The sequence below is a fragment of the Medicago truncatula genome, chromosome 7, assembly GCF_003473485.1.
Source record: "Medicago truncatula cultivar Jemalong A17 chromosome 7, MtrunA17r5.0-ANR, whole genome shotgun sequence".
NCBI lineage: Eukaryota > Viridiplantae > Streptophyta > Magnoliopsida > Fabales > Fabaceae > Medicago > Medicago truncatula.
Genome location: NC_053048.1, coordinates 5,488,396 through 5,559,553, shown reverse-complemented (window position 1 = coordinate 5,559,553; position 71,158 = coordinate 5,488,396). Strand labels below are relative to the sequence as shown.

At 32.3% G+C, this 71,158-nt stretch overlaps 8 protein-coding genes across 10 annotated transcripts in view; 3 read left to right on the top strand and 5 right to left on the bottom strand.

Annotated features, from left to right (window-relative positions):
- Window positions 1-1,007, bottom strand: part of LOC11420610 (chalcone synthase 2) — a 1,820-nt gene extending 813 nt beyond the window's left edge. Inside the window, exons 1-2 of the mRNA XM_003621488.3 lie at window positions 730-1,007; window positions 1-304 (exon numbers count right to left, since the gene is read on the bottom strand). The exon at window positions 1-304 is cut by the window's left edge and continues 813 nt beyond it. Coding sequence (XP_003621536.1) covers window positions 1-304; window positions 730-907 — 482 coding nt within the window. The 5' untranslated portion in view covers window positions 908-1,007. The remainder of the gene's footprint in view (window positions 305-729) is intronic.
- Window positions 1,008-7,128: 6,121 nt separating this feature from the next.
- On the bottom strand, window positions 7,129-8,665 carry LOC11421144 (chalcone synthase 2). Its single transcript, XM_003621486.3, has 2 exons — window positions 8,367-8,665; window positions 7,129-8,205 (listed from the first exon to the last, which is right to left on the bottom strand). The coding sequence occupies exons 1-2, from the start codon at window positions 8,542-8,544 to the stop codon at window positions 7,214-7,216; spliced, it is 1,170 nt and encodes a 389-aa protein (XP_003621534.1). The 5' UTR covers window positions 8,545-8,665; the 3' UTR covers window positions 7,129-7,213.
- An 11,539-nt stretch (window positions 8,666-20,204) lies between these two features.
- LOC11418796 (chalcone synthase 2) lies at window positions 20,205-21,839 on the top strand. The gene is made up of 2 exons (XM_003621484.4): window positions 20,205-20,502; window positions 20,664-21,839. The coding sequence occupies exons 1-2, from the start codon at window positions 20,325-20,327 to the stop codon at window positions 21,653-21,655; spliced, it is 1,170 nt and encodes a 389-aa protein (XP_003621532.1). The 5' UTR covers window positions 20,205-20,324; the 3' UTR covers window positions 21,656-21,839.
- A 3,426-nt stretch (window positions 21,840-25,265) lies between these two features.
- LOC11424172 (chalcone synthase 2) lies at window positions 25,266-26,836 on the bottom strand. The gene is made up of 2 exons (XM_003621482.4): window positions 26,555-26,836; window positions 25,266-26,393 (listed from the first exon to the last, which is right to left on the bottom strand). Exons 1-2 carry the CDS (start codon window positions 26,730-26,732, stop codon window positions 25,402-25,404), a joined length of 1,170 nt encoding a protein of 389 aa, XP_003621530.1. The 5' UTR covers window positions 26,733-26,836; the 3' UTR covers window positions 25,266-25,401.
- Window positions 26,837-33,415: 6,579 nt separating this feature from the next.
- Window positions 33,416-38,139, top strand: LOC11428500 (formyltetrahydrofolate deformylase 1, mitochondrial). Its single transcript, XM_003621479.4, has 8 exons — window positions 33,416-33,609; window positions 33,769-33,881; window positions 34,994-35,144; window positions 35,428-35,501; window positions 35,601-35,760; window positions 36,282-36,380; window positions 36,506-36,592; window positions 37,778-38,139. The coding sequence occupies exons 1-8, from the start codon at window positions 33,466-33,468 to the stop codon at window positions 37,922-37,924; spliced, it is 975 nt and encodes a 324-aa protein (XP_003621527.1). The 5' UTR covers window positions 33,416-33,465; the 3' UTR covers window positions 37,925-38,139.
- An 833-nt stretch (window positions 38,140-38,972) lies between these two features.
- On the bottom strand, window positions 38,973-43,379 carry LOC11428499 (uncharacterized protein YwbO). 2 transcript variants are annotated; one of them, XM_003621475.3, is made up of 8 exons: window positions 43,175-43,379; window positions 41,688-41,844; window positions 41,334-41,453; window positions 41,211-41,254; window positions 40,735-40,860; window positions 39,930-40,014; window positions 39,449-39,505; window positions 38,973-39,377 (listed from the first exon to the last, which is right to left on the bottom strand). In XM_003621475.3, exons 2-8 carry the CDS (start codon window positions 41,829-41,831, stop codon window positions 39,300-39,302), a joined length of 654 nt encoding a protein of 217 aa, XP_003621523.1. In that variant the 5' UTR covers window positions 41,832-41,844; window positions 43,175-43,379; the 3' UTR covers window positions 38,973-39,299. The 2 variants fall into 2 exon arrangements, with proteins under 2 accessions (XP_003621523.1, XP_003621525.2); XM_003621477.4 differs by having other exon boundaries at window positions 41,688-41,855; window positions 43,175-43,355.
- A 3,026-nt stretch (window positions 43,380-46,405) lies between these two features.
- Window positions 46,406-51,770, top strand: LOC11430315 (probable E3 ubiquitin-protein ligase HERC4). 2 transcript variants are annotated; one of them, XM_003621474.4, is made up of 9 exons: window positions 46,406-46,589; window positions 47,550-47,818; window positions 48,644-48,837; window positions 48,927-48,974; window positions 49,429-49,501; window positions 49,700-49,871; window positions 50,606-51,037; window positions 51,111-51,302; window positions 51,478-51,770. In XM_003621474.4, exons 2-9 carry the CDS (start codon window positions 47,560-47,562, stop codon window positions 51,536-51,538), a joined length of 1,431 nt encoding a protein of 476 aa, XP_003621522.1. In that variant the 5' UTR covers window positions 46,406-46,589; window positions 47,550-47,559; the 3' UTR covers window positions 51,539-51,770. The 2 variants fall into 2 exon arrangements, with proteins under 2 accessions (XP_003621522.1, XP_039683624.1); XM_039827690.1 differs by having other exon boundaries at window positions 46,406-46,592; window positions 47,552-47,818.
- Window positions 51,771-52,292: 522 nt separating this feature from the next.
- On the bottom strand, window positions 52,293-59,322 carry LOC11425104 (truncated transcription factor CAULIFLOWER A). Its single transcript, XM_003621473.4, has 8 exons — window positions 58,947-59,322; window positions 55,217-55,289; window positions 55,004-55,068; window positions 54,086-54,185; window positions 53,941-53,982; window positions 53,559-53,597; window positions 53,131-53,279; window positions 52,293-52,603 (listed from the first exon to the last, which is right to left on the bottom strand). The coding sequence occupies exons 1-8, from the start codon at window positions 59,129-59,131 to the stop codon at window positions 52,486-52,488; spliced, it is 771 nt and encodes a 256-aa protein (XP_003621521.1). The 5' UTR covers window positions 59,132-59,322; the 3' UTR covers window positions 52,293-52,485.
- Between the last annotated feature and the right edge of the window lie 11,836 nt (window positions 59,323-71,158).

The following is a 71,158-nucleotide window of genomic DNA, read 5'->3' as shown; positions in this document are numbered from 1 at the left end:
TGGTACATCATATACCTTTTCACATATGGACGAAGGCCCAAGAGTTTTGTGAGTTGATAATCAGCTCCAGGCATGTCTACACCACTTGTGGTGCAAACGATTAAGTGAGTAATCTTTGACTTTGGTTGACCCCATTCTTTTATAGCCTTCACTGCAGCCTCCTTTCCTAGTCTAGGTACCTCTACCACCACCATGTCTTGCCTTGCATCCAATGAAGGTGCCATGTATTCACAAACACTAGGATTTTCTTTCAAAATCTCCTCTGTTAGATACATGTATCTCCTCTTGATCATAGATTTATCACCTGAAGTGGTTATAATGAAATGACATTAGCACATTAATTTTTGGGTAATTAATACAAAACCAATCACATAATGACTATTCTCTTTATTTATTTTTTTGACGAAAAAATAATTGATCTTTTAATGTAAATAATGTTTATCAATTTGCTAGGCAATATGAATATCACGACTTCTACAGATAATGACATATGTACCGTATTTTAAGTAATTAACTATGGTGATCATATATTAAGAATACATTCCTTCAAAAAAAAAAAAATATATTAAGAATATATATATTTGAAAAGGAACGAACCAAAAAAAGTGTCATTTAGTCCAATTCGCTTTAAAAAATAATAGAGAAATAAATGTAAAAGTAAAGTATCTAAAAATATTTTTATACTCAAGTATATCAAAATAATAATAAATAGAGGAGAAGAATACTTACACATGCGCTGAAATTTCTCCTTAAGTTCAGTTTTGTGTTCACTATTTGTGATTTTAAAGTAAAAATCAGGATATGTGCTTTGTTCAACACAATTTGCTGGATTTGCAGTACCAATGGCCAAAATAGTTGCAGGACCTTCTGCTCTTTGAGCATTACGAATTTCAGACACACTCACCATTTTGATATCTTTAGTTGCAAATATAAGTACTAAAATTTGAACAAAATGAGTTTTAGTACTTGTTGTAGTAAAGGAAAGGGTTGAAGAGTGTTGTGGTGCAAATATGTTTGTGGTGATAAGGTTTTATATGTTGAGAGTAGAGTGCATTAGAGGGTAGCTGAACATCACGTGTTTGACTCAAACTTTTAACATTATGCTTATATTCAATTCAATAATACACACAATTGCTGGCTGCGTTGTCCATGACTTGACCCTGTTGGAGTTTGGTGGGAAATGCCCAGCATGTCTTTGATGACCCTAGTCAAACCCTAACTATTCCTCCCGCCCAAAATAAGTTACTTGTTATAGTACCACAAATAGTATTCATACAACATACTTCAATCATATTTTTTTTTATTAATATATAACAAAAAATTTCAGCATGTAAGATGTTGGATTCGTCTCGATAAATATTTTTAAAATATCAAAATTTTATAATTTTTACTAATACATAATTAGAGATATTAAAAGTCAAAGATGTACATTCGCATGTGTACAACGGTTAAAAAAATCACTTATTTTAAGACAGAGGAAGTATAAACTAAATAACAAAATACTGGTACAATGTTCATTATCTAACAATTGTCGAAGAATCCTGCGAATGCACGAATATTTCATTAGTTATATATTAAGATAAAAAATATAAAATAATTAAAGTTTTTAAAACTTTGTTATAAAATATTATTAAGATATATGTTGTAAAACACATAGTTTAGCATTGGCTAATTATAGAGTTTTTTTATTTGTTTTAGTCTTTTTTTATTGTTTGACTACATATTGGTAGTAGATTTTACTGAAATCTCGTATGTGTTGCGAAATATATAAGAAAGTTGTTTTGATATTTTCTTTGTGTTGCGAAATGATTTTATGAAATGTCTTGACACTGTCAAAATTTTAAAATTAGTTTTATTGATTTTTGAGAAAAACAAACAAGATGTACATTCAGTTTAAAATTTCAAGGCTAAAATATGTTTTAGTCCCTGCAAATATACCTCGTTTTGGTTTTAGTCCCTGTAAAAAAAAAATTTGTTTTTGGTCCCTGCAAAATTTTTTGTTTTTGAAAATAGTCTCTGACCCCACTTTTGTGATGATTTGCATACGTGACACATTATAACTGAACCAATTTTGTAGTTTTTGGTCCCTGCAAAATATTTTGGTTTTATAAAAGGTCCCTGCAAAAATTTTTGTTTTTGAAAATAGTCCCTCCAGGGACTATTTTCAAAAACAAAATTTTTTGCAGGGATCAAAAACAAATTTTTTTTTTTTACAGGGACTAAAACTAAAACGAGACATATTTGCAAGGACTAAAACCATATTTTAGCCAAATTTCAACAACCGCGAGCACCTAAAAATGTAAACAAGCTTTTGTATGCATTTACGGTGATGAAGATATAATATCATTATATTTTTCCAAACCCTGAAAAATGAAAATGTTTATGCTATGTTTTGTGAATTGTCTGTTTGTTGTTAAAAGATCTGTCTGTCGTTTAATTTGTTTGTTGACTACAAAATTCATCAGATTACCACTACAAGAAAATGTAGTATTTGCTACAAATATTTTACTATCAACTGTGTTGGTAGCAAATCTCAATTAAAAATACCCTTGTTTTTACATTGTCTGTTTGTTGTTAAAAGATCTGTCTCTCGTTTAATTTGTTTGTTGACTACAAAATTCTTTAGATTACCACTACAAGAAAATGTAGTATTTGCTACCAATATTTTACTATCAACTGTGTTGGTAGCAAATCTCAATTAAAATTAACCCTTGTTTTTACCGGAATACACAATTTTTTAGTGTAGTTACCTTTTTTAGCTTAAAATTACAAATATCTCATTCTCATTCAAAGCGGTTGAACCCTTAATCGTTCTTCATTGAAAACTTTAATTTAGAAAATCAATCTCATCCACGAAATCGAAAACTAATTCTCCATCAAAGTCATGCATCGTTTTTCCTTGAATTCATCCATTGAAAACTCTCATCCACAAAATCAATTGAATTCCTAATCAGAATCCTTCATCATAGAATCCCTAACCGATTGAATCGTTGTTCCTCATAATCAGAATCATTCTCATTTGCACAATCACTCTCACTGATTCTCGATCTCAATTTGAATTGTTCACATCATAATCGATCTCACTTGTTCATTTCGCTTCTTCGCCGCAATTTAAGGTATTGAATTTTCATGGATTTTTGTATTAATATGATATGATGTTAAGTCTATTATGATTAAGCAACTAATTTTTTTTATTTGAATTTTGTAATATAATATCTATGAAGCACGTACACTCCTTGGATTAGGCGTGTCCTAGTGTCGCACATCTATCTTGTATGACACTGACACATATAATCACAATTATGTGATTTTCTCAAATTATAAGTGGTGTCGGCGTGTCAATGTCTGTATCGTGTCTGTATTCGTATATGTGCTTCATCGTATAACATGTGTATTGTTAGGTTTGTGTTTGATTTTGTGAGAATGATAGAGACTATAGACTATTTCTTGTTTTGTGTTTGATTTTGGATTTTTGTATTTGATTTGGTGATGATATGAGATCAGGATACATATGAATCAAGTTACACCTGGTAAAGCTCTGGCTATTGAGAACAAGTTCAGTTGCACTAGTGAGGACATATATAGAGGAACTACAATGAAGATGAAGATCTCTAGAGAAATTGTATATTCTAGTGAGTGAGTACTAGTAGTTACTTTTACTGTGCTATTTCTTCTCCCTTTTCTTTAGTCGGTTTTGTGCTTAATGAATTGGTTGAAGTTTAATTTGGTCCTAAAGTATATGAAATTCTTCATTTTCTTCCTTAAAGTATATGAAATTCTTCATTTTCTCCTCAATTGGAGTTTTTATTTATTTCATTCAACAATTTGAAATGCTTTAGTTTGAAAACAATAGCAGACATCAACATCATTGAGGTGCATGGATCATCGTTACAAATATTCATATTACCTTCCCCAAGATTATCTTCTATTTTTTGGAGGATTTCATAGTGAGATCATTTGTAAGGTAAAATTACTATTATTCCTTCTGTTTCTCACTCACTCACTCACTCTCTTCTAAATGTGTTTTTTGATGCAGGAACAATTTAGAAGCTCTTCAATATTTTTGATTCTTGAAGACGGAAATAAATAAAAATCTCATGGGATGGTTGTAGCTGCTCTACAAGCAGTTGATGAGTTCAAAGAAAGTAAAAAGTCTGCAAGGAAGTCAATGTAGCAACTCCATGTCAAGGTCATCATTACTTTTCTATGCTAATTGTTATGTTGTTTAATCTTCCGTCGTAAAAGAGGTTTCACTTTCAATTTTTAAGAGATCCTTGAGCAGATAATTAATAGAGTCGTGTCATGTGTCTTCTATATGTGTGATGGAATTATTCCTTAGTTATATCTAACTCATTGAGCATATAATTAACAAGTGCATGCTATATACATGTTAGTTTGTGTTAACCGTGTAAAGATTATTTCATAAATGCAAATGGTTGATACATTTGTGCTAAAATCCTGAAAGGAATGCCTAGAATAATTAAAATGAACACGACGCCTGAGTTATTATGGATGAACTGGTGATCTTAGTCTTGTGCCTCCTGCTTTAGAATGTATCAGTATTCTTTGCTGTGGTTTTTTTTTTCATATACTATTGAGTTCTTTGTCAAGAGATTCATGTCATTCCCCTGTTAAACTTGTTGTTTTTTTTATTTTCCTTTTGCAGCCTGAAAACTGAGATGTATCATCACTGGTTTTATTGAAATGGACTTACCACACCCTTGATTACACTGAATCTTACGGTCATGATCATCACTGTAATAAAATTATCACAATTCAAGATTTATACTACTTAGTATAACTTATCCTTTCTTTTCTTAGTTGATATGAATTTTTGGATTTGTATACTTATTAGTAAGCTTTGGTCGACTTAGATTGATGTCAATATATGTTGGTAGTGATTTAAATATATTTATTTCTTTAAAAAAATTAGGTGAAAATCTCCTAATTGCTAACTCTAATTAAAATTTTGAAGTTAAATTTTATCTGTAGATTTGGTATGGAATTGTTATGATTATTGCATAGTTTTATTGTTGTAGATTTGCTAAGAAATTACTATGTAAAGTCCTTCGTATTACTGCTACAGCTTTGTTGCGTATTTGCTATGATAAATCATAGTTATATTGCTACGGATAATACATTTTGAACACTAGTTTGATGTTGATTAACAAAGGATTTGCTAGGAATAAATTTCTTTTAACTACGGTTTTACGAGGAAATAATTGCCTATAAAATTTCTAGCTAAAACGTTTATTCCAAATTAGCTACAAATATTGTCGTAGCAAATCACATATTTTCTTGTAGTCTACATGTGCACTGCTATTTGGCTTTAAAAAATTTGTTTGGACGTATATGACTATGTTAAGAGTGAATTTATGCGCTGGATGCTGGAAAGCCTTAAAATTATTTATTTTGTTAAATTTTGACAAAACAGACAAAAGATTTGTGATGTTTAGATTTTGTCAAACTCCCATTGTTGTCAAACTTTAAACCAGGATTTTAAACATTGAGTATAATGAGAATTCAATCTAGAGTGTAATGAGAATTCAATTTCATTATAATTTTTGAAAGATAAAAAAAAATGGTTGAATAAAATTTTATACACAAAAAGGATGAAGAAATTTTATCGGTAATTTATCACGGAAGTTACAACTACCGTAAAATTCATCCGCGAGCAAATTAAGCAAGGAAATGGTGCCTTGGGGTGGAAGAAATAGAGTACATGCTAAAATGTGAGATTGATATTGTGAATAGAGTGTGTTAGGAGCAAATTAATTTTGTGAGGCTAAGGTAGAGTTTTCAAAGTTTTACTTTGATAAAATGATAGATCTATACGCAGTGATCATAGATTTATAGAAAAGTTCTAAATTTTACGAAAGTTATTATTTTAAAGTTTATGATAAATTTATTTTATGGTTTGTGAAGGAAAAACCTCTTAGTGGTTTTGCTAGAAAAATAGATTTTGATGAAGTGGTGAAAATATTCTAAGTTAAAATGACTTTTCAAGTTTGATTTCTTTTTTGTTGAAAGAGTTTGATTTTCAAATTTTACTTATTTTAGATGATAGATCAAGAGATTGTGATCATACTTATGTAAAAAGTTTAATTTTTGATAAGTTGTTATTTTGATGTTCGTCAAAACTTCAAATTTTTCTTGTCAAAACATTTATTTTGACAACTTTTGAAGAAAAATGAGACTTGAACTTGATTTTATTCATTGGAGAATTTTGTTTGATCTTGATTATTTGATTCACCATGATTGTTTTCTTGTATTTAGGAATATGAACTTTGAACTCAAATTTTTTTTTTCCTTCCTTTTTATTTTGGTCGTGAAGCCTATGTCTTTGGTAGGAGGATTTTTTTTTTCTTTCAAATTTCCTTTGTTGAAACCTTTAAAATGGACCTATGATTCATGGTATTCGAACACAAATTCATTGAATTATGAATTTTACAAAAATAGTGATTTTGTTATGTATGTTTATGTGTGTGCAAATAAAATTGTAAAAGAAGAAAATTTTCAAGTGAAAGGATAAACTTGCAATTTGATGGCAAATTTATTTTTTCCATATGATTAGGTGTGTGATGTTTTAAAGAGAAAAAAAAAATTCCCAATGAGTTTCGAGAATATCTGAATTTTTGGCACCAATTTAGCAATGGAAACGACTTCAGTTAAAATTACGTCTACGTTTAATTTTGAGAAAAAAATTTGAAAACCTTTTTCTGGACACTTGTAAAAACATGAAAAACTCTGGTGAAATTTTCTTAAATAGAACTTAGAGGAAATTTCAATTATTTTTCGTTTATTTTAGAAATTTTATGGAAATATTTTTGCATGTATCATAAGTTAATTAAAGTATGTATAGTTTTAAGAAATTGAATAAAACAAGTCCTAAGGGAATTAGGGTTAGGCCATTTGGGGATTGAGTTTAAAGCTAAAATAATTAGATCCTAATTATTCTTTTCTTCCTTAATGGTGGGCTGTAAGATTTTCCGAGGAAATCAAGAGGCATTATTGTGACTTTCATAATTGGTTAGACGCTATTTTTACCAAACAGAGTTTTAGTCAAATAAATAACTATTGTAAAAATATAAAGTGAATCACAAGTGTATTATTTAATATGAGGGTACATGTTGAACACTAGATGAAATTTCATCCTTACGTAAAAATTAAACAAATTGAAAATTGATACATGAAAACAAAATAATTAAGCATCTCATATAGCGACACTGCGCAAAACAACCGTTTCAATTGTAAGTCCTGGTCCAAAACCAAATAACACACCCCATTCAAGTCCTTCTCCAGTTGTCTTCAACCCATCTTTAGTTGATTTCTTTCTCATTTCATCTAAGATAAACAAAACACATGCACTTGACATATTTCCATATTCACTGAGCACTTCTCTAGTTGCATTCATCTTTTCAGGCTTCAATGATAACTTTTGCTCTACTTGATCTAGAATTGCAGGTCCACCGGGATGTGCAATCCAAAAGATTGAGTTGTAATCAGAAATTCCCAGTGGCTCAAAAGCGTCAACCAATGCTTTAGTAATGTTCTTTGAAACAATCCCAGGAACATCTTTAAGAAGGTGAAATGTTAGTCCAGCTTCACGAAGGTGACCATCAATGGCTCCTTCACTATCAGGAGCAATTGTTTGTGCAGTCCAAACCATCTCAAATATAGGTTTCTCAATTTCTGGTACGGGGTCAGAGCCAACAATAAGAGCAGCAGCTCCATCTCCAAATAGTGCTTGTCCAACAAGACTGTCCAAGTGAGTATCACTAGGGCCACGAAATGTGACAGCGGTGACCTCTGAACATACAACCAACACACGAGCACCTTTGTTGTTCTCAGCTAGATCTTTGGCCAAACGAAGCACCGTGCCACCTGCAAAACACCCTTGTTGGTACATCATGTACCTTTTCACATATGGGCGAAGACCCAAGAGTTTGGTGAGTTGATAATCAGCTTCGGGCATGTCTACACCACTTGTGGTGCAAACGATTAAGTGAGTAATCTTTGACTTTGGTTGACCCCATTCTTTTATAGCCTTCACTGCAGCCTCCTTTCCTAGTCTAGGTACCTCTACCACCACCATGTCTTGCCTAGCATCCAATGAAGGGGCCATGTATTCACAAACACTAGGATTTTCTTTCAAAATTTCTTCTGTTAGATACATGTATCTCCTCTTGATCATGGATTTATCACCTGAAGTAGTTATAATGGAATGACATTAGCACATCAGTTTTTGGGTAATATATACCAAAACCAATCACATAATGACCAAGATAAATGTAAACGAAAAGTATCTAAAAATATTTTTATACTCAAGTTTATCAAAATAATAAATAGAGGAGAAGAATACTTACACATGCGCTGAAATTTCTCTTTGAGTTCAGTTTTGTGTTCACTATTTGTAATTTTAAAGTAAAAATCAGGATAAGTGCTTTGTTCAACACAATTTGCTGGATTTGCAGTGCCAATGGCTAAGATAGTTGCAGGACCTTCTGCCCTTTGAGCTTTACGAATTTCAGACACACTCACCATTTTGATATCTTTGGTATCAAATAAAAATAAAATGTAGTACTGAAATTTGAAGACAATGAGGTTTAGTGCTTGTTGTAGAAAAGAAAAGGGTTGAAGTGTGTTGTGGTGCAGAAATGTTTGGGATGAGATGGTTTTTATATGAAGAGAGTAGTGTGCATATTGGAGGGTAGCTGAACATCATGTGTTTGACTAAAACTCTTAACATCATGCAAATTTTATTTTATATTCAATATAAACGTCGGGTACCAATAATACATATAATGGCTGGCTGGCTGGCTGCTTTGTCCATTACTTGACCCTGTTGGAGTTTGGTGGGAAATACCCCGCGTGTCTTTGAAGATCCTCTTTTGTCCAACCCTTTTTTCATTTCTTTCATAAACTAATTGTCAAATATCTCATTAGCTTAATTGCACTTTTTAGTTTTTTTTTTTTTCCTTCTATAAGAACCCAAATTATTCCACCGACATTAACATTAGAGAGACTCTAATATGAGATATTGAGAGGAGTGTATTCCAAAGTCCTACGTCACCATTAGACCAACCCAAATGTATTGTATTTTTTAGTCTTTAAATATCGCGATTGTGCGATTTGACTCCTTATTTTTATTTTGGCCGATTATGTTTTGTCCTATTGTGGTTTAGTAGTTCTCCTTCCAATTTCAACTGTATTAGTTTAAAATTATACACTTTGTATATCTTTGAGCATTCAAAGTATCCTAATAAAATACCGTTCTGAGCTTTGACATCAAATTTCTTTAGATAGACTTTGTTGTTCAAGATGTAACATGTACATCCAAATTTATAAAAATAAGATATGTTTGATCTTCTTCCTTTGAAGAGTTCATATGATGTTTTGTTTACTATAGGTTTGATATAGATTCTATTCTGAACATAACATGATATGTTTACAACTTCTGCCCAAACGTAGTCATATCAGTTTCGTGAATCATGGTTCTAATTATATTTTGTAAAGACATATTCTTTCTCTTTATAAATCTATAATTTGTGTGGAGTTCTAGGATACAAGAATTCAGGGAGAATTCCATGTTTTTCACAAAAAAAATCAAATGACTCATTTTCAAATTTTCGACCATGATTACTTATGACTTTTAGAATTTTCAATTCTTTTCATTTTGTACCCAAGTGCAGAAGTTACTAAACACATCATATGCTTCATCTTTAGTTTCGAGGAAGTTGACTCAAATCCATCTACTGCAATCATCAACTATGAATAATCTATATTTCTTCCCATTGATGGATGTAGTACTTATTAGTCTAAAATGATCAACGTGAAGAAGTTTCCAGGGACTAGAGGTTGAAACAATATTCTTTGTTTTGAAAGAAGTTTTAGCAATCTTCCCTTTTTGCCATGCTCCACAGAGAGCATTTAAGTGATATTTTAATTTTGACAGATCTTTGACAAGTTTTAACTTGATGAGTTTAGAGATTAATCTTCAACCATAATGTCTTAAACGCTTATGCCAAAGCCATTTTTCATCACTCACTGATAGAAGGTGTAACATCCTGATTTTTAGTTTATTATTATTTTAATTATTTAAAATTTAATTGTTTAATTGATGTGTTAGTTGATTTTTATTAGAGATTCAAGGGTAAAGGGGTATTTTGGTAATTTAGGAATGGAGGGTATTTTTGTGAATTTAGTAGTAACTTTTAGGAATTAAATGAATAGAGGTGTAGGAGTAAAAGAGCGGTTTAAGTGAAATAAATGTGTAATATTATTTTTATGAGGAATGAATAGAGACTAAGCCCAATAAAAGTTAAGAGAACTAAACCCAAAACAAGTGAATATAAATAAATGGTAGTTTTCATGATTTTGGATTAGAAAATCATTTGTTAAGTTTTGAGAAAGAGGCAAGGAGAGAGAATAGAGGCAAGGGATTGAGAAGAAAAAGGGATCTAGAGAGAAAGAAGATGAGAGCTTGAAAAATCAAAGGGGAGAGGGAGATTCAAGATTGTAGGAGCTAGCTTTGGAAGATAAGAGGTAAGGGGGAATATTATTTTCACCGTATGGAATTTATGAGCAATTGTGTGGTTATAAGTTGCATAATTTTCCTCTACTTTCATGAATCTTGTGGTGAAATAATTGTTAGGTTTGTAGACTATAGTTGGCCGCATTTTCTTAAAACAAGTGTTCTAGCAAGATGTTGGACAAGATGTCTTGACATGTTGGTAAGACATCCTTGCGTACCTTGTTTCGCTTTCTTATAAGTTTTATTTTATGCGTGAGATCTCTGAAGATTCAATGAAAATTTTATTCACATGGAGTGTTGACCAAGAAGCGTGTGTTTTCTAGAAGCAGTGATAGGCGATTTAAGCTTGTTGTGTTTCTTAAGTGTGATGTTGTAACATTTAAGGAAACAATATATATGCTTCAAGAATATTATGTTAAGTACCCCATTGGATCAACTGTGTGTTTAGCCCAATTTGCTCATTAAGCCCATTATGTATTCAGGTTATATAAAGGAAGACTCAAGACCTAAGAAGACCATTGAAGCCGTCATTTACAAAAGAGTCAATTAGAGTTTTAGTCTGTCCTTTGTTTTTTGTGAGCCACTCACGTATCACCTTGATGCTTGAGTTGGACATGTAGTTGAGTTGTAAGTTGTGAATCACTTATAAGCTTTTAAGAAAGAGTAGATTCTGTTTCACGGAGCGTGTCTCCATTTCTATTGTTCTTGTTGTTATCACCGGTGAGTAATTGAGGGGAAGTGAGAGGGGTCTCGTATCTAGGCGATTCTTAGATAGAAATTTCACGGGTAGTGATTAGGTGCGAAGCTAGTAATCTTGAGGTTGTTTATGCATGCTTCAAAATAATACTATTATAGTGGATTTCCTTCCTGGCTTGGTAGCCCCTAGATCTAGGCGATGTTGTACCAAACTGGGTTAACGAATAACTTGTGCCATTTACTTTCAGCTTTTATCTTTAAGTTGTTATTTGTTATCTTATGTTGTCACAATGTCTTGACATCCTTCTCGACATTCTGCTTGTTCTGACATCATGTTCGACATCTTTCTTTACATGCAATAATTTCAATTGGCATCAGAGCAGGCACCCTGTTCTGTTTATGGGTGACCTCCATGTAAGATATTTTCTGATACTATGGAAAAGGAAGGATGACAAGTTAACAAACCACCTGTTTTGGAATGGTCCAACTATGTCTACTAGAAAGTGCACATGGTTGCATTCCTTAAATCTATTGACAGCAAAACCTGGAACACAGTTCTCAAAGGTTGGGAACATCCATTGGTAAAGGACAAAGATGGAAATGACACTACTAAGTTAAAACCCGAAGAAGAGTGGTTAAGGATGAATATGAACTTGCTCTTAGAAACTCCAAAGCCTTGAACGCATTGTTCAGTGGGGTGGATAAGAATATGTTCAGGTTAATAAATAATTGTACTGTGGTCAATAATGCTTTGGATATCTTGAGAACTACTCATGAAGGCACATCTAAAGTGAGGATGTCAAAGCTGCAATTTCTAACCACCAAGTTTGAAAATCTTAGGATGAAAGATGATGAATCTATCCAGCACCTTCACGTGAACATTCTTGACATTGTCAATGCTTCTAGTGCTCTAGGAGAAAAGATGACAAAAGAAAAGTTGGTCAGATAAATTCTCAGATCTTTACCTAAAAAATTCGATATGAAGGTGACTGCCATTGAAGAAACCCAAGACATTAAAAACATGAAGGTTAAAGAGTTTATTGGGTCACTTCAAACTTTTGAAATGACTATTAGTGACATGCCAGAAAAGAAGAACAAGATCATTGTTTTTATCTCCAACACAAATGATGAACAAGTTCAATATGACCTGGAAACTGATGAAGGTATTTCTAATGCTATTGTGCTTCTTAGGAGACAATTCAATATGGTTTTATAGAAAATGTATAGAAGACCTAGACCTAATGTCAAGAACATCCCATTCGACATCAGCAAAAACAGTGACTCTCAGCAGAAGGCTAAAACTGAAGAACAACCCAACCAAGGAAAAGGAGTTCAGTGTAATTGTTGTGAAGGATTTGGTCACATTTGTTATAAATGCACTACGTATCTCAAGAGACAAAAGAAAGGTTATTTTGTCTCCTGGTCTGATGATGATGAGTCTGAAGGAGAACCAGATGGTGAAACTGAAAAGCATGTCACAACCCTCACTACAAGATGTGAATCAGATGTAGACTCTTGTGATGAGGATGTTTCCTATGAGGAATTGGCTGATTCCTACAAAGAGTTTGTGCTAGAAGTGAAGAGGTATAAACCAGAAGAGAACCATAGCTAACTGCATGCTGAAAAGGTAAAATTACTTTCTACTATCCTTGATATTCAAAATGAGGTAAATCTGGTGTCTTCCAAACTTGAGAACATGACCAAATCTATTAGAATATTGAACAATGGGTTTAATATGCTAGATGAAATTCTTCTACTAGGAAAAAGGGCTGGCAATGTAAAAGGAATATGATTTAATTATCAATCTTTAAATAAACAAGGAAAAATTCCTGTTACAAAATTTATTCCTTCTGAAAAAGAGTATGAAACCACAATGTCAGGAAAAATGTCCCAACATCCTTACAAACATCCATACAAAGCGAAATTCTTACCTTGGAAGTGTCATTATTATGGTAGATATGGTCATAAAAAATCATGCTGTTTTAGATTGTATGGCTACCATAAACATCCTACACAACCCATAGATAACTGTAACACCCAGTTTTCCCAACATAAAAATTTCATAAAATAATCAGAGTAAAACATCACATAAACGGGATATCACACTTCTTAAAAATCATAAATGAGGTAATTAACTAATTATCTTTTCAAAAATCATCAACATATTAATTCAAACTTTGCAGCGGATTAAATTCATTAACATAAATAAGTCTTTGGCACGCAGGCCTTATTAAAATATAAACAATACGTAAATGAATAGAAAATAGCCACAAAATATCCCAATTTCCATCGACTCAAACCCCAAGACTGATTGGAAACTTAGTCTGTGATTAATCTACAATCTAAACATCCTTTATCACCCTAATCCATCAGATTATCTACTTCTTTCCACAATTCAATTCTACATTCTAACCCTAATTCCCAACTTCTCTAATTCAATCCTACACTTTCATTCAAAATCATCACAATCATCACTCTTAACCCTAATTCTCAAATTCTCAAAAACTAAACCTACAACATGTTAATTACAATTTTCAGAATCATAGACTCAAGATTATTGAATGTTAGTCCCACCCTTACCTTAGAATGAATGATCGGCGGCTTCTCTCTCTTGGTTCTCCTCTTCTCTTGTTTTCTCCCTTTTTCTCCAAAAAGCAATTTCACGTAAAAACGTTTCTAAACCTAATTTTCTTCATATATCTCTCCTCATTCTATTTTTCTTATTTCCTCTATTTCCACTAAACTCCTCTAAATTCCAAAATAGCCTCACATCTCAATATTTATTTTATTTTCAAATCTTATTCTATTAAATACTAAAATAAGCCACTTAATAAATCACATAATCATTTAAATATATTCTAAACTCATTAAAAATAATCAAATAAAACAAATAATTCAAAGAGGGCGTTACAACTCTACCCCCCTTAAAAGAATTTCGTCCTCGAAATTCAAAGCACACAAGAAAAGAATTCAATCATTGCCTAAATATCTTAAACAATATATAGCCAAATAGAAACCTCAAACAAAACATATAAACCACATTAAAGTTAGTCAATCAAACATGATCACATAATAAACATAACCATTAATCAGAAACACAACAACAAGTAATCAAACAGCATAAAGATAATAATACAACTGTTACTCGACACAACTCGACTCAACTACTTGGCCAGACGGACCGACCTGCTCTGATACCAATTGTAACACCCCGTTTTCCCAACATAAAAATTTCATAAAATAATCAGAGTAAAACATCACATAAACGGGATATCACACTTCTTAAAAATCATAAATGAGGTAATTAACTAATTATCTTTTCAAAAATCATCAACATATTAATTCAAACTTTGCAGCGGATTAAATTCATTAACATAAATAAGTCTTTGGCACGCAGGCCTTATTAAAATATAAACAATACGTAAATGAATAGAAAATAGCCACAAAATATCCCAATTTCCATCGACTCAAACCCCAAGACTGATTGGAAACTTAGTCTGTGATTAATCTACAATCTAAACATCCTTTATCACCCTAATCCATCAGATTATCTACTTCTTTCCACAATTCAATTCTACATTCTAACCCTAATTCCCAACTTCTCTAATTCAATCCTACACTTTCATTCAAAATCATCACAATCATCACTCTTAACCCTAATTCTCAAATTCTCAAAAACTAAACCTACAACATGTTAATTACAATTTTCAGAATCATAGACTCAAGATTATTGAATGTTAGTCCCACCCTTACCTTAGAATGAATGATCGGCGGCTTCTCTCTCTTGGTTCTCCTCTTCTCTTGTTTTCTCCCTTTTTCTCCAAAAAGCAATTTCACGTAAAAACGTTTCTAAACCTAATTTTCTTCATATATCTCTCCTCATTCTATTTTTCTTATTTCCTCTATTTCCACTAAACTCCTCTAAATTCCAAAATAGCCTCACATCTCAATATTTATTTTATTTTCAAATCTTATTCTATTAAATACTAAAATAAGCCACTTAATAAATCACATAATCATTTAAATATATTCTAAACTCATTAAAAATAATCAAATAAAACAAATAATTCAAAGAGGGCGTTACAACTCTACCCCCCTTAAAAGAATTTCGTCCTCGAAATTCAAAGCACACAAGAAAAGAATTCAATCATTGCCTAAATATCTTAAACAATATATAGCCAAATAGAAACCTCAAACAAAACATATAAACCACATTAAAGTTAGTCAATCAAACATGATCACATAATAAACATAACCATTAATCAGAAACACAACAACAAGTAATCAAACAGCATAAAGATAATAATACAACTGTTACTCGACACAACTCGACTCAACTACTTGGCCAGACGGACCGACCTGCTCTGATACCAATTGTAACACCCCGTTTTCCCAACATAAAAATTTCATAAAATAATCAGAGTAAAACATCACATAAACAGGATATCACACTTCTTAAAAATCATAAATGAGGTAATTAACTAATTATCTTTCCAAAAATCATCAACATATTAATTCAAACTTTGCAGCGGATTAAATTCATTAACATAAATAAGTCTTTGGCACGCATGCCTTATTAAAATATAAACAATACGTAAAGGAATAGAAAATAGCCACAAAATATCGCAATTTCCATCGACTCAAACCCCAATACTGATTGGAAACTTAGTCTGTGATTAATCTACAATCTAAACATCCTTTATCACCCTAATCCATCAGATTATCTACTTCTTTCCACAATTCAATTCTACATTCTAACCCTAATTCCCAACTTCTCTAATTCAATCCTACACTTTCATTCAAAATCATCACAATCATCACTCTTAACCCTAATTCTCAAATTCTCAAAAACTAAACCTACAACATGTTAAATACAATTTTCAGAATCATAGACTCAAGATTATTGAATGTTAGTCCCACCCTTACCTTAGAATGAATGATCGGCGGCTTCTCTCTCTTGGTTCTCCTCTTCTCTTGTTTTCTCCCTTTTTCTCCAAAAAGCAATTTCACGTAAAAACGTTTCTAAACCTAGTTTTCTTCTTATATCTCTCCTCATTCTATTTTTCTTATTTCCTCTATTTCCACTAAACTCCTCTAAATTCCAAAACAGCCTCACATCTCAATATTTATTTTATTTTCAAATCTTATTCTATTAAATACTAAAATAAGCTACTTAATAAATCACATAATCATTTAAATATATTCTAAACTCATTAAAAATAATCAAATAAAACAAATAATTCAAAGAGGGCGTTACAATAACCATGTGATGAGTAAAACTAGAAAAGAGTGGAAACCGAAGGTTGTCAATACTAGTCTCATTGCCCAGACATCTCTTAGAGTATCGTCTAGAGAAAACTGATATTTTGAAAGTGGATGTTCTACACACATGACTAGGGTCAAGAAGTATCTAGTGGACATTAACTCGTATTCCACCAGTTTTATCACTTTTGGTGATGGAGCTAAAGGTGAAATCAAGGGAGTTGAAAAGCTGTTTTGTACTGGACTTCCCAGACTTGATGATGTTCTTTTGGTAAAAGGTTTGATACCTAATTTGATCAGCATCAGTCAATTGTGTGATCAAGGACTAAAAGTAAACTTACCAAGTCAGAGTGCTTAATTACTGATGAAAAGAATGATGTTCTAATGAGAGGAGTAAGGTCTAAGGACAATTGTTAGTTGTGGGTACCTCAAGAAACTTCTAACTCTTCCACATGTCTAATGTCTAAAGAGGATGAAGTTGAGCTTTGACACCAGAAGCTTGGTCATCTGAAGCTTAAGGGTATGAAGAAGACTATTTCTGAAGAGGCTATTAGAGGTTTACCAAAGTGTAAAATTGAAGAAGGAAAAGTATGTGGTGAATGTCAAATTGGGAAACAAACCATGATGTCACATCCAAAGTTACAACATTAGACCACTTCCAAAGTACTTGAACTTCTTCATATGGATCTGATGGAGCCTATGCAAGTTGAAAGTCTTGGTGGAAAAAGATATGAATATGTCATTGTTGATAATTTCTCAAGATTTACTTGGGTGAACTTTATCAAAGAAAAATCTGATACTTTTGAGGTTTTTAAAGATCTTTGTCAAAGACTTTAAAGAGAGAAGGAAACTGTTATTGTCAAGATCAGAAGTGACCATGGGAAATCTCTTGTGTTATTCTTTCTTCCCTTTCTCTTATTATTTAGGTCACACTTTACACACATTATCACGATTATAATAGTTGTTATTAATCTATTAAAGAATATTTTGGTCCTAATTAAACACAATCAAATTAATCCAGAGTTCTCTGATCCGAAATATAATCATTAATATTGTTTTATTATTTCATTCAATATTAACTATACAACTGCATCCATAACATTTTGGTCCAAGATAAAATAAGTGCTTAATATCTAAAGACAAACTCACGCTGAAAGTCAACAATATATTATTTCTTGATCATTCTACTTTTATATTAATCACTATCCGAAATATTCTGGTCCTAGTTAAAATAGTCTTTACATTTCAGGTTAATATCATTTTTCTCATTCTACTTATATATTAATTATATAATCATTCTTCAGAACATTTTTGTCCTTATTAAACAGCTTAAACAATTAAACTATATTTCATCCGAAAATGACTATTAGTGACATGCCGGAAAAGAAAAACAAGATCATTGTTTTTATCTCCAACACAAATGATGAACAAGTTCAATATGATCTGGAAACTGATGAAGGTATTTCTAATGCTATTGTGCTTCTTGGGAGACAATTCAATATGGTTTTATAGAGAATGTATAGAAGACCTAGACCTAATGTCAAGAACATCCCATTCGACATCAGCAAAAACAGTGACTCTCAGTAGAAGGTTAAAACTGAAGAACAACCCAACCAAGGAAAAGGAGTTCAGTGTAATTGTTGTGAAGGATTTGGTCACATTTGTTATAAATGCACTACGTATCTCAAGAGACAAAAGAAAGGTTATTTTGTCTCCTGGTCTGATGATGATGGGTCTGAAGGAGAATCAGATGGTGAAACTGAAAAGCATGTCACAACCCTCACTACAAGATGTGAATCAGATGTAGACTCTTGTGATGAGGATGTTTCCTACGAGGAATTGGCTGATTCCTACAAAGAGTTTATGCTAGAAGTGAAGAGGTATAAACCAGAAGAGAACCATAGCTAACTGCAGGCTGAAAAGGTAAAATTACTTTCTACTATCCTTGATATTCAAAATGAGGTAAATCTGGTGTCTTCCAAACTTGAGAACATGACCAAATCTATAAGAATATTGAACAATGGGTTTAATATGCTAGATGAAATTCTTCTACTAGGAAAAAGGGCTGGCAATGTAAAAGGAATATGATTTAATTATCAATCTTTAAATAAACAAGGAAAAATTCCTGTTACAAAATTTATTCCTTCTGAAAAAGAGTATGAAACCACAATGTCAGGCAAAATGTCCCAACATCCTTACAAACATCCATACAAAGCGAAATTCTTACCTTGGAAGTGTCATTATTATGGTAGATATGGTCATAAAAAATCATGCTGTTTTAGATTGTATGGCTACCATAAATATCCTACACAACCCATAGATAACCATGTGATGAGTAAGACTAGAAAAGAGTGGAAACCGAAGGTTGTCAATACTAGTCTCATTGCCGAGACATCTCTTAGAGTATCGTCTAGAGAAAACTGATATTTTGAAAGTGGATGTTCTAAACACATGACTAGGGTCAAGAAGTATCTAGTGGACATTAACTCGTATTCCACCAGTTTTATCACTTTTGGTGATGGAGCTAAAGGTGAAATCAAGGGAGTTGAAAAGCTGTTTTGTACTAGACTTCCCAGACTTGATGATGTTCTTTTGGTAAAAGGTTTGACAACTAATTTGATCAGCATCAGCCAATTGTGTGATCAAGGATTAAAAGTAAACTTACCAAGTCAGAGTGCTTCATTACTGATGAAAAGAATGATGTTCTGATGAGAGGAGTAAGGTCTAAGGACAATTGTTACTTGTGGGTACCTCAAGAAACTTCTAACTCTTCCACATGTCTAATGTCTAAAGAGGATGAAGTTGAGCTTTGACACCATTAATTCTCCGTGATGTCCCACAACTCATCATCAAGACCGATGATGTGATTATACATTTTACTTTTCCACCATGAAAATTGTGCAGCATCTCCATTGAAGATCGAAGGTCTGGCAGAATATGAATTTTTATCAGAGGCGGACGCATTATTGTTGTAATCATGACGAACAACATGATTATCAACATTACCAAAAACATTTGAACTAGATTTTGCAGACATGTTTTTCTCATGATCTTTTCTATGACACAGTTAAGTGCAAAGCAACAAGCCATACGCTTTGATGCCAACTGAAGGTGAGAAAATTATAGGAAAAGTGAGTTGAATTGTGTTGGTTTTTTCAAAATCTCCTAAGTGTTTGTAAAAACTAGTTCAGAGTCTGAAGCAAAACAGAGTTTTGTTCAATGAAACAGTTGAATGCAGCGAAATGAAATCAAACACATAGAGAGAAGACAGAAAACAATTATACTAGTTCCTCCCACAAATCGAGAGTAGTCCAGTCCCCTTGCACTTCTAAGGGATGTTCACTATAAATCTCATATATTACAATTTGCTCAAGAGACTTATATTGCTCTCATACAAGAAATAGACTTTTATCACTCAATCACACAGAAAAGAGACTTCTCCAATCTAACTTAATCAAATCAAATCAAATAAAAGATTGTTGGTAGTCTCTCTCTTCAAAGAAATGCGGGGTATTTCCCACCAAACACCAACAGGGTCAAGTATGGACAAAGCAGCCAGCCAGCCATTATATATATTATTGGTACCCGACGTTTATATTGAATATAAAATAAAATTTGCATGATGTTAAGAGTTTTAGTCAAACACGTGATGTTATGTTCAGCTACCCTCCAATATGCACACTACTCTCTTCATATAAAAACCATCTCATCCCAAACATTTCTGCACCACAACACACTTCAACCCTTTTCTTTTCTACAACAAGCACTAAACCTCATTGTCTTCAAATTTCAGTACTACATTTTATTTTTATTTGATACCAAAGATATCAAAATGGTGAGTGTGTCTGAAATTCGTAAAGCTCAAAGGGCAGAAGGTCCTGCAACTATCTTAGCCATTGGCACTGCAAATCCAGCAAATTGTGTTGAACAAAGCACTTATCCTGATTTTTACTTTAAAATTACAAATAGTGAACACAAAACTGAACTCAAAGAGAAATTTCAGCGCATGTGTAAGTATTCTTCTCCTCTATTTATTATTTTGATAAACTTGAGTATAAAAATATTTTTAGATACTTTTCGTTTACATTTATCTTGGTCATTATGTGATTGGTTTTGGTATATATTACCCAAAAACTGATGTGCTAATGTCATTCCATTATAACTACTTCAGGTGATAAATCCATGATCAAGAGGAGATACATGTATCTAACAGAAGAAATTTTGAAAGAAAATCCAAGTGTTTGTGAATACATGGCCCCTTCATTGGATGCTAGGCAAGACATGGTGGTGGTAGAGGTACCTAGACTAGGAAAGGAGGCTGCAGTGAAGGCTATAAAAGAATGGGGTCAACCAAAGTCAAAGATTACTCACTTAATCGTTTGCACCACAAGTGGTGTAGACATGCCTGGAGCCGATTATCAACTCACAAAACTCTTGGGTCTTCGTCCATATGTGAAAAGGTATATGATGTACCAACAAGGGTGTTTTGCAGGTGGCACGGTGCTTCGTTTGGCCAAAGATTTGGCTGAGAACAACAAAGGTGCTCGTGTGTTGGTTGTTTGTTCTGAAGTCACCGCTGTCACATTCCGTGGCCCCAGTGATACTCACTTGGACAGCCTTGTTGGGCAAGCACTGTTTGGAGATGGAGCTGCTGCTCTTATTGTTGGTTCTGACCCAGTACCAGAAATTGAGAAACCTATATTTGAGATGGTTTGGACTGCACAAACAATTGCTCCGGATAGTGAAGGAGCCATTGATGGCCACCTTCGTGAAGCTGGACTAACATTTCACCTTCTTAAAGATGTTCCTGGGATTGTTTCAAAGAACATCACTAAAGCATTGGTTGAGGCTTTCGAGCCATTGGGAATTTCTGATTACAACTCAATCTTTTGGATTGCACATCCCGGTGGACCTGCAATTCTAGATCAAGTGGAGCAAAAGTTAGCCTTAAAGCCTGAAAAGATGAATGCAACTAGAGAAGTGCTCAGTGAATATGGAAATATGTCAAGTGCATGTGTTTTGTTTATCTTAGATGAAATGAGAAAGAAATCAACCATAGACGGATTGAAGACAACTGGAGAAGGACTTGAATGGGGTGTCTTATTTGGTTTTGGACCAGGACTTACCATTGAAACTGTTGTTTTACGTAGTGTGGCCATATGAGATGTTTAATTATTTTATTTTCATTGATTTCAAATTTGTTTAACTTTTATGTAAGGATGAAGTAGAAATCTGCATAACAGATTCTGAATATAGCAGCAAACATGTTGATGTGCAAATACCATGTACAATCCTATATTTGTTTGTGCCAATATGTCTTTGAAACAAATTAAAGTCAATTTTGATATCTTGTGTTCTTTTTAAGTGTTCCATGTCATTCATTATATTTTGTCAGGGAAAATGTTTCCATTCATTTAGTATTTGTTCTTTTTATTAGAAGTTTGGTGTGATCATCTATCTATTTGTTGTTCTTCCCAATAACAATTCATGTTGGACCAAACCTTCAATTAACCGTCTCGTTATCATCGTTCTCGATACTCTCATGTACTCAACACTCGTCGATCGCAACCACCATTACCAATTTACGATTAATTAACTGTGTTATGCTATATTTTTAGGTTTGATTTTGTTGCTCCCAGTACCTTCTTTCAAGGTTAGTTACTGATCTCTGTTTTACTACTTGTAATGTTGTTGATTTCGATTTTTGTTTTAGTTAAGTTGATTATATACTTACTTTTTATGTCATAGAAATAAAACCGTTGATGAATAAACTGAAAGTTTTGAATAACATGTCATCTTTACGATCGTCTTCCACTAGGACTTCCAAAGCTATTGCTGATCCACCTACCACTATTTGAGCTAATCTACTAGCATAAGCACTTATGAGACTGTTTGGGAGAACTTAAAAAAAACAACTTATGACATGTTTATAACTTATGACATATTTTAGGCGTTGTTTGGTGAGGTCAGTTTTTGAGTTTTTAGCGGATAGCATAGATTATAAGTTCATATGAGCAAAATAGACTTGTTTGGTAACACTTCTTTCTCACGAGCTTGTAAGATTATTTTACTAGCTTATTGACAGGATTTGACAACCGGTGGACTTCCAACTTTTGTTGATGATGGTAATAGCTTTGGTACACCCGCTATTTTTGAAGATGACTTCATTAATGAATAATGTTGGTTAACAATGAGTTGAGTGATTTGAGTTCATTTCTACTTTTATATATATTGTTCATTATGTGTTGATTACATATATTGATGAAGTGAAGTGGAGGTTATGCAGAATCATTGACAGGTTTAGCTTCTCCAAGTGTGATTTGCTGAAGATCCACAAATTAGAAGTTAAAATCTGATTTATTATGTCTTGTTGTAGAAGTGGATGTAAGTTTTTTTTTTAGGTATGAAGTGATTGTAGAAGTGGCTGTGTGGACTCGAAAGAGTCGTTAATGCTTGATGTTGTTGGCAGGGAGTTGATGATACGTGATCTGATTTCGTGTTGACGATCGATTCATTCGCCAAAATATAGACCCGCTTGGTACTCACAAATGTATATCGTCAATGGTGTTTGTTTGTTAGAATTGATTAGGGTTGGATCTACATCATTGATCTTTTTTTGATGGTTTACCGGTTAGGGATGGATTGACTGGGTTAGATTTTATGTCTCCCAGATTTGCAAACAATTAGAGTAGTGTACCAACTTAGTTGGACAATAAAAAAGAAGAAGAATAAGTGATTGTAAGTTGTAACTTGATAGTATGTCATTTTGTCCGATAAGCTATTATGAACACTGATTCAAATTTTGTCACCATAAATTAAATGAGCAATGGAGAATATGTAGATTTTGATTTATGTGGTTTGGGTGAATGATATAATAGTTAATAATTAGCGAGAATTATTCTAGTTAAACCACTTCAAGAAATTATTCTAAAAATTGATTATAGTAATCAATTTCAAATTTCAATGATATTGATTATAATATTTTATTATATTGATTAAACTTATTTTAGTGGTAATTTTATGAAATTTTTATTTTCAGAATTTATAGTAGAATAGAAAATATAAAAAAAATTAATAAAACAATAATAAGTTTTAGTGACAGCCGCAAATGTAAGTATAGGTCCTTAAAAACGGGTATCTTTAGTATTACCTACGGTTTTTCCATAGGTAAAGGTGGAAACATATAGTGACAGTCATTTGACAATGATAGACGGGACATTTTCGTTGCCAGTCGTTGAAAATAATACACGGTAAATGCGGTCGTCAGTCAATGTCCTTAGAACATTTAGCTACGAAAATTTACCTTATAGTGATCAGGAGACAAAATTTCTTCTGAGTGTAATCCTTGAACAAAATGAGAGTGAACTATTAGTCAAATCTTTTACTAACTTTTAAGTTCAACTAGAGACGTCCATTATCATTCATTGGTCAAACTTTTCAAGGAGGTTGTCTAATGAAGATGATCTAAGGTGGCATCCTTAAGACAAAGAAGTTTGCAAAATTTAATCAAAAATAAAAGATAACTTTTCATTGAAATTCCTTTGTCCCTAGGATATATAATTTGAATGTGCAAACAATATGCATGCAACTAAGGAGGGATGTTGAGTAACTCCACAAGAGGGTCAGATAGCCATCTATCTGTCCAAAAATGTACCTTTTGTCTAGTTACAATTTGCAAATAGGAACAGCCAAATATATGAATGGAAGATTACCTATGCCAAATATATTCTGAAGATTTTCAAATGCACAACATGTTAGCTTTGGTCCCTTTATAGAAAATGAACACATCATTTGTAGCATAAAAATAATTACTTGGGAGTGTCATTCTTTTTGTAACATGCATAGGAGTAGGTGCACCAGTTGTCACAAATATAAAAAAAACCTGCCACTATATACCAAGTCTTTCAGCCAGAATTTTTGTCGCAGTTTTGAATTGAAAGTTTGCCAAAGTAAGGGGCTTTGAAAGTCTGCATATATGAGTTGAAGAGACAGATTTGCAAAAGTAGTTCTGCATATATATAATTTTTTACATGTCTCTTTGCGCAGAATTTTACCACTTCAAACTCACATAAATAAAAACGTATTGGAACATCACAAATATCAGACATAATAATTTGGTTATTTGTTAGTTGAGTTGTAACTTATGATTGTTATATTTTATTTTAAAGTCTAACGAGGAAACACCCACACAAATAATTTTAAATGTCAAGTTCTTCAAAAAAATATTACATCTAAAATTAATTAAAACACTCAATCAGGTGTAAAAATTTTACACCGTCGATAAATAAAAATAAAAATTTAGAAAGAAAAAAAATTTCAAAACATGGTCTACATTCAACTTTTTCATTATAAAAATATAAAAAGCTTAAAATCTTACAAATTTAATGAAGAAAAAAAATGAAAAAATAATTCAAACAATCCGCAGGAAACTCAAGGAAGATCCGAAGAAAAACCCGCAGAAATAGCAGCGGAATTTTCCCAGTTAGAAGCGTAAGGGAAAGTGCTAGTTACCTTCGGATTTTCCTGCCACCACAGGAATAATCCCCAGGATTTCCTGCGGATAAATTCGAAGATAAACCGCAGTCAAAATGCTGAATTCTAGCTATTAGTTTCGAACACTAAAAGTAAGAAGAGTACACACATTACATTAATACATTACAAAACTTAATTCATAAGTTTCAAACATATAATCATCTTTATCGTCGTTAATATGCTGACACGATTTGCTTCTTTATTATAAATGATATTTAGTCAAATAAATAACTATTGTTAATATATAAAGCTAATCACAATTGTATTATTTTAATATGATGGTATATATTGAACACTAGATGAAATTTCATCCTTACATAAAAATTAAACAAATTGAAAATTGATAAATGAAAGAAAAGAAAAAAAAATTAAGCATCTCATATGGCAACACTGCGCAAAACAACGGTTTCAATGGTAAGTCCTGGTCCAAAACCAAATAATACACCCCATTCAAGTCCTTCTCCCGTTGTCTTCAATCCGTTTTGAGTTGATTTCTTTCTCATTTCATCCAAGATAAACAAAACACATGCACTTGACATATTTCCATATTCACTGAGCACTTCTCTGGTTGCATTCATCTTTTCAGGCTTCAAGGCTAACTTTTGCTCTACTTGATCTAGAATTGCAGGTCCACCGGGATGTGCAATCCAAAAGATTGAGTTGTAATCAGAAATTCCCAATGGCTCAAAAGCCTCAACCAATGCTTTAGTAATGTTCTTTGAAACAATCCCAGGAACATCTTTAAGAAGGTGAAATGTTAGTCCAGCTTCACGAAGGTGACCATCAATGGCTCCTTCACTATCAGGAGCAATTGTTTGTGCAGTCCAAACCATCTCAAATATAGGTCTCTCAATTTCTGGTATTGGGTCAGAGCCAACAATAAGAGCAGCAGCTCCATCTCCAAATAGTGCTTGTCCAACAAGACTGTCTAAGTGAGTATCGCTAGGGCCACGAAATGTGACAGCGGTGACTTCAGAACAAACAACCAACACACGAGCACCTTTGTTGTTCTCAGCTAAATCTTTGGCCAAACGAAGTACCGTACCACCTGCAAAACACCCTTGTTGGTACATCATGTACCTTTTCACATATGGGCGAAGACCCAAGAGTTTGGTGAGTTGATAATCGGCTCCAGGCATGTCTACACCACTTGTGGTGCAAACGATTAAGTGAGTAATCTTTGACTTTGGTTGGCCCCATTCTTTTATAGCCTTCACTGCAGCCTCCTTTCCTAGTCTAGGTACCTCTACCACCACCATGTCTTGCCTTGCATCCAATGAAGGGGCCATGTATTCACAAACACTAGGATTTTTTTTCAAAATTTCTTCTGTTAGATACATGTATCTCCTCTTGATCATAGATTTATCACCTGAAGTAGTTATAATAAAATGACATTAGCACATCAGTTTTTGGGTGATATATACCAAAACCAATCACATAATGATCAAGATAAATATAAACGAAAAGTATCTAATAATATTTATATACTCAAGTATATCAAAATAATAAATAGAGGAGAAGAATACTTACACATGCGCTGAAATTTCTCTTTAAGTTCAGTTTTGTGTTCACTGTTTGTGATTTTAAAGTAAAAATCAGGATACGTGCTTTGTTCAACACAATTTGCTGGATTTGCAGTCCCAATGGCCAAGATGGTTGCAGGGCCTTCTGCCCTTTGAGCTTTACGAATTTCAGACACACTCACCATATTCTTGATATATCTTTGGTAGAAAATGAAGTACTGAAATTTGAACACAATGAGTTTTCAGTACTTGTGTTGTAGTAAAGGAAAGGGTTGAAGAGTGTTGTGGTGCAAAGATATTTGGGGTGAGATGGTTTTTATATGAAGAGAGTAGAGTGCATATTGGAGGGTAGCTGAACATAATATCACGTGTTTGACCAACGAATAATACATACAATGGCTGGCTGGATGACTGCTTTGTCCATGACTTGACCATGTTGGAGTTTGGTGGGAAACACCCCGCATGTCTTTGAAGACCCTCTTTTTTTTTTTTTTGAGGGGTGAAGACCCTCTTTTGTCCAACCCTTTTGTCAATTCTTTCATAAACCAATTGTCTACTATCGCATTAGTTTAATAGGACCGCCAAAGGTGAAAAACCTTCTTTGGAAAGTATGTCGTGAGAAAATTGCTTTTCTGAAATCAATAACTTCTTAATAATACATGGAAAATACTCATTTGTCTTCGGCGGTAGTTAACTACCGTTGGCACATCCGACAGCAGTTAACTGCCGCCGCGTGTTTTACATATCCAAGTCAGAAGCAAGCTTCCAGCCACTCTCTCATTACATTATCTCTGTAAAAATCTAAATTATCACACTCTCTAAAAAAAACTCTACCAACACATCCAAAACAAAATCACAAGTAAGTAATGACTTAGGCTATTAACCAGGGGCCTAGCCCTTCATATATAAGGGGTAGCTTTGGCAACCCCAAAAAATAAATTATTCTTGAATTAGTTGGTATGTATTTATATATAGCTTAGTTCGAGTCATCTCGTGAACCAAACGAGTCGAACTACATATAGCTTAAGTTCAACTCAATTAGTTGTCGAACAAAATCAATTGGTTCATGAACCTAAAAATTGAATAAATTTTGTTTAAGGGTTAAACCTAAAAAATTATAGGATTGAAAAAATAATTTATCCTTAATATGTTGGTTAATTTAATTTAATTTTATAGTTGACCCCTGCGTAAATTTTTTTCTAGCTTCGCCGCTGCTATTAACATACATTTTATTTGGTATATATGTTTATAATTTTAGTTGTAGTTTTTTTTTTTAAATTTTGATTTATTTTTTTTAATAGAGTTATGTTGTAGATCTGAAATGTTATTAACAAGTATTATGAATACTTGTTATAATGGAGTTATGTTGTTATATTTTTAATTTTTTAGGTTTATTAGGGTTTTTTTTAGGGTTTATATAATTTGCAGTGCAAGTGTTTGATAAAATGTTTGAATGAGTTTTTCATTGATTGTTTAATGTTTTATTGTGTAGATCTGAAACAATGGACAGTCAAGTACGTTTGATTATGTTGGAATTTAAGTCTAATTCTTGTTAGTTTGCTGAAGATGTTGGTATTGAAGTGTCACGGAAGGGAATGCACCTTTCAACTACAACAATTGTCCTCCCTCTAAAATTTGATAAGGTTAAACCTGTTAAACAACAACTCTCATGCATTCACCCGAAAGTTCTATTGTTCCTTTCAAAAATTAGACACCTTGATGAGATCGCCTGAAGATATTCTCAACGGTTTGATTCTGCCAGAAAATTATGTTTAGGTAGTGCCTTTGTTGTTGGAATTTAAATTAAATACTTGTTAGTTTGCTGAAGATGTTGGTATTGAAGTGTCTTATACTGACTATAGTGTCTACAAAATCAGCTATATAGGTTATCACATCGAATTCCTTCGTATAAGATGAGTGTCACATAAAGGAATGCACCTCTAATGGGTTATTTTGAATTAGATCGTGCTCCTCTGTCAATTGAAACTAGTCAGTTGGCAGGGCAGTAAGATTCAATTCAAAACAACCTCTTGGAATGTATTCCTTTATGTGATGATGGGAATGCACCTCTAAGGGGTTTCTTTGAACTGGATCGTGCTCCTCTGTCAATTGAAATTAAATTTGTCAATTGGCAGGGTCGTAAGATTGAGTTCAAAGCAACCTCTTGGAATGCATTCCTTTTTGTGATGACTCATTTTATATGAAGGAATTCGATGTGATAACATATATAGTTGATTTTGTAGAATACATGTGTTGTGTTCTCTTAATTCTTTTGAGTTTTCACAGGGCACTGCAAATCACTACGGTAAGTATAAGACACTTCAATGCAAACATTTTTTGCAAAACTTTTAAGAATTAAATTTAAATCCAACATTATGATGATACCACATATATTTAGGGAGAATGTAATGTAATGTGTCACTTTATTCGAATTTATTTATTTAGGCCCCGTTTGGATAAACAGCTTATATAGATGCTTATAGCATTAGGGCTTATAGCATTAGAACTTACATCATAAGCTCTTATACTTGATAAGCTATTTATGTTTGGATATGTACACTAAAAAGTACTTACATAAATTGAAGTGTTTGGATGTGACATTACATAAGCAATTATCGAAATTTTAAATATCTTTAATACCAAAAATATCAGAGAATCGAACCACAATTATCAAGACTTTTTTTGATAAAATTAATCAAGATGTAAAAAACAATACTATAATATATTAATTATAATTATATATATATAGTATAATCAATATTCGTCCTTAAAAAAAGTATCAAGTTAAGTTTGTTTTTTTATTCAGTTTCATTTATTTACGTAACAGAAAAATAATAAAAATCTTCCTTAAAAAAAAAAAATCTTAGTTACGTGTGTTACTTTACTTTAGTAAGATAAGTATATAGCAATTTTGTTACTCATGCACCGCCAAAGATAACTAACATTATAATTAAAATATATGTTTTGAAAAGTGGATCCAGAGAGAATCGAAGGAGGTTACATAAATTCATAAGCTCCTTGTTAAGCCGGAGGGTAAGCTGAAAATTTAGGCTTATTGAAATATGGCATAAGCAGCTTATGAAACTATGATAAACTATTTTTATTTATTTACCCAAACACCTTTAAAAAGACTTATGTGAATAGATAAGCTCACATAAGCTCAAAATAAGCCAATCCAAACGGGACCTTAATACGCTAATTTATTCGAATTCACGCTGGGTTTAATTAGTCTTTATTCAAATTTATTTATTTAACAAGCAACTTTTATTTGAATTCACTTTATTCAAATTTATTTATTCAATACGCAATCAAAAAATAAATGCAAATATAAAAATAAAATAAAAAGGAACAAAAATAATAGACATAAAATCTCATTTTATTAAAATTATGGCTTAAATAGGTCTTTTGTCCTTGCAAATATAGGTCATTTGAATTTTCGTCCCTGAAGTTACTAATCCTTTGAATCTGTCATTGCAAATATTAATCATTTGAAAAATGGTCCTAATCACATCTGATTAGTAAGTTCAAGGACGAAAATTCAAATGGTCTATATTCGTTGGAACGAAAGACCTATTTAAGGCAACCATCTCGCCCAATCATCACTTGCCACATGGGTACCACATCACTAATGACAACCCACCTCAACAAAAAAACCTATTAGGACCGAAATTCAAATTATTAATATTTACAGTGGCAGATTGGAAGGATTAGTAACTTCAGTAACGAAAATTCAAATGGCCTATATTTGCAGGGACGAAAGACTTATTTAAGCCTAAAATTATTCATACATTTACAATGGGTTAAAACTAAATATGGGTTAAAAGAAACCACCATAAAACCTACCTCCCTAGGATAAAACTAAATCTGCAAATTTAGTTTTACCCCAAGAAGGCTGGTCACCAATCATCTCAATTCAAAGCAACCTCTTGAAATCTTTAAAGATGCCTCTTTCTATGGAAGGTCAAGGATGAAAAAACAACATTGTTGTTGTAGAAGGAAGAGGATGGAGGAGAGAATGTGAGAAATGGTGAAGGTTGGAAGGGTATTTATAGGGGGTTTAAAGATCCATAGATTTTAACTACACTTAATAACCTTGACCACCGCCCAAAAAAAATGTTGAATGATAAAAAAAAATGTTGAAAAAAATGTTGAATGATTAAAAATATGTTGAAAAAAATGTTGATAAAATGTTAAATGATAAAAACAAGGTTGAATGTAAGTTGTTGTATTCCCATAACGCATCGGTAGTTAACTACCGTTGGCCGTAGCGGTAGTTAACTGCAGTCGGATATGCCAACGGTAGTTAACTACCGATGGGGGCAATTTTCTATTTTCCATATGTTATTAGGAACTAATATAAGTCAGAAAAGAAATTTTCATGTCGTGATTGTCTTCCTACCCGGGCTCGATTTCTTGGTAGAGGTGTTACATGCCCCTCTGAGTGTGTTATATGCAACGACAATATTGAATATACTTTGCAAGCTCTTTTTACATGACGGCAATCAATTTAGGTATGGCACGTAGCGAACCTCTGGGCCGATATCGAGCAAGTTGTGATGGATTTTGATATCTCGGCAACAATTGTTTTTACATTATTACAATGGTTGTAACCACCACATATTGCTTTATTTGCGACCATTCTTTGAAGCCTTTGGCCGTGTCGAAATATGAAATTATGAAAACAAGTCGCCGAAACGAATACCCAAGTTTTTAAATGTGTTGTGCATATGTTAGATAACTGGAAGCTTGTATAAGAGTTGCGCAGAACCGCAAAAACAACAACTACCACTTCTCCACCAGGCCCGATAAATACTAACAGTGCACGATGACAGAAACCCACTCCAGTTAGATTTAAATGTAATGTGGATGTATCATTCTCCTTTCCTGGTAATAAGATAAGATTGGTATCATCATGTGTATTCATGATGTTGAAGGGTGCTTTGTGTTAGGAAAAACCACAAGGTTCTTCCCATTGTGTTCGGCAAATGACGGTGAACCATTAGGACTCTTTCAAGCTGCAATGGGTGGCTAATTTGAGTTTCGATAGCACAAATTTCTCTCTTAATTCTAAGATTGTCGTCGACATTTTTAATGGTGACAATATAATTCACAATTGTAGGCAGTTATTATTTTAACAAATCTAATGTTGGGTTTAGCCGATACAAGAAAATGGATTGCTCATGGGATAACACAAACATACCCCATTAGAAGCTAGCTCTCAATTGTTTATGACTATTACTTTTTCCACCCTACCCATTTTTGCGCGCTTGTAAATTTTACAAAAATGTTCATGAAGTTTTTGGATTTTAAAATCCGAAATGATTTTTCACTAATTCGGATTATATAATCCAAAATATGCTTTATGTATAATCAGCAATCAAAATCTCTCATATTTAAGCAGTTTTGAATTTTGCTTTTAAAAACAAACAAAAAACAAAGGAAAAAAAAAGATAAAAAAAAACCAATCAAATAAAATCATAAAAATATTAAAATACCACCAAAAAATTATAAAAATCAAATAAAACTAATGCAAAATGTTTCGAATTTGTGACTAAGAACGGCTAACAATGACCCAAAACAGAAGGATAAGAGTTAGGAAGATTAATATTATCCTTAAAATGACTATCCATGTTACAAACATGTTCAAAATTTATGCTAATACAGTTCAGATTATATAATCCGAACTATTTTTCCCTTGAAAGAGGGTATTTAAGGGGTGTTTGGATTCTATAATCCGAAGAAAAATAAATCAAGGAACACGCCTTATTTTTTTAGGTTTTCGGATTATAAAATCTGAATTGGTGAAAAACTCATTTTTTTTCACCCCTTAACAAAGGAAAAACTCCGTTCGGATTTTAAAATCTGAAAATCACATGGACATTTTGAATGAAAAATACAAAGGGCGCGCGTGAATGACATAGGGTGGAAAAAGTAAATCATTGTTTATTGATTAACGCTTTATATATTGGGCCCTTTTGTTTAAGATTTTAAAAAAAAAAGGATTTTTTTTGAAAATTTACTCAAAAATAGTAGAAGTTATTTCAAACTCATTTATTATTATAAGTTAAAATAGAGACTCTGACATTCACTAATTTAAATAATCATTGTTTGAGATTTTACATTGTAAAAATCACATATTTAGAGATTGTTTGAGATTTTGATATCTTTCAAAAAAGTTTTATTTTTATTTTTTTTATAAAAAGCTATCGGATTTTTTTTCCAGAGATTGTTTCAAAATTTTTGTATTAAAAAAATCATAACGAAATGATGAAATAGTTAGAATGACATTTTAAGATAAGCTATTCAAATGAATTTTTTACTTAAAGCTTTCCTTGAAAATTTGTTTGTTATAAATATATCAACTTTTCGTTTTAGTCCTTGTAAAATATTTCTTCAACTATTGGTCCCACAAAAGTTTTTCATCTTCACTTTTAGTCTTTCCTTTAAAGTAAACTCATATGAATAATTCATATTTTTTAATAAAATTTTGCAGAAAATTTTATAATATTATAAGGATCTCTCGAAAAAAAATTACAATTTTTTAACATAACATAAATTAGTTATGAATTTTTATATTTTTTTGCGGTTAATAATTCATATTTAATTTGTATTTTGATAAAAAAATATTTTTTTTTTTAGAGATTTTTCCAATATTTTACATATTTCTGCACAATTTTTTTAAAAAAATACAAAAATTTATCTTAAAATAAGAATCAAAAATAGTGATCAAAAATTTATAAAATTAAGAATAGAAAGTAAATTTTATAAGGACTAAAACGAAAAGTTAATATATTTATAGCAGGTAAAAACATTTTTTTGACACCAAAAAAATAAGAAAAAACTTGTAATATTTTACCTCATCTATCAGTGATGGGAGTTAAATAACTTCATGTGGTTTAGACGGCGATAGAGAAGAAAATGGGCATGGTGGTAAGAAGAGTATCCCAAGTATTGGGATTAACCAACAGCAACAAGATCAGAAACTTCTCCTTCAAATCACTAGATCTACCACCATTACCATCACCATCACTCAGCCATGGAATCCATGTCTTTCATTGCCCTGTAAGTCACTCACTTGTTCACATTCATTCCATGCTTTTTTCTATTGGAAATTGGTAAAGAAATGGTTTTTTGATGACCCTTTATTGAGTTTGAAAATGGGTTTCTTTGGTTTTTGGAAATAGAAACTGAATTTGTGTTTTTTGGGAGTGATGTGAATAGGATGCTGTTGGAATTGTTGCTAAGTTGTCTGAATGTATTGCTTCTAGAGGTGGAAACATTCTAGCTGCTGATGTTTTTGTTCCTCAGAATAAACATGTTTTTTACTCTAGAAGGTACCTTCTTTTGTTCATTCTTTTATTGTTTCTATCATGCCATTGCAAACACAATCAATGTTGTCTTCTTGTTTGGATTGACTTAGATGAGCTTATCTACTAACATAAACACTTGTGCTACTGATTTGATAGAATTGTCTATAAGTTGTTTCAGCTTATTTCCGTAAGCTATTGAAGACAGTTGATGAAAACTTGCAATTTATATAAAAACAGCTTATAACTTATATGGAACTAACTTTTCAGGATATTTTTATCTTTTGTTATAAAAATAGCTTATACAATATACATATGTATAATACATGAGCAATTACATGATAAGCAATCTGTTTGGATTGTCTTATTTGGACTTATCTACTTGCATTAGCTTGCTTTTGTAAAACTGTTTGAGAGAGCTTATGCAAACATCTTATGACATCTTCATTAGTTGTTTTCACCTTATTTTCATTAGTTTTCCAGGATAGCTTATGAAAAGTGAAAACAATCTATAGCTTTTGTGAAAACGGTTTGACTTTATGTTATCTTTTGTTATAAAAATAGCTTATACATAAGCACTTAAACGATAAACGCTTAATTAAGTTTTTTATCCAAAGATGACCTTAATGTTACCACCTCTGCCTCATTAGTACTTTTGATCTGATTTCAAATTAGCCCTTAGAGATCGTTCTTAGCAGGTACTGACGATCTATTTGGATTAGCTTTTAGCATATATGAGCTTCTTGATTAAAATAAATTATGATTCTTCAGATACAAACATTTTTTTTTTTAAGCATATAAATGTTAACAAAGAAGTTAAAAATAAAGAAACTAATTTCAACTCATATCATACAAGAATTTGTTTGAAAATCTGATAACTATTGCCATTTTTCCCCATAAGTGTTTCTTGGAAGTTAATCTAAACTGATATTGTTAATATTTCTGTATGCTTTAACAAGCTCCGATGTCCAATTGATCTCAATGTGAGTGCTTGAGTTGAGCTTCATAATCCAATGCATAGTTAAAAGAAAGACAGATCTAAACACACATGCATGCCAGGGAAAAGTAGTTAGCGATTTAAACGTGTATAGAAACAGAACAATGACTACAGCTGCATTTACTTGTGTTGATCATTGCAGTGATTTTGTTTTTGATCCTGTTAAATGGCCACGAAAGCAGATGGAGGAGGATTTCCTAAAGCTTTCCCAGGCATTCAATGCAACAAGATCTGTCGTGAGGGTGCCGGCTCTGGATCCTAAATATAAAATAGCTGTTCTGGCATCAAAGCAGGTGTGCATTATTATCACTCTTTTCATGTTACAAAGTCGTTTACATCTATGGAATCATGGAAATATATGACCTGCAGTAACTGCATCTGCGTCACACAATTACCGATCTCTGTCGTCCGATCTAAATCAGTTGACCCGGTTGTTTAATATTGTTTTAATGAATATATAATCTAAGCCGTTTGATCTAGAATCAATGGCCGAAGTCAACTGCATGATATTATTATTGCATTGCAGCGAATCCATGTAGATAGATATTTGTTGAATTATTCTTTCTTTTGCTGCAGGACCACTGCCTAGTTGATTTATTACATGGATGGCAGGACGGAAAACTTCCGGTGGATATCACCTGTGTAATTAGGTGAAATTTCAGAAATAACACCAATAAATGAATTTATGGCTCTTTTATATTTATTTTTTTCACATTTTAATTGTCTTATATGATGTGTGTATTGATCAGTAACCATCATAGAGATTCAAACACCCACGTGATTCGTTTTCTGGAAAGGCATGGTATTCCATATCATTGTTTAAGCACGACAAACGAAAATAAAAGAGAAGGGGAGATATTGGAGCTTGTTCAGAACACTGATTTTTTAGTACTTGCAAGATATATGCAGGTACTAGCTAGTTTGAATTTGTGTTCTCTGCATGGTGTTATGATTCTAATATTTGAAAGAATGTGATTATTGAAAATTGTAATTGAACTTGTTCTTAATATTTGGATGATTTTTGGAAGAAATGGTTCATCTAATCTTCTCTGCCTCTAAGACTTGTGAAAATCTGAGAAACTGATGAATAAACCATAAATTAGTCCCTCAATTACCACTCTATCTCTAATTTAGTCTATGGAGTACATAAAAATAATAAGTGGTCGCTAAAGTATATTAAATCCATTATGTTAGTCCTAAAGTATATGAGAACTCGTCATGTTAGTTCATAATATCTTTATAGCAGAGACTAAAGCAACAAATTTCATATATAGTTCGAGAACTAATTATTTGTATATACACTAAATTGTAGAGAGTGATACTTGAGGGACTAAATGATGGTTTATTCATCAGTTTAGAGAAACTTTTTTATCTATTGTATATCAATGTTAATATCATTCATACTAAACAGCATTGGTTTATATGTAAAGATACTTTCCGGAAACTTTATACGGAGCTACGGGAATGACATAATTAACATTCACCATGGTTTGTTGCCATCATTCAAGGGTGGTCATCCATCTAAACAGGTTGGTGTTCTCGCACTTTGACCGCTAAAGTTGTTGCCGTTGCCACTTTTATGCCTTTGTTATTGCTCCTTCTGATTCCTTTTAACATTTGTCTACATGTTTAATATGTTGTATTGCTTTGGCAGGCTTTTGAGGCTGGTGTGAAATTAATTGGCGCAACAAGTCACTTTGTGTCCGAAGAACTTGACAGCGGACCAATAATTGAACAAATGGTGAACATAAATTTTTCTGTACATGTTTCATGGTTGCTCACATTTCCTTGCTTCCTTAGCAATAAGATGTGAATAATGTTGATTTTTCTTAAGCAAAAATTGGGAAAAGGAGAAATTATATTATTTAAAGTGGCACTAATGAGCATCTTACAATTGTCTCAAAGGGGATTTGTACTCCTCCCCTTCAGGACAGTGATAATGTTGATCTGAATTGATCATAGGTGATATATACCTTAGCATATTAGGAATATATACTACTGCAGAAAAATCTATTTAGCACGTTAATAAGTTATACCAGTGCAAGCATCCAAAATTAGATTTTGAGTCCTATAGAACCCACTTGGGTTGGCCTGGTGGTGTTGGCTTGGGACCTTAGAGTGTGCTCCTCCTCAAGGTCTTAGGTTTGATTGTCTCCGGTGCCAATTTGGGTGGGCTAGTTTAGCTTCTTAAAAAATAAAAATAAAAACATTTTGAGTCCTATACAGATTAAGATAGTATGCATAGCCTCTTAATTGCACCATCCCTAGTATGCATAGGTTCTTCTCATTTACATCATCCCTTACCTCATGCAAGTCACCATAGTTGACATACAACCGCCTAGCGACTTATGTTGACATTTTAAGTGGCTAGGTGGTAGTATGTCAACTATGGTGGGTTACATGATGTAAGGGATGATGCAAATGAGAGGAACCTGTGCATACTAGGGGTGGTGCAATTAAGAGGCTATGCATACTATCTTAATCCGTATCACTTTTCATTGTAACTTTTGTTTGATGTGCTGCTGGCTAGACTGTAAATTAAGCACGCCTGTATTGTGCAGATGCTTGATATATCCTATACGTAGGGTCTGTTTGGATTAGTTTATCTGAAAATATTTAATAGCATGAGTACTTGTGAGACTGTTTTTGAGTGCTTATGAAAACAATATATGACATTTTCAGATGCTGTTTTCAGCTTATTTCCACAAGTTCTCCATGATATCTTATAAGCTATAGTTATAAAGAACTTAATTAAACGCTTGTAGCATAAGTGCTTGTTACACAACTGTTTATGTATAAACTATTTATATAACAAAAGATAAAATTAAGTCACATTGTTTTCATATAAGCTAGAAGCTGTTAAATAGTCTAAATTGTGGCTTGATGCTATTTATGTGAGTGTAACATGGATGAATCTCATTTGCAGGTTGAGAGAGTTTCACACAGAGATGACTTGCAGAGCTTTGTGCAGAAATCAGAAAACCTTGAGAAACAATGTCTTTCCAAGGCTATTAGATCCTATTGTGAACTTCGGGTATTACCTTATGAGATTAAGAAGACTGTTGTATTTTAAGTGGAACAACAAATAGCCAAACATAATGTACACAAAAATTTGGGGTGCTCTGTATTTACATTCAATTATTTGTAAAATTTCAAATAATATATTCCATTTTACGTTAGCTGCAACAATGAGAATACAAAGAACTTAACTTGATTTGTTTGGTTCTTATTGTAAGGGCATTGTATGTGGGGTCCATAGTTCGAACCTGGGTCACTACATTTTCCTTTCCTGTGTGTGTTTATTTGAATCTGGCATATCTTAACTAAACCCTTTGCATGGGCTCGTCATGCACTAGTATGGTCTGGAGAAGCTTACTTGTCTTGTTTAGCAGCTTTATCTGTTTTTGGTTTTATAGCTTGTTGCTTTGTCGGGTTTAATAATACTGCTTATCCTAGTGAGTTTTATGGTCCCACTAGACCGGAAGTTTTTCAAGCTCAAGCATTTACTTTTCTAGTTAGAGACCAACGTCTTGGAGCTAATGTAGGATCTGCTGAAGGACCTACCGGTTTAGGTAAATATTTAATGCGTTCTCCGATCGGAGTAGTTATTTTTGGGGAGAAACCATGCATTATTGGGATTTGCGTGCTCCCTGATTAGAACCTGAGGTCCTAATGGTTTGGACTTGAGTAGACTGAAAAAAGACATACAGCCTTGGCAAGAACGTCTCCTTTAGGTTCTTTAAATTCCGTGGGTGGCGTAGATATATTGGCCACTAGGCCAATAGCAAAAAATAAAAATTAAGAATCAACAACTCCATGCACTGTATTTTTTTGGCAGAAACTCCATGCACAGTATGCTTCTACAAACCTAATATCTAATCCTCATGTTAAATGTAATTTTAGTAAAATATATATGTTTGGCTACTATTGCAAAATTACTTTCAATCCTCGGTTTGATTCTTAAAGTACTAAACTTTCGGAGTTCTGCTGAAAAATTTACATGAAACTTCGAATTAAATTTTAGCAAAATGAATTTTTAAATAAATTCCATTCAATTACTTTCATAAAACACTCACCCAAACACACAAGTAGGCAAGTAGTATTGACTTATATAAATTAAATAGTGAAGTCATTCAATTTATTATTGAGGATAACCAAATGTATAATACTTCGAAATTGTCTTACATCTTAATATTTTATTTTTGATGATTGAGAATCGAATTTGATACCCTGAAGTTTACAACACTCATACACTGCAAATCGACCACTTGTGCTAGACCACCAATACAATACAACATCAACATGACACCAGCTTCTTATTTCCAAAGTATGATAGTAGCAGAAGACAATAGATTTCCTAATACAATACAATATGATACTAGCTTCTTATTTCCAAAGTATGCTAGTAGTTGAAGACAATGTGATTAGAAACTTTGAGGAGCTGCAAGTCAACTTGTAGCAGCTTGGAAAGCTCTCAAGAAGACCTCAGGGGGTTGTCCACCGCTTAATTTTTGACTTCCATTGATCTGTAAAATGAATAAATGAGTCATTCTGCTGATCATCCTATAATAAAACTATTAATATTTTGTATACCTACCACATAATATGGAACCCCTGTAATGTTTCTTGAGTATGTTTTAAGCTCTTCCTCCACCTAGGTAGAGAGTCATGGAAAACAAGATCAGCAGTGATGAAAGATTCAATTTCTAAAGCTGAACATGATAAATGCATATGATATCTGTTGTGGTAGGTGATATGAATTTTCTATAGTAACACATTCGTAGATTTAGACCGTTAGATAAGATCATACGATTTATGTTTCAAAATGTATTTTAAACCTAGTTTTGGCAAAGCAAATTATGAACTGTCTGATCTTCATTCAACGATCGACATCCCTTGACAACAGAGAATCCAGATTTGATTGCACAACTGATAAAATGGCCATGTTACCAATTTGTTATAAACTTCAAAAGGAAGAAGATACATTAAGCATTGGGAAGTTAGAACACCTAAAAATTCAAAATCTCATGCATTAAATAAAGCATAAAGGAGATTTTCTTGTATTGAAATTTTTTTACCTCTTTGAGCCCATTGTTAGGATTCTTAAGAAACTCCTCTGCCCCTTCTATACCAACCTTGGCAGCAGCTTCCAAAAGAAACTCCCTGCATTCAAATTTAAAAGGACAATGCTTGTTTATTACTTTAGAAACTAGATTTTAAGACACTTGGTTCAAATGTCATGCAATAATCATTGTGTCATTATACTCTCAGAATATATCAAAATTATAGAAACATACTTAAATGCATCTTTCATTGCTCAATTTAGTAATCAAATGTGTCTTTCATTAATTAATTTAATGTACTAACAAAAAGACACAGTTGAGAATGCTTTTGTAATTTCCATACATTCTGAGACTATAGTAACAACATCCATCATCCTATTTTTGTAGTTTTCATATTTCCCAAGCTGAGTTAAAAAAGCTAAATTTAACTATAGATAAATGAGAAGAAGAAAAATCAACTCTTGAAAAGTGACTATTCAGGATCTTTGATCTGTCAAAAAGTAGAATAATTGAACTACCGAAATCCATACTGATATATAGCTATCTGCAATGCATTAGCACACACGACGAACATGACACTGACACATAAGACACAAATAATACTTCAACTGAATGTATCTAATCACAAGTGTCAGAGTTATGTTAGTGTCGGATATGCGGAAACACATTCATATAAAGTGTCGGCGCTACATAGATAGTTATTGCTTTTCAAATGAGTTTGAAGAATATCACAGATTATCTTTACAGTTTAAACACAGAACACCGCACAACAAAACATAACAAAACAAAAAAAGGAAAAAATTAAAACAAATGTACTTACTGGTCACCAATATATTTTTCCTGAGTGAAATAACCAAGGCCAAGTTCTTCAACTAGATCATGTTGCTTATCAAGACCCTGCTGTCCAGAAAAGTATATAAGCCTGTGGCTGTCCATAGTGTTTCCCCTGTGTGAGATAATTCAAACAATGTAATTTTAACCTCAGTTAGACAACATTCCACTTTTAAAGTCGTTCATTGATCATTATCAAACTTTGAGCCTGTTTGGACTGACTTAGTTGAGTTTATTCACTGACATAAGCCCTTATGAAACTCAATGTGAGAGCTTATGGAAATAGCTTACGACATGTCCATAAACTATTTGAAGTTAGCTTATCTGAAATAATTTGACTTTATTTTATCTTTTATTAAAGAAATAATTTATATATAAGCACTTATGCCATAATCACTTAACTAAGTACTTTATCCAAACAGGATCATGTTCATTGATGAATTATAAAACCACTCTTAACCTTACGTGAGTCCGGACAAACTATAAACAAGACCGACTGTCCTGAAGACCTGCCAAATACAAAATATAAACATCAATACAATCAATAATAACAAATGTGATTGAGAGAGTGATTAATAAAATGAAAACCTCGGACATCCGAGCTTCCATCTGATCCGATCGGGATCCAAACTTGCTTCTGTAAAACTCCCTCTTTTCAATGCCTTCTTTAGGGGCATCAGGGCTGAGTTGATAGGGATGCCATAATATCTGTGAGTTCAGTTAAACAACAAATTAGCACATGAAATTACCTGTGTTGTCAACTGCAGAAAATAGCTGTTTGTTTGTTCAAATTTTGTTACGCTATAATGCTACAACACCACATTTGTAATAAAAAGTGTATCGTGGGACAAAGGTGGTTTCTTCAAATTCTACTACGCTATAATACTAAAAGTGCCATACAAATTTAGACCACAAAACACAGATAGAAAGAGAGTTTTAGACCTCAAAGTTGTATTTATCCTTAGACGAAGCTATGGCTTTGTCTAGATTCTTTTTGCCAACAAAGCACCATGGACATACAGTATCAGAACTAATATCAATTCGGACGAGTTTCTTTTCGGAGTGAGCACTGTTAGTGTCAGTCATGATCCTGCTGTATCTGCAATGTTTCTAAAACACAAACATATAATAAGATTGCTATTGCAAGTAGGAAGAACAATCTATAACCTAAGATAAAACATTACTCATCAGTCATGTGTTATCTCCTACTTATGTTATCAAGACATTTTCTTTCCCCTTTTGAACTATTTGCCTCAAATTTCATACATGTACACTTTTGTTCAAAACTTAAGGCTAAGCTTAGCTAATAAATGTGAGATTTTCCAAGGTCCCTTCTTTGTAATTTGAAGGGTGAAAGTAAACGATCACTTCGGCTAATGATTCTAACAAAAATCCATTTTTGGGCTATAATAAGAATTTTTATTCTCAAATAATATCAGAGGGTTTTGCCATCGTCATGGAAATTCCATTTTTCCTAGAATTAAGCTCTTCCTTAGAGGAGGCAGAAATCATAAAATCTTATAAAAATTTGAGATCAATTCATTCCATTTTTCCCTTTTTGGAGGATAAATTTACATATTTAAATTATGTGTCAGATATATGAATACCATATCCTATCCATCTGGAAATCTTAGTTCAAATCCTTCGATATTGGGTGAAAGATGCTTTTCATTTATTACGTTTGTTTCTTTATAATTATAGTAATTGGAATAGTTTTATTACTACAAAAAATCGATTTCTACTTTTTCAAAAACTAATCTGAGATTATTCTTGTTCCGCTATAACTTTTATAAGTAATTTTCAAAATCAATTCTGGCTCCACATAAACTCGAGGCTAAAAATCAATTCAAGAGTCAAAAGCTGCAGATTCTAACTTCGAGTTAAAATCAATTCTGGACGGAAAATCTAAATATGTCAAAATCAATTGTACTTACACCTCTAGAATTAATTTTTCCTCCACCAAACTTGAAACCAACTTACATTGATTCCACTTTTGGAGGTGCCGAACTTGATTCTAGAGGTGTATAATTGATTTTTGACATGTTTGGTTGTTTTTTTAGTAGAATTGATTTTACCCATAAAGAATTCATAGCTTTTGACTTGAATCATGTTTTTTACTCATATACTCAAATTTAATGTACAAATCACTTTTACAAATTTGTATCCAAACATAAATCTTTTACGTTCAATTAACTTATAACTAAAATCAATTTTACAAAATCAATTCCAGAATGAACAAAGCAGAGTGAACACAAGTTCCAGAATGATCTAAAATTAAAAAATAATCAGATGATGATTAATAAAAAAACTCAACAACAATTCATACAAAATTCAATGAAAAAAGAGATCAATTATGAATGAAAGGAACAAAAAAAAAAATCAAATTTTGAATAAACGAAGTTGTAATGAGAAAAGTGTAGGAAGAATACCTGGAAGGATAATGAGAGAAAAGAGGCACCAGAATTCAGAAGTTTTGGCAGAGAATTTGATTTGTTGTTTGTTTGAATGTTGAATTTGATATTAGAGCTCAACAAAAAAGACATAACACAAACAAATCTAAATATTATTGTTGACTTTATTGTCTTATTAGCTTGTTTTCCGAACGTGTTGGAAAGTCATCGTTTCAGATTGTTTATACCCATCTTCTAATATTAATATTATTATTATTTCTTATTTCTTATTTCTTTAAGAAATAAGAAATAAATGAGCATAAAAGTTTTTCTTTTCTACTAAAAAAAATAGCATAAAACTTCTGATAAACAATCCAGATATATATGTATAATAACTTTGTCCTTAGAAGAAAGAAAAAAAAAAGTTAACAAAAGACTCAAATTATGGTGGAACAAACTCGAACACTTATGATATATGTTATGATGATAGATGTCATATGATGATGAGCTTCATACAAAATAAAGACTATCATCACTTAGCTCACTCTTTTTAGCTAGGAAATCAGTTATAGCGTTACCGTAATGCAAAGTATGTCGTAAATCAACCATCCAATCTCTACTAAAGTGTTTAATAGTCATGATCATACATGTGATGTACGTTCAATTTTTTTTGGATGAGGTCAACAACAATAGTTGAATAAGAGGGACACAATACCTGCTTAAATCCAATATCCCAACACAACTTCAAACTATGGTATAAACCAAAAATCTCAACATGGAGAATCCAAGGTCTACTAATTTTCCCAATGAAACCATGCAAAAAAGAACATGTATGAACTATGATCACGAATAAGACCACTGAAACCTCCCAAGTTGGAATCATGGAACACATTGCCATCAACTTTAAGAGCTAGTGAATCCATACTAGGTCGTTGCCAACTGACAATACGCGTAGGCTATTAAACAATATGAGAGGTATGATTAATGAAATTGGAGGTCTAACTCATCCTTACAAAACCGGTTCATAAGTTGAGGATTGGATCCTCTATATAATCTCTTATCAAGAGTCTTATCTATCTGATGTGGGACATGGGTTTTTCCCAATACACCCCCATCACGCCCAACACTCTTTGGGCTTTGGTGCGTGAATCGGCCGTCATGCTCAACAACACTCTTTGGGCTTAGTGCGTGAATCGGTAGGTGACCCTTGAATTCGACAGGCTCTGATACCAGAATGAAATTGGAGGCCTAACTCATCCTTAAAAACCGGTTCATTCGACAATGATGAGCAAAAACTTTTAAGACATGACGCAAAGATGATAACACTTGATTGCCAATTTCTTGGACACAATGTTTGATGTGCTCAAAGATGCATTTGTTGCGAGAACACCAATCTTTCATACGATAATGAGATTAATGGGGCCAATATTTGAAATAAATTCTTTCATCTAAGTACATAAATTATCTCGATTTGTAGGAGCGACAAACTGGTGGAGACAAAATGACATACATCCTTGGCATGCGAGTAAGAAAACAAAGCATGTAACATATCTTCACTACCTTGATTACAAATAGGGCATAAGTTAAAAGATATAAGATTACGCGACAATAAAACAGATATGAAGGGAACAAAGTCATGACACAATGCCACAAGAAGAACTAAATATTTGAAGGAACACAAAGACGTCAAATCCAATTCCAACCTTCTTCCATGAGCAACAAAGTATGGGCTCCCATTAACCGTTGGGACAAAATTGAATTTCTACAATTCCTTTGAAGTTTTGATGATATGTTAATATATGTTAAAGTATGCAGGTTCATAGAATAAAATTTAACAAGGTCTAAACATGTATAAGAGCATCAAAAGCACAAGAAAAACTATAAAACTTGGTAGAGTATCTGAAGAAAGGTCAATCAGAAGTCAATACATTGGATTAGAAGAAAGTTAGTCGTTAAGAAGCTGAAGATCTATATTAGACTCTGTAGAACACAAGACTCCGATGACCATCAAACTCCGAAGTACATAAGACTCTGAGGGACCCAGAAGCCACGTCAGATTTGTCTTCTTCTGTAGTTGTCTCTATCAAACTCTGATAGTACAGTTTTTCATCTTCTAACTACGTGTGGAAACAGACAAAGAACCTAGACAAAGAGAATGACCAAATAATTTCAATTGCATCAAAGGAATTTCAAATGTTTAATTAACGACATATTATCCATATTAGACAATATCCCAACGTCCTTGATTTAAAGCTTCTCAACGAATTTTAATGCATGACACCTCTTCAACGTCTCTCAAATCCTTGCCTATATAAGGAGCTAAAGACTTGACGAATTATAACAAGACTCTGCTATTTTAATTGTTCCCTTACATTGTCAAATTCAAAAGTGCAAAGAACACTTAAGAATTTCTTACTAATTCATATCTTAGAAATTTCAAGTTCTTAGAGTTTGTTCTGTTTTGTAATTGTTTACACCTTTGATTAAATATCAAGTGTAAAAGATCAAATTTTTTTTTTGTAAACACTTAAAAGTCTCTTTCAGTTTTGATTGAATATTTGAAAGTCTCTTGCTTATGTGCTTGAGCATTATAATTGCTATATATATTTATATTTGTTTTTATCCGCTGCACTCAAACTCTAAACTTAACTCAGATTCTGAACTCATCTTCCTGTATTTTTCTCACATTCATTAACCACGGGTAAATATTTTTTATATATAGTATTAGTATGCCAATGACACTATAATAAATTGAATGTTATAAGTGTTAAATAAGTTTTTAGTTTTATAAACATTTAATTTTTTCTTTTAGTCGTTTTAAATTTTTTGTTCCTAAACAATTTCTCATCATCACCTTTCGTCTTTACTATTAATTCAATTCGTTCATATTTTTGAAGGAAATTTTTGCAAAAAATTATAACAATCGGTCACACAAAAATGAGTAAAATTTGGTAGAATAATTACTTTTTGAAATATTCCTAATCTTATCTTATCAATTCTATTATCAATTACAAAGTCAAAGTCAAAGTCGAATAACATGGTCCACTTACTATTATTAACTAATATCTTAAAAATAATGTTTTTTTTATTGAATTAAATATAATGTTTTATCAAAAAAATAAAGCAAAATTCTTTTTAACTTTTTAAATGTATTTGGTCTATATTTTAAATCAAATACATAAACTTCAATTAATTTATTTGTTTTTTATAAAAAAAAAAAAAAAAAAAAAAGGGGAGGGAGGAGTAAATAATAATATTTGATATCTACCAATGGGTGGGTAACCTTTGAGAAACCGGAAAAACATTTGACACCTCTCGTCCTGAGTCCTGACTGACTTCACCGCGACCGACCATCCGTGCATTCCTTTCCTGCTGTCTGCCTTCCTCCGTGCGTATAAAGGAAAACTAACCAAAACTCTTTCTTTCTTTTCATTTCTTCTCCATTTTCTTCCAGGTATCTATGTATTCTACTCTCTCTCCTCTCTCTCTCTCTCTCTCTCTCTCTCTCTCTCTCTAGAGTACTTATATTCCCATTATTATCATTCATATCATATTCATATATACCATGTGTTGCTGTTTCCTTTGTTATAGTTTGTGTTTAAATTATTATTAATTGAAATTCAGAAATTCAAGTTATTGGACAACAATCTATGGATATTTATGCAATTTTTAGTTATCATTGATTGCAGCTAATAAATTGAGATTATTGAACATTGCATCCCAATGTCAACAATCTATACAAAATTTAATATTGGTGCAATTGCTGATTGCTGTGCTTTTTTTATTATCATAGATTGAAATTAAGAAATTGAGCTTATTGGATTTTGCATTCCAATGTCAACAAGTTCAATTTCTTAATTTCAATCAATTTCTTAATTTTCTTGATTGAAATTAAGAAATTGAAGCTTAAATATATGTCATGCCATAAATATTGATGCAAAATCTATGTATATTGATGTAATTGGTGTTTTTACCTTTGATCAGATTCCCACATGTATTTGTGATTTAATTATTAGTGAAATGCTATAAGCAAACCTTTCCTAAAAAAAAAAAAAATGTAATTGGTGTTTTTAATTGGCAAAATTGCTCATGTGGATAGATAAATTAATTTTACATCAAAATTTAGTCATTTTGGTCCTTCATCCATTTTTTAAGCTGGAAAACTCATACACTAACATGGGTGAAGGATTAAAATGACGTGAAAAAAAGATAATGGATGAAATTGCTACCTGAAATTAAGTTACTGGATCATGAGAGAAAATTTTCCTTTTTATTATCATTGATCGAAGTTTAGAATTTGAACTTAATGGATTTTGCATCTTAACGTCAATAATCTATGGATGTTGATGCAATTGGTGTTTTTATAATTATTGACTGCTTAAGACATTGAAATTGTTGGATTTTGCATCTCAAGGTTATAATCTATGGATATTGATGCAATTTTGGGGACCACAAAACCCGTGGCAGCGAGTATACCAAGGAAGAGTGCTATTTATGTGTGGGGGTATAATCAATCCGGGCAGACAGGGAGAAAGGAGAAAGACGATCAGTTAAGGATTCCAAAACAGCTACCTCCTCAGCTGTTTGGATGTCCGGCTGGTCTCAATACACGCTGGTTGGATATTGCATGTGGTCGGGAGCATACAGCTGCAATAGCCTCTGATGGCTTGCTTTTCACTTGGGGTTTGGACTTCTCTTACTCTTTGCTTGTTTTACTCATTGTTCATGACTTCATTTATTCATTCAAAAACTGTTTTATAGTGTTGGAGCTATTTTTCTATGATACTTAATCACTCAAACTAAACAAAATTGAAATGAATTGCTCATACCTTCACACCCCAATTTTGGGTACTAGACCCTGCTAGGGTCTAAGGAGCATTTCTTTAGAAGGAACTTGGTATATTTCTAGGACGAACACGACTCATTGGAGTTTCCGTTGCATTTCAAATATGGAATGTGGTTTGTGTCAGGAGAGACCATCTTCTGTATGTAGTTCATTCCTTCTTGTAGTTAGAGTTGATTTCATTTGATAGTTTATTACTAGTAGGGAACAATATCAATCAATGTCATCAAAAGCGCGCTATAGCAGTGCTGTTACTATGGTAGACAAGTAGAGGGAGCGGTTTAAAGTAGTGGCTGTCGCTGCAGTAGTTGAGATTGCAGTCTGTCAGGTGCAAATTGGCTTCGGCAGAGGAGTCCCCCTGACCCCAGCCTACTCTACGGTGACTTTCCGGAAAGTCCTTCATTTTCGAGTTATCATGTGGTGGATTCTCACGAAAACCACTCTCTTCTGCTCAATCGCATATGCGTATGGCTAAATATGCTCTGCTATCTGGGATCAATAACGTTTATATGGTCAAGAGTTAATTAGTTTTGCTATAGATTTTTCCTTTTTAATTTACAATTTTAATTTTAAGTTTGTTTGCTATTATTAATGGTTTTATATCGTGGCTAGTAAACATAAAAGTGGCAAGTGTCAAAGGCTAATGCATGTATCCCATTTCTCAGGGGCTAATGAGTTTGGTCAACTTGGTGATGGAACTGAGGAGCGAAGGAAACATCCAAAGAAAGTCAAACAATTAGAGTCGGAGTTTGTAAAATCTGTAGCCTGTGGTGCACATTGTTCTGCTTGCATTGCAGAACCTCGTGAAAATGATGGTACCGTGTCGACTGGAAGGCTCTGGGTGTGGGGACAAAATCAGGTATTAGCTTCTTAAGGGTTAATGCAATGTTCTTGATATTATACTATGTCATATATGATTTTTATTCAACTTATTTTTGTATAATCCAGGGATCGAATCTTCCTAGATTGTTTTGGGGTGCCTTCGAACCTAACACAGTAAGTTTTTATGTTTGAGCATAAACCACTAACTACTATATACATGTAACATATCCATGTATACATTCATTATGAATCAAAAGAAATAATGCATCCATATATTTGTTTTGCATTTATTATTTTATTATTTGCCTTGTTTATATGCATATAGATCCAAGTATCCACTGGCCATTTCTTTTTGTGAATGTAATTATTCTATTAAATTTCTTATTGCCTTATTTCTTGTTTGTACCCATATTGGCAATTATCATATACAAGTGAATTCATTTTCCTAGGGCTATGATTTAGTTTAAATTTATTAAATGTGAAATAGAATGCGCAACTGTTTCTGTTCCTTTTCTTAGCCGGACACAACATTAAACAATGCAATAATGATAGTGATCTTTTACTTTTTTCTGTCTGTTTATTGATCTCTCATTTTCCATTTCTCAATCATTCATATCATTACGTACAGACCATTAAGCAAGTGTCTTGTGGAGCTGTTCATGTGGTTGCTTTGTCTGAGGATGGCCTACTACAAGCTTGGGGTAATTCAGTCATTGCCTTTCCTTATTCACTATTGTCCGTCTAAACTCTAAATATGTTGTTATTTTTGCATGATTTATAAATTTTATGTCTATGATTTCCCTTATGGGTTGAATGTAGGAAAGTAAACTTGATCATTACAAAATGAGGGTTTTTTGCAACTTACTTATCAGAGCTGTCTTACTGTTTTCATAAACCAGGCTACAACGAGCAAGGTCAACTTGGCCGAGGTGTTACTTGTGAGGGACTACAGGGAGCTCGCATTATAAGTTCTTATGCTAAATTCCTTGATGAAGCCCCCGAGCTCGTCAAGATTACCAGAGTGTCATGTGGGGAGTACCACACTGCAGCCATTTCTGATAAGGGCGAGGTGTAAGTGATATAAAGGATTTTCTAGATGGAGATGTTTATAAATTTAACCTTGAGAAATGTGGTTTTCCGCATGACACATTAGGGAATCTCACGGAAGAGACACAATACAATGGAAATGCTGCATCTATTATGCAAGTTTCTGTTCCCTTGACCCTTGGCTTGGTTATAACATATAAAACTATAGTTATATATATATTCCTAGAGCCAGTGGAAAATAGCAGTTTGTTTAAACTCTGCTATGCATAAAGCTTTAGCGTGGCTATAGCTGCTATTTGACAATATTTTGTACTAAATAGCGATTGCGGAATAATAGTGATTTTTTCCTTCAAAGTCTTATAGCGCTATAGTGTCACTATAGTATCATTATGCTTTTTAAGTAGTAGTTGAAATCTTTAAGCTTAATTTTTTTTTACGGTATCTTTAAGCTTAAAATATGTATAGCAGTGCATGTGCATGCATCATAATTACTAGGTATAATTTGTTTACAATGATAATCTTGTATTCTCAATTTTGAGGCATAAATCCTCAAGCTCCTTCGCTTCAATTCAGTTTCTTTTGCTCATCTGATACATGGAGACATACTTGTATTTAACCAGGCTGTGCAAGGAGTGGTTTGTTCCAGTTATATGTTATTTGGGAACCATATAAGCCATACTAAAAATGATTAGTTATGGAATTTAGCTTGTGAAAATGTTTCATCACTATTTATATTTGTTCCTTCCTGGATCTTGCAGTTACACATGGGGGCTAGGAAATATGGGCCAGCTGGGACATACTTCACTTCAGTATGGGGATAAAGAGTTAATTCCAAGGAGGGTGGTTTCCCTCGATAGTATTTTCATAAAAGACGCAGCATGCGGTGGTGTACATACATGTGCTTTAACTCAGGAAGGAGCACTTTATGCTTGGGGTGGAGGTCAATCTGGTCAGTTAGGCCTCGGCCCTGACACTGGATTGTTCTCGTGTATCCCTAATGACTCTCGGACATTTTTCCGAAACATTCCAGTTTTAGTTGTTCCAAAAGGCGTGCAACTTGTTGCATGTGGACATTCTCACACTCTTATTTGTATGAGAGATGGCCGAATACATGGATGGGGTTATAATAGTTATGGTCAGGCAGCAAATGAGAAATCTACATATGCTTGGTATCCATCACCGGTTGACTGGTATGTGTTGTTTCTAGTTGAAGAATCTTCTACATGATTGTGTAAGGTTTATGTTAAAGTTTCGACATCACAGGTGTGTTGGGGAGGTTCGAAAACTAGCGGCTGGTGGTGGCCATTCAGCTGTGTTGACTGACGCTTTTTCGTTAAAGGAGTTGTGTGAGTTTGTACTGGCAGATAGTATGACCTTATCTAATGCTGCTAAAGTTGAGGATATTGCATATAGAACTGGATCCGATGCTTTAGCTCGTCTCTGTGGAAGACTCAGGTATTTTACATACAATTTTAATTGATATGCAGCGTCAATGTAAAAGAGTTATGCACGGTTAGAATATTAGAAAATATCTTATAATATCATTGATATATTCGAGTATCTCTTAGGATTCAACTTTATATTACTCAACGAATCATATAATGATGTTATATCAACAACTTGATTGCAGAGAGTACATGCTTGCTGGTGGTGCTCATGGACAAGAGGAGGAAGAGAACAGTAAAATCTAACAAAGCATTTGAAGTTAGAATTAATCATGATTGTTTCTGTATTCATGAAATATATGTAACTGTTGTATTCATTCATGGAACTGTGTTATTATTTAAACAGAAGTAATCATGCAGTGTATAGTGTTGTTATTTACATAGAAGCTTAGTACCAAATAATGTATTTTAGAGTAATGTACATAGACAAATAATTTGGCTATGTTGAATAAAGAGATCATTTACTCATGTTAGAGAAGTGTCCTACTTTTTATGTTCCCAATTCTCAATCTTCAGCACTCACTCACCACTGTTTTGGAGTACAGTGCAATTCTTGTTGAAAGCATATAGATATGTTCATAAACTTCATGTGACTAAGTTTCCAAACCAGTTGCAACTAGCAACCCCTTTATAATCCAAGGAATATTCAATAAACAGTTATTGGATTATTCTTTTTCTGGTCAAGATAGTAATTGGGTTTTTATTCAATGAGTACTTATTTCAAAGGTTATTTTTATAATGCTTTTGACAATAATAGCAAAAACTGTATAAACTTTAAAATCTTGTAAAATCTAAGTTGTACAAATAGATTGTTTTTAATACTTATATTCTAAAACTTATTGTGTTATTATTCTATTATACATAATTTTCTTAACAATTTCATCATGGTTATAAGTTTATTTTTTTATATAAAAAAAGAAAACATTTAAAACCAAAATAAGGGATTCTCAAATTGGAAAAGATATATTAATGGCACATGACATGTCTATCTGTCATCGTATAGGAAAGACTGCATTCTCATTGATTTGAAATATGAAGAGCAGGGCAGGGCCCTTATATAACAGAAGAGTTGATGCCTTAATATAAGGCTTACTTACACATTCATCATACAGATTTAATAATAATAATAATAATAATAATAATAATAATAAAATATGTCTTTCACATACATACATAAATACATAGATGTCAATCTAGTTGGTGAGATGATGGAGCATCCATGGTGGTATGAGACTATGATTGCTTCTAGGAACAGTTTGAGCTTCACCTGCTTCTTCAAATTCCAATGATCCTCTTGCTTGTAAAGTCCCACTGCACCCATCCACACATCATTTTCACACATTTTATTATCATAGTACAACAATGTACATTGCTTGCTAACATTGTCTCAACAAAATTTGCTACATGCATGTACACACACATATGTATATATAGGAATGTATGTTTGTATGTAATTTGTTTTTTTTTTTTTTTTAAGAAGTCAAACTAGTCCACCGAAATTGACATCAGGGAGATTCGAACCTGAGAACTTTAAAAGGTGCACATTCTAAGGTCTTAAACCAAGATCACCGGACCAACTCAAGTGAGTTATATTTGTATGTAATGATGACAAATGCAAATCATGGAATATAGCGGTTTGTTAAATTTTCGCTAACCCATAGGGCCACTATAGTCGTTATTTGACAACATTTTGTACTATATAGCGTATTGTGGAACATTAACGATTTGTCCAAATTCTGCTACACTATAGCACTGTAGTGTGGCTATTTAACAACATCAATATGTAGTTCCTAAATCATATTAGGATCTACATTATGCTTAGAAGGGAAAAGAAATACCTGAGATTTAGAGAAGGAACCAGTCTTTGTGGTGGTGGTAGCACCTCTGGCTGACAAATTAAGTTGAGGGTGGATGAACATTGCCCTATGCCTATGGTTTCTAGGCATCTTTGTGGATGTTCACTCACTGTCTTCTCTTTCTCCTTTGTCTAAACATAAATGTAATAAAACATTAGTCTTTTTATTTTACTTCCCTTTATTGGCTAGAAGGTTTTAAATAACAGTCGTGGTAGCAGTTGCAGCTATGTTGCGATTCTTGATATTACGGAGAATCACAATAAAATACGGCCAATGGGGCCTCAATTGCAGTCGCATTGCGGGTTTGACAACATAAAAAAGTGTTGTGTTGCAGCTCACGTTGCGATCGCAGACCTTTATTTGAAACCCTATTTGTATGCTGAAATGTTAGAGAGAAATGTGAATTCTACCTTTGCTAGCTTGTTGTTTTGCTCCTGCAATGTCCTTGCCTGTCATATACATAGCAAAGTTTTATATTTATATTTATATATCTAAAAAATTTATGTGAAAAATCTTGCTTCCATTTATATGAAAACTAGTTACACTTCACAAATGATATCTAAGATAATACTCAAATGGCATATGATTTAATTGCTTGTGAAGTATCAAACAATTTTGTTATATATATCACTTAGCTTTAACATGTCATTGCAATTTGCATATGAAATTCATTTCCAAAAAGTATATCAAAGATATTCTGATACTGGTCACTTTTTTGTGTCATTCAATGTACTTATTGTAAGTATTCAATTTTAGAAAAATTAAATCAAATCTATAACATAAATATCTTACCCTTTTATGCAGCTCTGAGATGGATTGATTCATAACTTGGTTCTGCAAAAATCATATTGATCAGTTAATTGATCCTCAGCTGAAAAATCAAATGTTAACTCATTTATTCTCTTCTTTTTTCTTGTTAAAGAATAAACATTCTTACCTTTCTTGTTCGGATTCGCTTTAGCGAAGTGTCAAGCTGTTGCTCCAAACTCTGCAGCTCTTTCACACTCAAAGGGTCCAGATCATTTCCCACAAAGTTCCTATATTGAAGATGATATAAGGTATATAGTATATTTTTTTTTTCCATAATATTATTGATTTTGAAACATCTAGCACATAATGTAATTGATGAATACTATTTAGCAAATGAATTGTTCCCAGTAAAAACAAAACACTATAGGAAAATAGCTTCATATCGATATTGTGTTCATTGTAAAAACAAAGAGCGCAAAATGATTGTTAAATTCATTGAGTTTCGATCCCCTATAATTACTGCAAAGTACAGAGGGCTGCAGGGCCGTTAGATACAACGGTCCTGCAAACCGCTGCATGGTGCAATAGAGGATCCAGATGCATGTGGAAGAGTTTGCAAATGAATTGTTCCCAGTAAAAAGAAAACCCTACCAAAATAGCTACATTTGGATTAAATGTTATTCTTATGTTAGCACTTATTATTTCTATTTATTTATATTTGATTTTGAAAATCCAAATGATATTTGGAAATAGTAAATTACTTCAATATTGTGTTCATTGTTAAAACGAAGACCGCAAAAGGATTGTCAAACTCATTTTCCGTGTTGAGTTTGGATCTCCTATAATTGCTTCACCATACAGCGGCTGCAGGGTCATTAGATACGAAAGCAAGACCAACTACATTCCTATCTAAACGGTCCTGCAATCCGCTGCATGGTGCAGTAGGGGGGGGGGGGGGGATCCAGATGCACGTGGAAGAGTTCGGATCCATCATAGCTGCTGCATCGTGCAAGTGTCGTGGCATGAAGTAATTTTACAATATTTTCTAAAGGTAAAAATAATTGTTTTTGTACATTTTACAAGTAACAAAGTTTGAAAAAAGTACCTTAAGTTCCTCTCCAAGACTTGAACTTTAGCAGTGAGCTTCATGTATTCAAAAGACCAATTTCCCTACAAAAAAATTATCCCAATTACTATGTGACGTACATGGAAATAATATAATTCACATATATTCATTTTCATGTTATATCAAGCATGTTTAAATTTATTGTTTTTCTTTGTAATATTCAATAGAAATTTATGTTTTCAAGTGAAGTACCTGTGTTTCATTGGTAGCTCCAGTAAGTTCTGTATGATTTTGTCTCTCATATCGCTCCAAAATGTCTTCCATACTGTTTCATAGGTCAAAATGGGAGACTATTAAACACATAAACTTCAACAAAAAAATAAATAAATTCAGTTCTAAAAATTTGGATACATCAAATAATCATGCAAAAGTCGAAAAAATAGTAAAGGTCTGTTTGGTTCAAAAAAGGGAACGAAAGATTTAATGAGTGTTATAGAGATGCACGTTACAAATTTATTATAGATGAAAGTGAGGAAACTCATAAGAGAAACGAGAAATTTTGGTTTGGACACAACCCCAAATCAAATTTATTTGAATGCACACACATAAATGTAAAAATTTAAAAGAGAAATAATTTAAGTCACATCATTTAATTCTTTTCTCTCTAAAAAAAAATCATTTAATTTTTTTCATTTATGAGTATGTGTCCAAATAAATTTGATTTGGTTGTGCTCATGTTAGAATTGCTCATGAACAACATATATTCAATTGATTGAAAAAAGATGCAAAAAAATGAATACGAGATGCTCTATATATAGAGTTTACACAAGATTAACAACAAACTAGACTACTACCAATTTTTTTAACTTGTTTACATTCATGATTTTAGCTGTTGGATTCATTTGATGATATAAATATATAATTTTTTCTTTTTTATAATGGTGTTTAAAACGTTTATAGGATGCAATTTTTTGGTCTCCATAGTTGACACATTTTAGAACTAATAGATATGGAGACCAAACTATATATATATATTGAGCTTTGAAATATTTGGTCTCCATAAAACTAATAAATAAAACATCATATGGAGCTTTATATTAATCTAATTTGTTATTTTTTACATCATAAACGTTATATTGAGCCTTGGTACCAAAAATCCTTGCTTGCAAGCATCAACACAACACATTAACATTTAGAAGACAAAAAATAAAATAAAGAAACAGGGTGGCTAACAACATAAATTATCATATTTCTTTTAGGCAGGTATGTCACCATAAATTTATTGCTAAAAAGAAGAAAATAAAACCATGGAAACACATGCAAAATAATATTAATTAAATAAGAACAATATATTAACATAAAGTACAAGAGATACAACAAGCCATTACATATCTCTCAATTTAAATGACATAAAACAACCAATTACTTACTAAACATTAGTCCAAAAACACAAGAACAAAATCTCTACCCTCCCTCCAAATAAACTAACTAAAAAACAATATTTAAATGTGAGATGACATAGTTATTATTTGGATACAACCCCTCCTTAAAAAATTTGTGCACCTTTTCCTCTCAATAAAGCTCCATATGATGTAAAAAATGATCAACCCTTTTTTTATGATAAGCCATCACAAACACTGAACTTACCCAAGATGTATAAGGAATCAATATCTTGTCTTGTTACTTCTATTATATTCATAAATAACTTATCATTATCTAACCCTATAAACAAGTATTAAACAATTACAAAACATATATATTAAGGGTTGTTAGTGCTGAGCCTTTTTATCTCAATGTGTTATTATTTTTTAGGCATAGTTTGAAAAGATAACCGAAGTATATATTAAAATGTCATTCTAATCATAAAGTTTGTAATCTTAGTTTCAACTTACAACTATAGAGTAGCTACATCTAAAAAATATTAGAGTAGCAGTAATGATATTTGGAATAACATGACATACGTGTCGATCATAACGTTGTGACACTTATGTAATAACCTAGGAAATATAATATCCTATAGTCAAAACATTTTTTTAGTTATTATTATATTAAACTATTTGTCTTAAATTGAGTATATATTAATATTATACTATCAAAGAATGTATATGCTTTGTTTCTTCTTTTTTTCTTTCTATAGGAACCAGGAATCCTGAAAGCCTTTTACTTCAGTTTTTTCTCCTCTCTGACTACTACTTTTGCACTATACTACAATACAATTTAGGCAAAATATTTTGTTGCAGCACCTTGTCTTTCCAACAGTTTTCATTATTTATATTTATCATATATATAAATTTGGGAATATATTTTTGTATGTATAGTCCTTAGTTAGGTCATGTAGCTTTGCTTAGGTTATTCATAGATTCTTACTCACGGTGGTGTATCTAGGTTATGAAAACCTAGCTTATTAGGTTATAGCTTCTTCTCTTGTAATATATATCAGGTATTACACAGCTTAGGTTATACATAGACTTATACAGTTATTATTTGATATATGTAGATTTAATTTAATTCTATATTGTCAGAAAAAAAAATACATTAGTTCTATATATGATTTATACAAAAATAACCAAGTGAATGATATATTTTATTTAGTAAGCAAAATAAATTATAGGGAATATCAGGGTACTTCAATCCATTACAAGATTATAATATTATTGGTGTTAGACACTAAATTTGCAGGCACATCTTTGGATTACTCCATCAATCTGAAAATAGTACAAACTTCAAACTCTTATCTAGAAAACCAAGATAAGGCAAAGTTTAATTTTATTCACAACTTGAGTTATATATGGTATTTCATCTTTAAGGATGATTTTCTTTTATCGACAAATGTTACTTTCTTTTTTTTTTAACGGTAAAATTTATTAAAAAATTTGATCCCTACTCAAGACGAACAGAGACCACTATCAACAAATGTTACTCTATTAGTTGTATTTTAGTTTTTTTTCATTGATCATCAGGGTTTAAACTTGGATCCTTTAATTGTTAGCTCAAACAAGTTGATCTATATCCAACATTTAATCATCTATATAAGCATCATTTATATGTAGTAGCACCAAGTGAATGACTTGATCTGTGTTGTATACAATAATATGCCTAAAATTTTGCTGAATTTTGGATGTCTTGACAGATTTTGGATCACTGTTTTATGATGGAAAAAAAAAATTATGCCTAAAATAGTTATACCAATGTGTTTAATATTTTATATTAAAGAGAGGGGAAAAAACCTTCCTCCCCAACAAGCTAAGTCACGTATTTATATATCTTGTCTTGAATTGAATATGACACTATATATGATAGTGAAGGTGAAGAATGTATTGTCATGTCTATGAATGATTTATATTTTACAAACACTTCAAGGAAATCTTCCAGAAGTATGGGTTGAAAGATAGATCATATATAGAAAAAGGGTTGGATAGTGAAGCACGATTATGTGACCAGACCCCAAAATAGAGAAACAAAGTACAATCAAACAGCAACTTCAAGTACTCATTCATGAGTATTGCTTGGTTTGGTATATTTAATTTTTTACCAAAACTATGTGCTATTTCAGTCTAGGTAAGAATGTCATAAATCACCATCCACAAAAGAAAATCTTGTATCCAATTTTATTTTTTTGAGAGGGTTTTATCCAAAAAAAAAAAATAAGAACCTAAGATTATACAAGAGTAATGATTTTAAACAAAAAATGTATATATCTATATTAATTAATTAACATCTTCTTGATTATAATAAAAATGTAAATATATTGACATACATCACATGACAACAACAAAGAAAATAATTAATTAGGATCTATATATTATTTATTATTATTAAAAAAATCAAAAGTTTCCTTAACTAGATTTTGATGATGATGTTGAAAAAAGATGGATCCAAAACAATCAAAAGTATATATATGATATATAGAAATTAATAACCCCAAAAATGGAAATAAAATAGTGGATATATATAAGTGAAGCAAACTAATTAATTAACTAACCTTGGTGCAGAGGAATACTCAAAAAGTTTTCCTTTGGTAGAGAACATAATCAAAGCAACTTGAGCATCACAAAGAACAGAAATTTCATTAGCTTTCTTGAGAAGTCCAGTTCTTCTTTTGAAAAAAGTTACTTGTTGGCTTGTTTTGTTCTCGATCCGTTTCAGCTGAACCCTACCCCTTCCCATGATGATGAATGATTTTTTTTTTGTTTAACCTAGCTACCACCAATTGTTCTTGTTGTTCTGATGAGAAAGAAGGAATAATCAAAATAAACAAAGAGATATATAGGCTAAAAAAAGTAACACAAGAGGTTACATATAAAGAAAGATGTATAAAGAAGGAAACCCTAGGAAGAGTAGATAGAGAGTATATAGTATTGTTCACCTGAAGGAATTGAAGAGTTTGAGAAGAAATGGGTGGTGTCTAATTAATTAATAGCCTAGGATGGGAACATTTTCTATTTTTGCTATTTTATTCAAAATTAGTATTATAGTGTAGAATAGGTATATTAAATCATTTCTTAAAAAAAAAAGAAGGTATATTAAATCATTATTCCAAAATAAATATGTATATTAAATTATTTTTCACCAAAAATAAATTATATTAAACTATTATCTCCACTGTCGGGTCTAGTTAAATAGTTGATGCTATTGTGCGTAAGTGTTTTATATCTCAAGGTGCCAAGTTATTATTATTGATGATTTTTGTTATCATTTTTTGAGATTTTTTATTTTTATTTTTTATCATTATCTCCTATTAAATTGTACTCCCGGTCTCATATGTAAGAAAACATTCATTGAATAGTTAATGTATCTGACCTATAATATAGACTATATACATTAATTACTCAATGAACCTAAAAAAATAATATTTTCTTACATATGAGACCGGAGGGAGTATATGACTACCGTAAAAAATCATTTGTTTAAATGGTAAAAATGAATAAAATTGTAAATAAATTAATTTAAATTAAGAGATCAAATTGGAATCTAGACCAAAACTTATATTTGAAATAAATAATTAAAATAATTTATTTCATTGAATGAAAATAATAAAAGGAGGATAAAATAATTTAAATAAAGAATATAATTGAAAAAAAAAACTAAAACCTATATAAGGAATAATCCATAAATTATTCTAAGTATGTCACATTACTCCTTAATTTAGTTGAATTAAAATAGTTTATGGACTATCTAATATGTCCCGGATATATAATAATTCTTTTACGCTGTTTATAATACTCTTGAGATATTTATTTGCCCATTTCTAATAGGACTTCTTCTGATTTTTAACTTTATTACATTTTTTGTTAGCAAATTACCTGTATTTCTTATTTCTTCATTAAAACGCCTTAGCTATTTTACATATTTATCTGTAAAATTAAATCATAAATACTATGATAAAATTAAATCATAAATACTATGATATAAGAATAAAGTGATTTTTTATTTTTTGCTAATAATAAAGCATTTTTCTCTTCGAAAGGGTGAATGAGAAACAATTATATTAATTTTTAATTAATAAATAAATTTAATATTATTCACAATTTTCTAATTCATGAAATTTAGTCAACTAAGTTCTATATTTTAGGGAGAGTCTAATCTAGTATACTTTATAGTTAAGTGGTCAAATATGAGAGAGTGTTAATTTAAGAACACAGCTAAAGGTTTAATTTAATTTAATTTTTTTTTTATGGTTAAAGGCTTAATTTAATTCAATATTACATTTTTTATATTTTCTTATTTCCATATTTCTATTAATTTTTATTATTATTTTGAATGTAATATAATTCAATTCTAATTTTTTTCACATCTCTCTTGTAATATAGTACTTTATATTACATTTCCAATATATATTACTATTGGTTTGAAATTTCTGTTCCTTAATTACATTGAATGAGACGTGAAAAATGAAAAATCTACATAGATAGATAGGTTTTGAGTTGATATATAGATTATAGAGTGAGAGAGAGGATAGTGGTCACTCATGGGACAAAAAAGTGAGAATAAATTTTGAAACGAATGGAAGAGAGATAACGACTGAGAAACTAGGATTAGATTGGTACAAGTGTTGTCTAGTTATGATTGGTTAAAATAGTTTGAGTACTATGCGTTGTCTAGTTATGATTGGTTGAAAGTGTGAGAGTTGGTTGATGGTCTAGTCTTTGACATGGCATGGTGTTGAGGCCTTTGAGGGGACATACCGTACTATGATATGGGTGGCATTGATATTGATATATGTTACATTCATTAACATTGGTATGTTTATGCATTTTGTAAACTTTATATTATAAATTATAAGACTTTAGTGAAACGGGAAACCTGGTTTGTTTTGTTGTTGTGTTTATGTTGTGACACACAACCTTTGCTTCTAATTGGTTGACGGCGCCTCTCACACTCACTCACTGTTCCCCTTCTATAGGCTTCAGTGTTTGGCGTTTTACCTTTCAAAACAAGACAACAAATATTCATCATTTCTTTTTATATAAAAAAAAAATACTTGTGTAGTTGTAAAAACTTGTTAAAAGTACACACACAAAAAATGCTTGTTAAGACAATGATTTGTAATTTAGACATGTAAATCATGGTTTAACTAGTGTGCTAATTTAAGAAGTTACTCTTTTTACTTCTCATTTTGCTCTTTTTTTTAATTGGAGTTGGTTCAACCGTAAATAATTATCATTTGACTCTTCAAAGACGTTTAACTGTTGTTGGTCATTTTTAAGATTGGTTTATCCAAAAATATCCACCCAGTTCTTCTTCTTATTTGACTCTCATTTGTCTGGGTAATTTGGCACGAAAGAAATGCTCGACTTTTTCAACTATAGGAGGACACTTTACAAGCGAACCACATCTATTTTTCTTTTAAGGGTCTTGTTAACGAGCCCCTTAAGGGCACTCTTTAAGGATTCCTAATAAAGAAATTATTCTTTAAAAATGTTAAAAACTCCAATTTCCAATGCATTGATTTCATAAACTTTGACAAAAACTTACTATTTAAAGTTACTAAACAATGCCCTAAGGGCACTTGTTAATATTTTCCTTCTTTTAATTATCATTTGTGATGGCTTCATCCGCTCTCTTGTTTGGAAATCATTATGTAACAGAGATTGTTCAGTCTCTTTTTTCATTTTTTCCTGCTATTTTATCTTTTGATGTAACTTGAGACTTTTTCCGGTTCTTTTTTCACAATCCTTGTGCTAGAAAGAACCAGTGGTTAAATCAGTATAATTCATTTTAGCTTCTTAAAAGAAAATCAGTTTAACCAATTTTAAAATTGATTGAACCGTTCTAAAAAATGTCAAATTAATGAGATCAAAAATTCACTGCGAAAGGAGACCTATAAAAAATGATCAGACAAAAAAAGTGAATATTTTGTTATTTTTTTAATCTATGGTTTTGGCCTTTCTGGAAGCAAAATGTTAACAAGTTCCCTTAATGATATATGTAACTTTTCTTTTCATAAAAATATGTGTAATCAATGCATCAATAATCGAAATATTTGACTTTTTTATAAAATAATTTCTTCTTTTGAAATCCTTAAAGAATGTCCCCAGACACTCTTTAACAAGACCCTATTTCTATTGATCCAGGAAATACTTTTGTTATTTAACGTGCTTGGTATGTATCATGGGGATTAACTTGGCAAGCAGGTCACACATATTGAATCTGAATTCCATCACTTTTAAATCAATTAAAACATGTTAATTTTGGTGGATGTATTCACATGTTGTAGCTATTGGTCTTGGTACAGCTCACGGTTATGGATATGAAGGAGTGGTTCATAATAGGCAATTGATGATTTCAATCTCTTCAACGGTTTTGAGTTAATTTGCTACAGCTCATGGAAGTCTGTAGTTACTCACATGCAATGGAGAAGGTTTCAGCACTTTAATTTAGAGAATAACTGTTATTGAATTTTCACTTGATTTTATTAGAAATAATTTTAGATTTGAATTAATAACATTTATTATTTCAAATCTAAAAATAATATTAGGTGTTTTTTTTTTTTTTTTTTTAATTTAGGGTCCTTTGAGTTCACTAGAGTAAATGCTCTATAAATTGTAAGTTTTCCTAAAGAAATAAAACAAGTTGAATTGTGTAGAATTTTACACGTATGAGTGTTGAGAGCTTTGTCTCTTATGGTTCTGGATTGAATCATCCTTGATCTTATCAAGAAATCATATTTTTTGTGGAGATCCTCATTCATCAGCTTATCAATCTTTCTTGGATTAGAGAGTATTAGCGCATCTATGGTTTCTTAACATGCAAGCAATCTGAAATTAGGGTTTGATGAAAGAAAAAGAAGATTGGAGGTGGTTATAGTTGGTTAGAGTTTGATGAAGAAGAAAGAGATAATAATGGAAAGTTGTTATGATTTTATTGATTGTGAAAAGCGAGTTACAAGAATATTTATATACAATGACTTAGAGAGCAAGTCTCTTGTAACAACCTAACAAACTTATCCAAAACAAACTAAACACTCTTAATCTCTACTAATCATGACTATTGATTAAAACACAAACTAATACACCCCTCTTAATCCATAATCCTAGCATTTTATGAGACCTAACTTGTCCCTAAAGTAAGAAAATTTGTCAATCTTCAATGCCTTCGTGAATCCGTCTGCTACCTGAGCTTCAGTAGGACAATGCACCACTTCAATCATGCTGTTATCGCGATTTTCGGGTGTCAAGTCATTAATTAGGCTTGAACCTTTCAATCTTTGATATTCTCTATTTTTTCTTGGGAAGGGCAAAATTGAGAAAAACCCTTAGATTCTAAGTTCGGGGGTCGTTTTTGCTACGGGAAGGTGTTAGGCACCCGGAACGATTATGGTATTCCATAAGAACCGTTCTCCTAAGTTTATTTCTACGCTTTATTTTTATTGCCTACTTATTTAAAAGAGAAATTTTATTTGAGTGAAGAATGGGGGGAGAGGAGATGATTGAGATTTTATTTTACTTGGACTTGGAGAGGTTTTGACCTCATGCCTACATACCCATTTAAGGGATCAAACTCCATGTAGTTCTCTCTCAAAAAATGTTTTTTGTGTGTTTGGTTGATTTTAGTTTTTGTTGGAAAATGGTTTTGAAGAAGAGGAAGAGACCTTAAAGGCATAAGAGAGAAAAATGGTGAATGGTTGGTTCAATTGTTATTAAAAAGTCTAAGTAGAAATTAGGATTCATTTGGATTTGTTTAAGAAAATAAAAGAAGAAATTCAATGGAGTTTTGACTCCAAGGTTTGTTTGGAAAAATTTGAGTGATGGAATTGGTTTATTATTTTTTTTAAAAATTGACATTTGTCTAAAAATCGCGTTTCCTAAGCATACATCTAAACGGTAAGCATGCAACGTGTGTGCGTGTCAGTGCTTGTGTCGGTGTACATCCCTTATAGTGTCCATAGTCCTTTACATTGAGTCCTAAATACATGCTATGGTCTTGCAAGGAATTTAAAAAAGAACTAATCTATCTAAAATTATTACAAACCCAATTGATATAGAAATGAATAAAAAATGATGCTAGAACTATGTGATGAATGAAATGTGAGATGAAATGGTTAGTATCATAAGGCATAAAAATAGTAGAAAGGTAAACAAAATTGAATAGAATAGCAAGAGAGAAAAAAAAGTAATGAAATGAAATAAAGTGGCAAAATATACCTAGAATTAGGTATAACACTTAGACATGCATATGGCTTATAATTCCCTCATCATAGCCATTTTTAAAAGAGATTTGATTTTAAGCTACAATGTGAGGATCATAAGGACACACACAAGCAAAGCATCATATCATATTCCTAGAGATATTTTTACACATTATTTAACATGTAAAAAAAAAAAAAATATCACAAGATGTCAAAAAATGCACCAAGAACAAATAAGAATTTAATGAGCAAGAATTGAAAAGAACAAATGAAGAAAATAAATGCAAAAATAAGCAAGTAAATTCTAACATTTAGAGAAAAAATTAAAATGATAGGGAAACATTTTTAGAAAAATTTTTAGGAGCATAAAATGCCAAGAAAGTGTAAAAAGGTATTTAAAACACAATAAAAAGCAATTAAAAAAAAAAACTCAGCAGGTTATAATCTGGACCGTTGGATGAATCCAGAGGTCCAGATCTAACTCCCAAGATCTCATCACAGCCACTGGATCAAAGATCCAAGGGTTTAAAAAAACACAAAAAAGATAGTGTAAAATTGCAGGAAGCACAATGACCGTTAGATCAAAGATCTAACGGTTCAAACAGAAGATATACCACATTTCACACAGAAGATCACACACATGATTCAAGATCAAAGCACACAGCAGCCATCAGATCTTGGAACGATCCAGATCTGATGGTTCACAACACGAGGGAGCACAGCAAGAGCACGCACGCGCGCGCGTGGGAACAGAGGAGTATAAAAAGGAGTTTCACCAAAAAAAAAACACAAAGTTCTCAAAAATCCTCTCTCTTCTTTGGATTCTAGAGAGAGAGAGTCTGACCTCTCTCTAGAATCCGGTCATCTTCTCCGGCGTGGCATGCTTTTCCGGCGCGGTGGCCGGCCACCTCAAGGTGGCGGCGCCGCCGCCGGAATTTGTTTTTTGCTCCGATTCAATTTTTTTTTACATTTTTAAACATCCTTTTTTCTCCTATGCATGAATCTGAGCTTAGTTTTTTGAAAAAGAATTTCAACCGGAGTAGATCTGAGTTTGAAGTCGCGGTTTTGAATGAAGTTTTTTTTTTAGTTCTTTGTGCTTTTTCGGTTACACGCTTCTATAATCCTACAGATTTACACTTGATTCGCCTTTTTCTCTGTTCTTGCGAAAAAAAAGATGAAGTTTGAGTTTTACCTGTGATTTTCTTGGTGATTTCGAACCGGATCTTCAGGAAAACTTGAGTTTGATCTCGTTCTGTTGATTCTGGCTTGATTTCTTGCTGTTCCGATCCTCTCTTCTTCTTTACAGGTTCGACATGCTCATTTTCGTCCCTCTTCTTCGTCTCCGAGAAAGCCTCTGTGATCGTGCTTGAGTTCGCCGCTTTCAGTGGTGAATTCGCACTCGAATTGCAGAGCAACGATTCAATGATGATGATTCCTTGATGAATCTCTGAGAATCAAAGCCATTTCAATGGATTCTGGTCCTGGAAATTTCTAGGGTTTTTGATTTGTTCTTGGGGATTTTTCTGTTTTGATCTAACTGAATGGAGAGAGAAAGTTGAAATCTGTTTTTGTGATGTGTCAATGATTGTGTATCTGATCCTGAAAATTTCTGACACTGTGTTGTACTTATAGCTGACATGTGTAGCTGAGAACCAATGAAAAAATGACATCTGTTTTGGGACTGATGTGGATCGAAAATCTGGACTAAAATGCCCCTGGGACCTTTCTGCAAAATAGCAAACTTGAAGGACTGGACAGCAATAAAAAAAATGGACTAAAATGAATTTTTTAAAAGTTTTGGACCAAAACGTGATTAAAAAATAAAATTGGACTAAAAAGTAAATTTGACGCAACGTAAAGCGAAACCAAAAATAAAATTAACAAAAGGACTAAAACGAACCAATTACCGACATGAGGTATTTTAAAATACCTCCCTGCCGAAATTTTGATAGGAAAAGACCAAAATGCCCCTAGGAACTAAACTGACTCAGATGCAATTTTTGAAATGATTTTTTAAACAAAGACTCAACAATAATTCGTACAGACAAGTTGAAAAGACTCAGAGGCAAACACAGGGACTAAAATGGGTTCCACTGCAGGAAATGACCAAAATACCCTTTTGTATGATTTTTTGAAATAAAATGCAAGAAAAGTAATGCGACGTTTCAGAGAGTTCTTAAATGACTTGTAATGCAAGAAAAGACACTTTGAATAATTTTATGCAAGAAAATCGAGCTTGAACGTACCTTGAGACAGAGATAGTAAAATATGCAGATGAAAAGAGAGCAAAGATTCCGAGTAAAACAACAGCGAATTGACAAGTATCAGTGTTAGAAAAGAAATTTGAACGAGTATTTTTAGGTCCAAAATCAGGGTATAACACATGCCTTTTGTCACTTGTTCCCTTATGAAATGAAACCTAGTTTCAATGTGTTTTCTCCTACCATGTGTTATTAGATTGTTAGCTAAATTTATAGTTGATCTATTGTCAATCTTCAGTTTTAGGGGCTTCTCTACTTCACAGTTGAGTTCCTTCATCACATTGTCAAGCCAGATTGCTTGACAAGCTGCAAATGTGTCTGCAATGTACTCAGCCTCACATGATGATAGAGCATTGACTGGTTGCTTCTTAGTACACCATGAGATTGCATCATCATTGAACTTGAATAAGTATATATCCAGAAGTGCTTCTTCTATCCATTCTCTATCCACACCAGTCAGAATCTGAGTATCCTTCTAGCTTAGCCTTTCCTTCATTGCTATCAGTTGTAAGCAACAAACCAAACTTTAGAGTTCCTTTCACATATCTCATTATTATTTTGGCTGCAGTGAGATGAGACTTCCTTGGATCATTCATGAATCTTCTAATGATACTTACTGCAAAGCATATATCTGGTCTACTATTACATAAGTATCTCATGGTCCTATTATCTGCATGAATTCAGTAGGTTCTACTTTCTCTTCATTGATGCATTCATCTAGCTTAGCATTTGTTTCAGAAGGATTAGTTGCAGTGTTACAATCTACCATATCAAATCAAGCAGTTCCCCAATATACTTTTGTTGATGCATTACAATACCTACATTGCTGGCTTTGAATTCTAATCCAAGGAAATATGACAGTCTTCCAAAATCAGACATTTCAAATTCACACCGCATAGTGTGTTTGAACTTTTCAATCTCATTACGATTGCTTCCAGGCACCAATAGGTCATCTACATATAAGAGGATCATAATTGTGTTCTCTTTAGTCAGGTTATGAACATATATTCCATACTCAGCTTTGCATTTCTTAAAACCAATTTAAAGTGGGAACTGATCAATCCTCTTGTTCCATGCTCTAGATGCTTGTTTCAAGCCATAGAGAGCTTTGTGTAACTTGTACACCATTTGATCCTTTCCTTTTACTTCAAATCCAGGAGATTAGGTCTGAGATGATTTTGTGTAACCATAATTAAAAGATGTTGTTGTGAAACTCTATCTATTGTGAATGACAATCTAGTTTTTATTCAATTCAATTGTTCTTAATGCTTTTTATATCCTGATAGAATATAAACATGATTTCGTGATAATGAATGACTGCTGACCCTAGCTTTCAACTTAGACCTAATTGAATTGTTCAAATAAACATGGTTAGTCCAAGAATGGATACTCATTTATTTGTGATATTAAGTTAACGTTCTTTAAAATCTTCAAAGAATATTAGACCACCTAAGGAATTAGGGGCTGTAGTCTGAGAATAGGGTCCTAAGTCAAGGGATTGGTTATGGATATTTTGTTAACCATAGTGAAACTAGAGAATCATTCGTAAGAAATAGGTGCAGTATACCAATTAAGGGAACTCAGAAGATTCGAAAGACCTGATCTCATCTCTCTCTTTATTTTTGCCAAAACTATCTTTATTTTATGTTTATTTAATTTTGTGCAATCAAATCGCACCAAAATAATTTACACATCCTAGATAGTAACCTTATTGCTAAATTGAGATTAACACAGTCCCTGTGGATACAAACTTATAAATTTTATTACTTCGATGGTTTTAGTACACTTGATAAAAGTCTATCACTCCCCATCCTCACTCATACCGCCCTTTCTCCTTCTAATAGGAGGGCGCCTAAACTTCCTTTCGGCCCGTGCACTAGCGGTCATGGTCTCCCTGCCTCATTTCAGCATGTCCGGTCTCTTAGACATATCTACACAACATAAAACAATGCAGAATATCAATGATTTTTCATAGGAACATTGTCTTATTTCTAACTAATCAACGTCAACAATTCAATTTCAATAGTGTTATTCAATCTCTAAATTACCACATTGCACTCTAAATCACTATAATCAACATTAATAATCCAATTTCTAACTAATTTCATCATTAACAATGCAAAAATCAAATAAATTTTCATTGGGATATTTTATCAAACACCTAGATTTCAACATAAAATCTAACAATTTCTAACTCTAAACTACCAAATTTGATTCAAACTTACTCTAGTTAACATTTAAACTACAATTTCTAATTTATTTCATCACTAACAATCCAAAAATCAAACATGCAAGAATACCCAAAAGACCTAAAATTGTGAAACTTAATAAAAAAATCTATAAAAAAAAAATAAAAAAAAAAAACCAATGCCAAATAATCATAAAATCACTTACTTGATTTTGGGGTAGAAATTGACGTTGATTGGCTCAAGAATGATTGACATCGCCCTTGGGAGAAAGCAAAATCGTACTTGTGACTTTTGGAAAAGGAATGGCAGAATGGTTGATGTTCTGTTTCTATAACATAACGCAAAGTTGTATGTATCGAACGTGACTTAACTTACGTTGGTCCAATTTAACTTAACTCACGTTGATATATACCGAACGTGACTTAAGTTACGTTCGGATTATTTTAGGCCATTTATGTGGGAATGAACAATTTTGTTTGTGAGAAGAGCAATTTTCTACACATTAAATTAGATCTTTAAATGCAGATGCTTGAGCCCCACTCAAATCAAACACTTCGTCACTTTCATAGTAACCTCAGCTCCACCTTCCCCTTCTAGTCACTCCCTACTGATGTATCTATACTTGAAGTAGAAAACTCTAGTCCCCTTGCAGCGGCTAGTATCTTGTCCACCTTTTCCATACATAATGAATATTGGAGTGGAAAATGCCCCAACACCATTGTTGTCCCCATTCTTCTATTTTAAAGATGAAAAAGTGGGTATATTTGTTTAAGTAAAAAGTTGCACATTGCTAACATGCATGTTCTACATTTTAGGTTAGTGTAAATTATTAGCTTCTATAGGATTGATGTTGAATGCAGTAAGGACATACGTGATCGTCTGATTAAGATCAAATGGTCCAAATTTAAACAAGGTTTACTCTATTTATTTTAACTACTTTAAATTTGAGTTGTCCGATCTTAGTTGAATAATAACCATGCTGTGCTGAATGTATGAAGATTGAAGTCCAAATCCCTCCATCTTAAATATCTAGTGAATAAAATTAAAATGGGTCTCGCTAACCAATGCCTTTAAGACAATGGTTAAGGAAGCCAAAAGTAGCATGTTTGCATTGGTTTCAATAACATTTTGACTTTTAAAAAGTTAAATTTATCACTTTTCACCATTTTTCAATACTATATTTCTATTTTTATCCCTTTATCCAATGCCTCAAGGACAATGGTTAGCATTCTCTAATTAAAATATATCAAGATATACAAAAACAAGCATAAAGCATGATTAAAATATATCAAGATATACAAAAACAGGCATAAAGCATGAAATATGTTACCTTCTTGTTATGACAACAAAGTATATGCCCTTGTGGTCCATAATCAGCACAACAACAAAAAAGTTTCATCTTTATAATTAGTATATATACGTATACATTAAAAGAATACAGCAAGTTATGTGGTCCAATTCTTTTTGTTGTATCGATTTTTTAGCTCTAGTTTGGTCCCCTCCTTTCTAATTTAAACAAAACTATAATTAGTACATGCTCTGGTCCTTTTTTTCTATTGAAAGAAGAATTATAGGGATTTAAGCTAGGGCTCGTACAACGCATAATTTTATGGGACCATGAAATTGAATGGTCATAATTAATACTTAGACTCTTAAGGCACGATTTGTTTGGGATTAAGGTAAACCAAAAAATTTAAGGTTTCGAATATGAGTGAGGAAAGTCCATAGGACTAATTTTGACACCTTCTTCAAGAAAACTAAAAAATTTAAGGTTGCCAACTTGTTCGGGCATGCATCAAAACCACAACTTCGAGTTGTCCAAAGCTAACATATTAATAGTATAGATCATGGTTAACTTGTACCCTAAACACATAAGGAGTTTAAAATAGAATTAAAAAAATTATATTAAAAAGAAAATTTTTGAAAATTTTAAGACATTTTTTTTAACAGAAAATTTGAAGACATTTAATGCACAATTTTATTTTTTTTAAAACTTTTATATTTGGTTTCTCAACTGATGTCCCAAAGCACAAATTAACATTTTCCTAATATTATAATAGAGTATATATATGGGTCCTGCTAACCAGTGCCCCGGGGGCACAAGTTAAGCATACCA

Coding starts and splice junctions, on each gene's coding strand:
- LOC11425104 (XM_003621473.4), bottom strand. CDS start 59,131: ATGGGAAGGGGTAGGGTTCAGCTGAAACGGATCGAGAACAAAACAAGC. Junction 55,069..55,216: donor GAGCTACCAATGAAACACAG/GTACTTCACTTG, acceptor ATTTTTTTGTAG/GGAAATTGGTCTTTTGAATA. Junction 53,280..53,558: donor AAAACAACAAGCTAGCAAAG/GTAGAATTCACA, acceptor ATTTATGTTTAG/ACAAAGGAGAAAGAGAAGAC.
- LOC11421144 (XM_003621486.3), bottom strand. CDS start 8,544: ATGGTGAGTGTGTCTGAAATTCGTAAAGCTCAAAGGGCAGAAGGTCCT. Junction 8,206..8,366: donor AGAGAAATTTCAGCGCATGT/GTAAGTATTCTT, acceptor TAACTACTTCAG/GTGATAAATCCATGATCAAG.
- LOC11424172 (XM_003621482.4), bottom strand. CDS start 26,732: ATGGTGAGTGTGTCTGAAATTCGTAAAGCTCAAAGGGCAGAAGGCCCT. Junction 26,394..26,554: donor AGAGAAATTTCAGCGCATGT/GTAAGTATTCTT, acceptor TAACTACTTCAG/GTGATAAATCTATGATCAAG.
- LOC11418796 (XM_003621484.4), top strand. CDS start 20,325: ATGGTGAGTGTGTCTGAAATTCGTAAAGCTCAAAGGGCAGAAGGTCCT. Junction 20,503..20,663: donor AGAGAAATTTCAGCGCATGT/GTAAGTATTCTT, acceptor TAACTACTTCAG/GTGATAAATCCATGATCAAG.
- LOC11428499 (XM_003621477.4), bottom strand. CDS start 43,288: ATGTCTTTTTTGTTGAGCTCTAATATCAAATTCAACATTCAAACAAAC. Junction 41,255..41,333: donor TGGAAGCTCGGATGTCCGAG/GTTTTCATTTTA, acceptor TGTATTTGGCAG/GTCTTCAGGACAGTCGGTCT. Junction 39,506..39,929: donor CTAACAATGGGCTCAAAGAG/GTAAAAAAATTT, acceptor CTCTCTACCTAG/GTGGAGGAAGAGCTTAAAAC.
- LOC11430315 (XM_003621474.4), top strand. CDS start 47,560: ATGGATATTGATGCAATTTTGGGGACCACAAAACCCGTGGCAGCGAGT. Junction 48,838..48,926: donor GGGTGTGGGGACAAAATCAG/GTATTAGCTTCT, acceptor TGTATAATCCAG/GGATCGAATCTTCCTAGATT. Junction 48,975..49,428: donor GTGCCTTCGAACCTAACACA/GTAAGTTTTTAT, acceptor CATTACGTACAG/ACCATTAAGCAAGTGTCTTG.
- LOC11428500 (XM_003621479.4), top strand. CDS start 33,466: ATGGGCATGGTGGTAAGAAGAGTATCCCAAGTATTGGGATTAACCAAC. Junction 33,882..34,993: donor CATGTTTTTTACTCTAGAAG/GTACCTTCTTTT, acceptor TGATCATTGCAG/TGATTTTGTTTTTGATCCTG. Junction 35,502..35,600: donor GATATCACCTGTGTAATTAG/GTGAAATTTCAG, acceptor TGTATTGATCAG/TAACCATCATAGAGATTCAA.